The sequence below is a fragment of the Brachyhypopomus gauderio genome, chromosome 1 (assembly GCF_052324685.1).
Source record: "Brachyhypopomus gauderio isolate BG-103 chromosome 1, BGAUD_0.2, whole genome shotgun sequence".
NCBI classification, from domain to species: Eukaryota; Metazoa; Chordata; class Actinopteri; order Gymnotiformes; family Hypopomidae; genus Brachyhypopomus; species Brachyhypopomus gauderio.
Window position 1 is genome coordinate 8,425,096 of NC_135211.1, and position 60,514 is coordinate 8,485,609.

Below are 60,514 nucleotides of genomic sequence, written 5' to 3' on the forward strand. Positions count from 1 at the left end.
AGTTGTCTCCTTCTCAACTGGCTTGTTGGTTATGGTTTTGTAACTCATTCTAGCCTTGTACAGATCTACAGTTATGTCCCTGACATCCTTAGACAGCTTTTTGGTCATGCCAATGGTGGAGAGGTTGGAGTTTGTTTCTGTGAACAGGTGTCTTTTATACAAATGACAAGTTGAGACAGGTGTCTTTATTTTTGAGACAGGTATTGAAATTAGGAGTATCTATCTGGGGTGGGTTTCCCGAAACGTTCGTAGCGCTAAGTACTTTGTAACCTCGTATGAAACGTATGAGGTTAAGAAGTACTTAGCGCTACGAACGTTTCGGGAAACCCACCTCTGGTCTGTGGGAGCCAGAAGTCTTAATGTATGGTATAGTATCAAATATTTATTTCACTCAGTGAAAGGAAAATCAATTAATGTATTTTCTATAAAGTGATTTTCTTTTTCGACATTCAATCTCACTGATAAACCTTCCATTAAAATGCTAGACTGTTAATTTCTTTGTCAGTCGCCAAACTTACAAGGTCAGCATGGGATCAAAAAACTATTTTCTCCATTGGAGGAACAGTGTTCAGTTAAGCCTGTTGCTCTTATAGTATGTGTCAGGAATGACACCTGATAGCCATCCAGACTCAGCTGTTCCTTATCAACACGCCCACATTCCTGGCATTCTTAAACACATCCGTCTCACTTCCTAGTCGCGAAGTATTGCCAACTATGTCTATGTCTATTCTCCTGTGTACCGACATCTGCCTGTTCCCTAGACCTCGTCTCCTGCCTAGCCCTTTGGTGCCTTACAGACTCTGCCTTCTCGTTACAACCTCGGACCAGATTGACCACTCCCAGCCAATTACACTAGATAAACCCTGTTCATGGATTGATAACTCGCATTCTCTTGTATCTATCTGCCAAATAAAAAGCATTGTGCTTTTGCACAAGGATCCCTCTTTATCTCCTCCATTCGTTACAGTATGGATGTTTTCGCATGCTCTTTGGCAAGAATAAAACTGATTGAAAAGTTGAGCTGTTTAATGCAAGTTGAGATTTCCATTATTCCTGAACAGCCTATTGACAGGCATTTTTTTATTTTGTGTGGTGTCTTCAATTGATTAAAGGACCCATTGTTCTTACTGCATTTCCCATATTTGAGAGACTGCTTAGTTTGATTCAGCTCAGTTTGTATAGCATGGACGCGTACATGTTTCTGGAGGTATTGGATGTTCCTGTCCATCTCATTTCTGCTTCATGGTCCACGTATGATTGAAGAATTCCCAGGAATTTGTAGCAGTACTCAATGTCTTTTATATGGTCTTGTGGTAGTTCAGTTCCTTCTGCCCTGATTACTTTTCCTCTTTTTATGAGCCAAACGCACTCCTCCAATCTGAATGACATTCTAATGTCCTTGCTGTAGATGCTGTTCAGGTAGATCAGTGATTCTTGGTGATATCTTTGCTTACATCCGGACAGGATTCAAGCTTATGTAGAACAGTGGGAACAGTGTACTGTATCTCCTTGCTGTACACCACACTTAAGCACACCTGGGCAATTTTCTTCAAGACAGCTTCTAGTTCTGTGCTTCATTGTTCCACTGAGTTCTGTATGAAAGCTCTAACAGTAGTATTGACCACTATACAGATCTATATATATATATATATATATATATATATATATATATATATATATATATATATATATATATATATTATGTATATATGTAGGCTATGTATACACAAATCGAAGCAGAGACAAGAGAATGTACAGACTGTGCAAAATTGCCTCCTGAGACATTTGAGTACCTTGTAACAGAGTTTGAATTGAAGGGCACCAGGGGGTCCTGGATCCCCCACATGAACAAAAGAATGTCTGATAAGTGAAGTTGAACTGATGGGGTCCACTCTATTTTCTTCTTTAATGTTAGGATTCATATGGAGCACTTATCTTCTTTTCCACATTTTCACTGTCAGCATTATATTACTCCCTTTGGATTTACAGTTATTTGCGTGCCATTCTGCAAAGAACAAGAAAGAACAGTCATCAACTGGCTTCCTGCCTAGAAAGTGCAAACCAAAAATTGTAATTTCTCTTGCTTTTATAAAACTTTTCAGTTATATAGTTTGTTGAACAGCTGCTAGACATTTTGGAATAACTAACATTTATCAAGAAAAAAATTAGGGCTGGCTAGCTGGCTAGGCAAAATTAGCTATCCATATTAAATTAGACTACTTTCACCTGATCAAGATAAGTCATGATGTGATCATGCATTCATGTAATGTTTAATGTAGAAACGTCATAAATCACATTTTAATCTGTGTTGATCAGTCTATTACTACTAGCTTAATACTGTTGTCTTAGCTGTTCAATGATTTGTTGGCAACAGCTGGCATTGCTTTATATGCATACTTTATGGGTCTCTCTTGTGGATCTCTATTAACATGTAAAGGTTAATGTGTCCAGCTAGCATTCAGATGTTGTTATGGGTTGGAGGACTACCCATAGCAAGCCATATTGCAGTAATCAAACATCACGATAGAAGATGCAGAAAACTGCAGTATTAATATGTGACAATCCCAAAACATTCAAAGTACTGAGATTAAAAATAATGGAAATATAGAAAGGCGACACCACAGTTGTCCCAGTGGTGCTAGGAGTAGTACCTGGGGCTGTGACCTATAAATGTAACCATACACTAAACTTTTAAAAGACCTTTAAAGAGTAAAGTCTGACAACCTCACATATGATTTAGCAAAAATTGGGGATCTTGCAGGTTCACTGTCTGAAAGACTGTGTCACGCTTGGCTCCGCCCTCCTCCTGTCCGCCACACCTTCTTTGTAATTATCCTGCCGTTATTTGCCTTCTCACCTGTTTCTTGTTTGTTTCATTATTGTCTGGTATTTAGTTCCTGGTTTTCTGTGTTCTCATCGTGGGTTATTGTGTGTGTTTGCTACCTGGTGGTTTAGTTCTTGTTAGTCCGATTGTTAGCTCTAGTTTCATGTTTAAAAGCCTTGTAAGTGTTTGTATTGGTTAGTCTTGTCTCCTTGTATGTTTCAGCTTTAGTTACTCCTAGTCGTGCAGTCTCTGTTCATTCTTAGTTTATCCTGGTGTTTGCTTTGTGATCTGTTACGTTGTCTTACTCTGCCTGTCTTCGTGTCGTTTAGTCTAAGCTTCTGTGTTTTTTATTCAAGTTCCCGATGGTTTTCCCCCGTGTTTAAGTATTAGTGGTCTAGCGTTTTTGGTCGTTGTGGTTTTGTATCTCTTGTTTACTTTAGTCTCTGCTGTGTTTCAATGTACCTTGTATTATTTCAGAATTCTTATTTACATAAACGTATTTTCCTTTCATAGTCGCTGTGGTTCGTTGTATTCATTCGTTCGTGTTTCAGTTTAGAGTTTGGTATGCCTCGTAAGTCGCGCACTCTCCGTGTGGGCGCGGTTTCTTTAAAGGAGACTAGCTCCGCCAAGGTAGCGGTCCACTCTTCACCGCAAATGTGTCCGACCCCGACTCCCACCGCATTACAGACTGCAACTAGATTCCTCTTGATGTTGTTTACCACTGTGCTCCTGTTGCAAATGTCCAAGAAGATACAACAATGGAGCAGACACTTTTGCTCACAGCTGTTCTTGTGTGCACAATTATTCTGGATGTGATGGTGGAGGGGAGGACTCATGCTTCTGGATGTGATGGTGGAGGGGGAGGACTCATGCTTGGTGCTTGATTTTAAGTGTCATGTGACTATTTGCATGAGCCAAAACTAAAATATCATGGTGGAAGTTCCTTGCAAGTTTGGGGCTACATTTCAACAAATGGAGTTATAAATTTTATCAGGATTAATGATGTGCTCAGTGCTGAGAAATACTAGAAGATACTTATCCATCATCAGTATCATCAGGGACGTGTCTGCATCAGAAAAACAACCCCAAATGTATAGCCAATGTTACCGAGAACATTATGTTCAGAGTAAAGAAGAAAGAGTGATGCAAGTGATGTAGGGTTACTCACAAATTCAGTGTCGTGAGACACCTGTTTTTCAATAGTGACTAAATGTGTAAACACACCCCTGTATAGGTGCCCTTGGTATGATCCATTATGTTCATGTCTATTGTCCTATTTATTGTTGATGTGTTGCCTCTCCCTCTGGTTAGCTCTCCTGTGTAAGTCTACACCTGCCCCTTGTTATATCAGGGTATTTAAACTGTTTTGCTCTCTAGTTCTTGGTCTTTGTATATGTACGTGTCTTCTTTTATGTCAGTGTTATGGTAAATAATTGTTCTCTCTCCTCCAACCTCGGGGTCGAGACAGAGGATCCTGAGTTGCCCTTGCTACAAGGACGCAAGATTCCCCCTGGAATATTTTTTTGGGGGAGGGGGGTGTGATGAGCGGAGGGAACCTGCTGGAAGTGTGAATGTGTTCCGCTGGGGTTTGGGGGAGGCTGTTGGCTTGATTGGTCGCCTTGGTAAGGTCGACTGTGTTCATGTCTGTTGTCCTATTTATCGATGATGTGTTGCCACTCCCTCTTTTAACCCCTTGTGTTTTGCCCTCTTGTTGCCGGCCTTTGTACACTGTAAAAAAAATTTCAAGTCTCACCAACTAAAAAAATCTCAGTGACCCGTTGCACCTAATTTTTTTTAGTTGGTCTAATTTAAGCTCTGCAAATTGCAAATTTTAAGTTCTGCTGACAACTACAGAATTCAGTCTAATTAAAGAAAATAAGTTGAGCCAACAAAATGTTATATATTAACCAAATACACCTAGTGAGTCCAACAAAATGTTTTATGTTGTTCCAGCTACAATTGTTTAGTTCAGGTAATTATTCATTAGTATCCTAGTTGCCTGAACTATACATTTTATGCTTTATGAAGTAAATTCAAAATATACAGAATTAAGTAATTGTGCATTTTATTTGCATGTCAAAAAGTAAACATAAAATATTACCAAACAGGCATATGAGAGCTGCTTTATAAATGTAACAAAAATTGAAACGTCGTTGAGTCAGGAGGACAAGAATGAGCCATGACACCAACGTTAGCTCAATGCTATTTATTAGCAATACACTAACGGCAAAAACACACTGGTTCTAAGGGAGGGGGGACACTAACACGCATACAACACACATCCAGGGAAACGGGAGAACTGACCGCGGAGCTGTACGTGGTTGGAAAAAGTAAAAAAAGTACTTTATTCTAAAAAAGTACTTAATTAGAAATCGATTGGGCTTCAACAAATCCTTAATTACTACGCAGATCTAGCTAGCTAGGTAGCTAACGTTAGTCCGCATGCTAACAGTTTGCCGACGTGAGGTAGTTAAATTCCAAACGGTCAGTTAACTCGTAACGGTTAATTAACCATTAATCGGTAGCTTGTCCTTGCCAACCACAACAGTATTAACACTAACATTACTAAACTCATAGCAAAGTTAAACACTGAAAACCAAATTGTTGGCTTAGCTCTAGTTTTGATAACACATTTTTGGAAAATATGTTGAAATACGACCTAGTTCAAAATTCAAACTCAACAAACACCACCAAGTTGGTTGTGTTAGCGTAGTAAAGATCCACATTAACTTCACTCAGTGAACATTTGAAGTCCTCTTGATAAATGGTGAAACGCTGGGTCTTCATTTTAGTTTTGGTGCAGAAGGCGCCAAGAAAATCTTCTCTCGAGCATGCGCATTAGTTTCACCACTACCACTATTGCTCGCCCAACACAGTTTTTTACTTTGGACTTGACAAGTTGACTGAGAACCATAATGCTCATCCACTGAACACAAAATATTAAGTTGAATGGTAAAAATGCAGCAGCTGATGGCACAACTCGTTTTTTGTTTTTGGAGTAACTATTTTTATGTTTCATGCTTTGCCCACATAAATTTTTATATTCACAGAACATAAGCAAACAAAGATTTTTTTTACAGTGTATGTGTACGCAGGCCCGTTGACAGTCTTGCTGCCCCCCGGTTTATGTCATTTGAATTTCCTCTGTAGCTGACAATCCTTGTGTTAGGTCACATAGTATATAATATAGCCACACATCAAAGCTGTTTCTGACAGCTGACTGGTTTATACTTGACGTGTCACGAGCGGCGCGAGGGTTCGCGCGGCGAAAATGACGTAATCGCAGTGGCACCGCCCGTGCGCGAGGGCCTCACACGCTGTCGATTCGCGAGGTCGTGCACCTCTCGACTTTTGTAACTTCGTGCGCGCCGCGCGTCAGAGCAATGAACAAAGTCATGTTTGCAGGGTTCATACACCTTTACAAGGTGGAATTAAAGAACTTGTATGTCACTTTAAAGGTCCATTTCAATATTTCCCAGCACGTTAAACTTAATTAAGTTAAATATTTATACATATACTCGAAATGACTCGAAATTATTTGCTTTTAATCACATTATTTAATGGTGATTTATTTTCAAATCGCCCAATCTTTATGTCTTCACGTTCTCTCATGTTTCTTCCTGGAATTACAAGAGGCTCGTATTTGTTAACGTAATACAAGAGAACTGTTCAGTCAGACAGATATTTGTTGTGAAACGAAGTAGTTACAATTTCAAGCGTTTTCAAGTGCTTTAGCCTAAATTCCAGCACTTTTCAAACCTGGAACACAATGCAACATTAAAATAGTCAGGTAAATGTTTTTCCTTTCTTTTCTGCGCTCCAGATTTCTGTATTTACTTTAACTATCCACCACTGTATTTCCCGCTGTTGGGCGGGTACCAGTCGGCTACAGTCATGCTGGATCAAACCATTTTTCAGTGGGAGGCGGGGGTGTATGCACTTAATGGAAAATATGCAGATAGGTACAAAACATATATATTTTAGCAAATGAGCTTATTTTGAGTACAGAATTTTATATTAATGAAAGATTTCAAGATTATATTTAAAATTATAGACTTTAAACAAAAAATAAATTGCTGGGCTCTTTGATGGGCCCCCCTGGCCCTGGGGCCCGGGACAACAGACCTGGTTGTCCCCCCCTGTCGACGGGGCTGTGTGTACCTGTATTCGTTTTTCAGTGTCACGGTAAATAAATGTTCTGTGTTGCACCACTCTCTTGGCTACTCGCTCCCGTTTACTGTGAGACCAATTTAACCAGCACTTACCACAATACATTAATGAGAAAACAAAGTGAGCAGGCATGTAATAAATAAAAACATTTTCAGTCCAACTCATTGTCATGATTAAAGTGCAGCTTTAATTTCTGTAACATGTTCCATAGTGTGACGCTGTGGTGCTGGAGGAAGTAGGAGGCACGACTAGCATCTTGTGGTGAACACAGAACATTTATTTCCATTCAATAACGTGAAGCTCCGGGTGGAGCGCGAGCAGCATACACCCAACACTCACGCAGACACGGAACTTTGGACAAAGACGAGCACACGACACTGCGCGAACGCACATTAAATAGGTGAATTACACAGACCCACGTGACCTCGAGACAAGGCACAGGTGTAACAAACGAACACGCTCTCAAACGACCCACACCCACGGAAGTACAAACATTGGCTGTGTTCGAAATAGTCTACTACATACTACTGGCATACTGATCGAGCCCCAAATCAGTATGTCGTATGCAGTATGTGACCAAAATGAAAATTTCCAGTACGCGAAACATACCCGGATGACTTACTACTTCCGCAAAATATTCCAGTACGCGAACAGAGCTATCTTCGTGGTGTACTGCATCCCATCATGCAACGCTACGTTCACGTGACCCCGTAGTGTGCCTTTTGTCGCATACTGGAAACTGTACTGCATACTACTACGAGGACCAGTATGCAGTATCCAGTATATACCTAGTCCGGTATGCAGTATCCAGTATGTAGTAATCTATTTCGAACACAGCCATGGACAAAACTGCACGCAGACAACGTAACGGCACGCCCACAGGGACGGGTCCGGAGCTGTTCCGTAACACATAGCAACATGAAATTTAATAGAACTAATTAAATATTATTAAGAAATGTATTAAGATAACTAAATGTGCTGCTACTAATACTATAGCATATTCTGCATAAACAGTGTAAACAGTGACTGGGGTTGAAGTTCAGAGAATTGGCATTAATTTGAGCTTATTTTATATTTATATAGCACTTTGCTTTCACAGCTGATGAAAGACCATTGTCTGAAACATCCTGTTTCTCTAGAAACTGTACTTTTTAAAATATAATTTATATAATATTAAATCTCTCTCTCTGTCTTTATGCATATATATAACCCCCACTTTTCATTTTAGGGGACCAAAATATTTAGCTTATAGGCTTTCTGGTTTCTTGGACAGCTGCATGCTGGTGTATAAGTGTTAAGAAAATATGTAGATATGGACATTTGCATCTAGAATCTGCATCTGGAATCTGTTACCATTGTCTCTGCCAAACTAAAGATGCATCACATGTAAAGCTGGTGTCACGTTACAGCCTATTTGGTTTGCCTATTTAATGTGAGTTCGCGCAGTGTCCCGTGCTCGTCTTTATTAGAGTCATTTACGTCTGTGTGGTCATGTTATACGTGCGCTGTCTGTGCTTTAATAAACGTGACGTTAGTGGTCAATGTTGGATTCTTTGCCTGGTCCTTCTCCCTGCACCGTACATCACAGCTGGGCATCATCAGAATAAATGAAACGTTCAAACACGCAAGTCTGCACTCAAGAAAAGACTGAGTAGGAGATTATAATTCTGTTTTTTTTATATTAATTACCTGTTAACTGACAACATGTACAATGTGATCTCCTATGCTCAAACCTGTGCTAATTAACCACATTGGAGCTAATTGCTAAATTGAGTGAGGACAACATGTAATGTCCTTGTGGGTGCAGACATCTGTGCTTGTCTCTGTTAGGGTGCTGGCCTTACCCGCTGTCAGATACCAGTACTCGGCGATGGAGAACACATGAACTTGTGTATTTTGTGGTTATTTGTCTTGTTTAGTTTAGTCCACACCTCCCTCAGGTGGTGTGCATTAAACATCAGAAGTCACACCACCTGGGAGTTATTTGATTTTGTTCAGACTTACTTAATACTCTTGTTATGTTTTGTGCCCTTTGTCAGTCATTGTTACATTATATGGCTTCTTTCATTTGTATTAGTACAATTATGATTTTTCTTTCATTTCCATTAAACACTTCAGTTGTAGTTGTACCTCACATTCTTTGCCCATGGCAGAATGACCATCCATTTTTCCTTTTCGTAGGGAAGCATGAGTGTCTGTGTGCAGTATTTTTCTCACTCCATGGGTGATCTCGGGATTCAGTGCCCTCGTTGTTTAGCACCATCCACTACCTGATTGATGAGGTAACAGGGCACTGCTGTGGTGTTGGGCTGATGTGAGGGCCCTGCTGTGAGGCCACCCAGACAGTGTGCTTCGGGAATGTTAAGCTATGATGCCAGGCTGCTGTCTCTACTGGGAATAGAGGGAAGAGCCACTACCACAACCACCAGTGCTAACTGGTCCATGCCTAACCATTATGTGAGGGGACAAGTCAGTTTGGATAGAGCGCCCAGCAACATATCTAACTGTGTGCTGTGTTTTTGCAGGCTTGCGTATGGTGGTAGTTGCAGCTCCAGTGGTAACAACAGCCAGCTACGCCAAGAGGTGCCCAGCCAGACTGTAAAGGTCTTCCAAAGCTGGATAAAGGCAACCATCACTCAGGCTGTGAGAGGAGCCCTGTCAAAGGAAGGGGCTCCAGACGGTTTGAAGGGTGATGTTACCACCCTGCTGAGAGGAGGTCCAAGCCGGCGAGGAGCGGCGACCTCCTTGTATGGGACCGGGAGGGTCCCATCCACCTGAAAGGAGTGTGGTCTACTGCCTGATTAATGAGGGACCCAGGGAGGGGCCAGTGTTGGGCTGATGTGAGGGCACGGCTGAGAGGAAGGGGCGAGGTGCTGCACCTCCAAGGGCAAGTATAGAAGGACTTCACAGAGAAGGGCCACCATGGTATAAAAGACCAAGTGGCCTCTATGTACTGGACACTCGGTGACGTAACGTGTCTGTGCTGCAGGCACAGGTGGGTACAGGCCCTGTTGCACTCCGTCCCTCCCACCCTTTCTTGTTATGTTGCTGCCATAATGCTCGTGGGGGTGTGCACTTTTGGAAAGGGGAGTGGGGGGATTGTGTGGCATTGGACGTCAGTAGTCACACCACCTGGGGTTTATTATGTAATTATGTTCAACCTTATTTAAGCCCTATTTTGTTATGCCTCCGTAGTCGGGCATTGTTATGCTACATGGCTTCTTTTGTTTGCATTGGTGCCCTGTTCAGCTAGAGATCTGCGTGTTTGCTTCCTTCTTCTCTTATGCTCATGTCCTTTCCCCTGACAGTCTCAAAAGCTTTGTGGGTTTTTTTTTATGGAGACCCAGTACACTACTGAGGTTGTAAATAGTAGTGGAACACTGTAGTGTTTATTTTTATTTGTTAATTTGTCCTAATTAATGGTCCCTGAAGTGGTGATGGGGGAGGTGGGGGGGGGGGGGGGGGGGTTAAATGCTCCTTTATGATTCCTCTGTTCAGCCAATGAATGCAGCCTATAGGCACAGGACGAAGATAGGACTCACATGCATCTGTAATGCTTCAGATATTATCTCTTGCACATTCAGGCAATCTTTGGCACTGGCAACACAAACAAGTCTGGGGTGGGCCTGCTGTGCTGACCTATTAAATCATGCTGCTACATTACATTTTACAGTTTCCCATTGTTACTGCTTGGAAAATGGGCCTGTCATTTCTTTATGAATGTGTACTATTAGACGCTTACAGATAAATCAGGAAAACTGAATTTGGTGTTTGTTTCTTCTCGAGGCAAATTTAAAATGTTACGATTTCCTGCAATGAGTGGATTAGTGTAAGCGTAAAGTGTCAACTTTTCTTTTACCTGTCTGCATAATGCACACTGGGACAATATGTAAACCTCCATTTACGCATCCTCAGTGATTACACTCTGGACCCAGGCCAGAGACAGGATTGGGTGGGGGGAGATTCAGAAGCAGTTTTGAAAGGTGGATTTATACTTTTATTATACTGTGATCCAGTAGCGAACCGTGACCTTTAAACCTGGGCCCGCTACCCCCCCCCCCCTCCCCCCCGAAATTATTTTTTTCCTTTCTTAATAAACTAAATAAAGAAAAACTGAGACGACAGTACAGCTTTAAAAACGCAATAAACAATAATATCTGTACTAGATAACATCTTAAGCAAAATAAGTTTCCAAACAAAATAAGGTTCACAGCTCCGTGGTTCTCGGAAGCGGAATATGTAAACAACGCGCACGAGGACGTCAAAGGGATGAATCGAAACTAGCTAGCGATGGTGCTAACGACAGCTAGCGTCGCCACAGCGGGCGGAAATTATCATACAGTTAAGCCCGCCCACTAAGAGAGAAGATATGATTGGTCAATTTTGCTGTCATTTGAAACTGGTATTGTGCTGAATTATAACTGCCAGGCCCTCTGTAAACGAACAGCGGGCATCACAGTCCTGATAGGGGGAGACACAGGCTCACAGGCTTCCACTCAACCCCTCACCTTCCAACACAGATTGAATAGACACGGGTGAATATTTTATTTGCTTATATTTTTGTAATTGTTTAGATGTCGAATGTCAAACTGTAAGTAGATAAAATAAAATTGGATAATTATATATATAATGCTTTAAGAATATTTTAGGCCCTCTGAGAGGGCGTAGAGGGCCCTGACGGTTCCCCACTGCTGTGATCTTAGTGTAATCTACTGTGAAGTATTTTCAAAATGTTTTCAGAATGAAACAGAATTATAATAATAGTGGTATACTGCCACACTATTAAAGAGTTAAAGAAGCCTACACAGTATGACTTTTCTGATATGATTGAGGAATTACTGCATTATGAATAGACAAAACTGACACAAACTATTACCACCTTCAAAGTGAGATGTTCAATTGAGTTCTTTTGTGCATAATATAAATGTGGACCTCTTTTGCTTTCATCGAGCATGTAAACTGGAAAACGGTTTCCTAGCGCTGATATAGCGACGCTTCAGTAGCACGCGCGCACATTTCCAATTTTTTATTTGGCCAAACTTCCAATTTTTTAAGTTATTGAATTGACCTGAACAAATGAGCTGTCAAATAGAGCTTTGTTACAAACGACTAAGCAACGCCTAAAGAGGATCTGATTTAGTGTTTTTTTTTTGGCTTTCATAATATTTACATTTAGTTTAGGTTGTTATTCCAATCTTTAATTGGAAAACATAAAGGTCACTGAGATACTCCCGTGCATACTGGGTAGCACACTAAATAAACTGCATGTAAATTATTTTGATTTTTCCGTTGCGTCCTCATTAAATTCCTCCGCGAGACCCAAGTATGTCTCGCTGCAAACGTTCGTAACTCTAGGCTACTTCGTAACCTCGTACTTACGAATATTCATAAATTTACGAGTGTTTCCCGAAACTCTTCGTAACTTACGTCGTTCTTATAGTCGTTCGTAAGTTAAGAATATCCGGACCCATTCGTAACTCACCAAGTTCTTCTTAAGCTCACGTGCAGTTCTACCTTAAAAAGCATAGAGGCGCTAATTTCACTCGCGCTGGTTTTTAGCACGACATTACAACATTTGCGTTTATGTGTGTAATTAGTATTTTCTTTTGAAGTAATTACATCGCATATAGCCTACTACATTAAGTGTCAACAAAAATCAAATGTACTACTTTACCAACCATTAGCTGATATGTTCCCAATATTTAATTAATTCTCTCCGTTCATCATCGTGCAGTTAATAGTGTTTCAGACTTTCACAATTAATATATTATTGCAAAGAAATAGCTACAGGTTTACCTATTAAGCTTGTTTTATCTTAACCAATAAAACTGATTGATTAATCGGTAGCACATATAAGTAACTTGGATTAGGCTAGCAATTGTGCTTGTGTGATGAACATGGCAGATCTTCAAAGAGTATTGGCTTTGAATAGAAGACATAATTTAAGAAGACGACGTAATCCACGAAGCCATGTAGTTCGCTCGAATGCAGAATTTTGCCCTTAGCCCCACGATGCAGTTACTGACAGCCCTCCGATTTTATGCCACAGGTGGGTTTCTGCAGACTTGGTGATACCGATGGAGGGCTTTTGGGAAACACAACATTGGCGTCCGGTCCAACCCCGGTCCAACCTTTAATCTTTTAGGTCTAAGTTTACGCGAGACTTTGTTCTTGATGTTGGAAGATTCGTCCTCCCGAATCCTGACATTGCCACGCTAAACATTGGCAATTCGCATTCCTGTCGCAAACAGTTTTGCGATGTCTTAGCATTTTAGCCTTAACTGGCGATATTGCGATGAATAAATATTGGAAAAGATGTTACTAGCTTAATACATTTGTTGCAGTTTTTCCAGCCCAGTTGCTAACAAACTGTCTAACATCAACCATACTCATTAGTAAAAAGTATTTCCTCCATTTGGGTTCTTCAATACTGCTATACAAAGTCTCGTCCCGTTAGGTCAACATGGACAAAGCAATGGCTTTATGGGTCGAGGATGCGAATTCGCGTGTCAAAGTTCACCAAACTTTAACTCGGCGCGAAATCATTCAGCGCTGCGAATTCAAATGAAAACTGGCGGTCACCGAACGCGAGTAAAATCTATCTTGCAAAAAACACTAACTTAAATGTGAGTGGGGAAGTTGATAAAGTAATTCACTTCGTGTCGACTTTATAAAGGTGAAACCCCGCGATTTCGTGAAACTTGGACCAATTTTATTGGCGTGAGCCAATAAAAAAGCAGGCGGGGCTATCGTCGCCTCTTTCCGAAAGAAAAAAATAGCTAGCCACGACAGTCCTCTGCTCATTCTTTAACACAATCACAGGACCACTAAACCAGATAGTGTTGAAGAACATGAAAGAACACCCTCCAAAAATACAAAGTATCAGGACCACCCATAATCGCCTAATTTTATTCTACCAATGCAAAATAAATAAACAAATAAATAATCAAACAATAAAAAACATTTAACGGATGAATTATAATGGTGCAAGTTGTTTAGGATATTGTTAAATGTTGTTTTATGTTGGGTGTTTTGCCTACAACGCTAACAACATTTCCTAATAAACGATACACGGTAGTTAAAATGGTTTAGAAATTGACATTTTGGTTGTATTTCTCTAAGTATTATCCCACTGTAAAATGTCACTTAAATTCGTCTTCGCAGAAAGACATTAAAACCTAACTGTGCGTAAAGCGGTAAGTCGTTTTATCACTCATATTGGCTATATTATATTTAAATGGAGTTTAACAAAACTGGGCTACATATCTATCCTGTTTTGCCTTTTTGGATTCAGTAACCTGACCCAATGTATGCTGTAGCCCATGCGTTTTCTTTTGTCTGGTTATATAGGAAACACTGAACATTATAATCATATTAGTCTAGATTTTAAGTGCCCCTTTTCAGAAGACAATGGAAATTATTAAGCTCTTTGCATTCTTTTCCTACAAATGGAGCTCAGTGTACCATATGTCTGCCAGGACATTTTCTTTTTGTTGTTAGATCTGGCTTTCTTGGCTTAAGTATGGTGACATCCATCCTGTTTGCCAGACACCAGCGCATAATTTAAGTCTTTGGAATTCTCTAAATTCCTATCATTGCGCAGAAGTATGCAAAATCGAAATGGTCACTCGCAGCATAAACTTTTTACAAGCTCAGATACATTAACATTTTTAAATGCCTTCCACACATGCTTCCACACATTTAAATGCTACTATCATCATTAAAGTTAGAATCCACGGTGCAGCAAATTACTATGGCAGAAAATGTTTATTTAAGCTCAGTCAGCTACAGTGCGTTAATGTATGTAATGTAAAATAGATTTCCACTAAACAATCTATAACTGACTATGACGTTCTTTAAAAAATATTGTCCACACGCACACATCCAAACGCAACCACAGTCAGTGTGGTGGGTAACATCTTTGAAAAGGTCAACAACCATTAGCTAGAGACACTTGGCCTCAAGTTGAACCCAGGTCCTACTCATCATCTATCTGAAGAATTCCTTAGACGAGCTTCTTGGTGCTTTACATGACGCAATGATCGCCCAGAAGTAGCTGCCTTTGTAATGGTATCTGTAGTTGGTTTTCCACAACTATGGTGCTCGTCTTTAATAAGCACATATTTAATGAACAAGCGTCTAATATACATGAACATGCGTCTAATATAATATGACTACAAACTACAATGAATAATAAAAATAATAATAATAATAATAATAATAATAATAATAATAATTATTATTATTATTATTATTATTATTATTATTATTATTATTATAGTGATAATAATAATGCTACATTTCCTTCGGGATCAATAAAGTATCTGTCTATCTATCTATCTATCTATCTATCTATATATATATCTATCTATCTATCTATCTATCTAATAATAATAATAATAATGTATTATTATTATGATTATTATTATTATTATCACTATTATTATCATCATTATCAATATTGTAAATGTTGTTTTTGGTGTTGCTGTTATTGTCGTGTAAAACGTATCTAATAATAGACTATTCGAATTGGGTGTAAATCACCCCTGAAACAGTAGCGTTTTCTTAATGTAAGGAGCACTTCTGAACGTATTTTTTAAAGCAGAAGCTATTTGGATTTCCGTTAGATATTTTACTGACGTGAAATTACATCCAACAAATGTTTATTATTAAATTTCTTCTGGAGTGTAAATAGTCACTCCTCAATTCTGAGTGTAAATTATTTCATTTCCATTTGAGGTACTTCTTTTTTTACAAGTAATGAGCCTCACACTTGAAACCATTTTATTGACCACAATCAGTTACATCGCAAAAACATAAACTTAATTTGAGGTTTTCTACAAATTACAACAACGACCTCACGTACAGCCTCCTCTATGCATCTATCACAAAACACACCTAGCCTAATTGAAATTTTCCTTAAATGTTCTAAAAGTCTAGAAGTTTTGTAAGCTCACTACATTGGACATCGAACATTTTCTTACATAAATATGAGATGTAAGAAACAAGAATAATAAATACGTTTAATAAATTAACCCTGGCATCCGAACAATCCTAAAGTTAATTGTGATAACCCATGGAACACATAACCTACATTTTAATTAAAAAATGTGGAAACTTTTTTTAACTAAAGACAATACGTCGTCATGATGACTGATGTATAAAATGCGTTTGTATAAAGGCAATTTTGTTCTTTTGTCCTTAATATATATCTTTTTAAAGTCTTGTAATATCCTGGTCTCGAGCGATAACGGACACCCGAGAGCGTCCTTCGGGGCCCAGACCGCTGTCACTCCCAGCAGTCACAGTGCTGCAGACAGCGGTGGCCGTGTTGCTGGTTGAGTTTGAACCAGAAGAGGTCGGTCGAATTTTGGTGTTGGGTAATCTATGATCTTTTTTCCACTTCATCCTGCGATTCTGAAACCAAATTTTTATTTGCCGCTCAGAAAGGACCAGGGCATGGGCGATCTCAATCCGTCTTCTTCGCGTTAAGTAGCGACTATAGTGGAATTCTTTCTCCAGTTCTAAAATCTGCTGCCGGGTATAAGCCGTGCGGGACCGTTTGGGCTCAGATCCATTGAAACAGGAGCTCACTGAGAAAACAAGCAGGTAAAATAAGAGGAGGGTGAAAATACGTTTTCTGGGGGCAAGACGTTGAGATCCAATATGATAATTACATCTAAAAGTAAACTAGAGTTTCGCCATTTATTCTGTTTTTGTATTCACATAACCACAGACTTGACCTGCGTAAACGAAAGATAACCTACTGAGAATGTCGCAAAAATATAAATCTAACATTACAAATATTGGGGTTTTGTCTAATCCTAGAGTCTCTCTCCGCCTCCTCTCTCTCTTCTCCGATACACTGCCCAGAGTAGTGCCTCTGCAGTAAAATTTATGGCGAGTGTAATTGCCAGTACTCAGTCGTAAATCCGCCTCGTATGCGTTGCTTCAAAGGACTTCTCTCTTATATCGTCAACATCATAGCCAGCATGACTGGTAATGGCAAACAGTCGAGGTAAAGTAATGGGACCGGGACAGAGCAAAACGTGCAGAGAGGGAGACCGAGAAGGAGAGTTGTCGCTATGGGATAGCAATAACAATTACATAGGCTATGCCTACCCGCACTGGCGTGGATTTTCTTCATCCAGGGATAAACCACGGGCTGTTTGGTCGCGGCAGTGTTGTTAGGTAGTTCAGGGGTAGCTTGGATGCAGGGTGGTAGCGCAGCTGTTGGCGCGGAAGGGGAGGTCAGTATCGACGGCAGGGTGTCATGTGGAGCTGCCTGTGCCTTCCCCGCGAGGAGGTCTCCACCACGGGCGAGCCCACGCCTTTGTTGAGGCTCAGACTCAGAAATGCTTTCACAGTTATACCGTCGCTCCTGGTAGGTCACGCGCTGGGGATACGGTTCCTGGTGGCGATGCTGGTACACGGTGTCCTGTCTATAATATTCAGGACTGTGGTCAGTGATATAGTTATTTTGTGAATATTCCTCACAAGGAGGAAATTTAGGATCGATGTAATTAGAGTCCATCAAATACAAGCTCATGATCATTAATTTCGAGAGTGAGAAATAAATTTTCCACCTTTGTCGTTTTTCTGCTGTATAAAGCCCTCCTACCAGTGAGGGGACCCGGTAAAGTTACTTTTACCACGTGACTTAATAGTCCAATAGCAGCCAGTGAGGTAATTCCTGTACAGAGAACCAAACGTTTATTTGTCTTTTGTATCTTTTGTGTGATATCGAGAGCTGTATTTTAAACTGCCACATATATATATGGAATTACAAAGCGGGACCGTGTGCCTTTTCTTGCCTATTCGTTTATATTAGCCCACCTGTATCTCATGTCCATCGAATAGGCCGAGCAGAATTCAGATTAAAAACAAGACCGACAGAAAGACTAATATTATAGTCAGGGGCGCAGATGGCACTGGGGACGGGGGACGGGGGGGGGGGCATGATTTATATTATTATTTATATCTTATTATTATAAGATTTATATTATATATATATTGTACAGCTTGGTCCCCCTCACTTCAGAATTTCCATCTGCGCCTCTGATTATAGTATGCCTCGTGACTCAATGCTAAGAGTTCTCCGAAGACCCAAAAGTTGACACACTCCAAATGACTACTACTATAATAATATAACAAATATAGTAATAGTAAATAGTAATACTACTTTACACGTAGTTATGATGGAGAGGGACAGTGATTCGCTTCAGATGCCATATTGTCATAAAAGTGCAAATGTTTCTTCTGCGCATTATATTATAGTTTTGTAATGTTTACTGTCACAACTACAATGCCACAGACGATGATAAAACGATGATAAAAATTTCGCAAAACGTAGGATTTGGAATCGCCCATTTAAACCCGTAGATACGAATAAAACATTACACAAATTCGGTTCTACAGGGTACATATACACGACTTAAAACCAAATCGGCCTAGACAAATAGATGCAAACGTCTCCTACCGTTGTTTCACCCCACTTGAACAGATGGAGTGTACTCAATAGTCATACAAATAGTTTCTCTCTCTCTCTCTCTCTCTCTCTCTCTCTCTCTCTCTCGGAAATAATAAAATGGTCTATTTTATTCACGAACATTAGCGTTTTAAATTCTGCTTTTCTTTTTGCTTTAATGTTTACAGCCATACATTGAATTTCTATAATCAGTTTGCTGGATTAATTATTGTAAATCTCCAAATATTATATTACTTATATATTAAACAGCCTACAAAAGATATTATAGAGGACCAGTGACAAAGTGGCAAATGCAATCTACAGTAACATTCATGTTAGTGTCCTCGAACATTTGTTTCTAACATGGTCTCGTTACAGCAAATACGTATGTGAACGAACCAATTCATGTAAAAAGTTGTAAATTATTATCTTATGTACGGCTTAATTTGTGCACAATCCAGCGCCGTCTTTTTCGCTTGTGATCATTTAAATGATCTTTTTAGTGAGATGAGATCACATTTGCTTTTCTATATGTTTCCGTTCGTCTAAGATGCGCCGCGACCATCCCCCACGTCTCTCCCTCTCTTGCTGAGGGCATATTTTAATATTAGACAGCCTGACCGGCGTTTCACCCCAGGATAAGATTTGTTTCAATAGTTCACTGCCAAGGAATTATTGATGAGACACCGTCAATGAAATTTGTCCCTATACAAATGTCATCTATCCTCTTCTCGTCAATAAGAGATTTTACGCTAAGAGTGAATGTAGACTTAGATTACTAGGCATTTAGACCACGATATTTCTGAAATAAAATGTGTATATTCTTCCTCTTCTTCTTCTTCTTCTCATCATCATCATCATGATAGTAGTAGTAGTAGTAGTAGGCGTAGCAGTAGTATTTTAATATATTAATGTATTCTAAGGTAACTTCTTATAGCATAGATAGGACGAATATCTATGCCACATTCTAAACATCAGAACTTCGAACACATCCGAGCTGAATCGTTTATTTAAAGAAAACGACCTGTATAACTCCTCATTCCGTGTTTGCTTATATTACTCTTTGTAAAGCAACTCGGGGCATCATTGCAGGTCGTGTGGTACGAAAGAACGTAGGGGGTCTGTCCTGTTTGAAACCGAATTTCTAATAAATATAATTCCTTTCATGATTTTAGAATAGATTTTATGAACTGTGAGGATGAGATTGGTAGCCACGTGTCACGTTTTAGACAACTCTTGCTGCGCGATTTAACCTATTGGAAATTATTTATTACAGTTCCATTACTACTACACTAATCAGTTGCACGATGCTACATAGGAACATTTGACTGATCTTAACTTTATGAAACTGCTTGAGGCATAACCACAATTATATCTAGTCACTCTGGCATTTTGTTCCAAATTATTCACACAAACCTAGGGTCGTGAAGTTTAATAAGATTAAACAGAATGTTAAAAGCCTAATTGAAACCGATTAACGTAAAAACACCAAAGTATTTCTCAAGGAAACATTAAATTACGGTATTAATTAGCGCCCCGCCCACAACTCCCCACGCGCACCCATCTTCGTCCCAATCCCCGTGGGTGGTAGAAGGGGCAAGTGTCTATTTCATTACTAGCACAAGAAATAAGATTATTAACTTACTTCACCGTGTGGGAGCCATTTGCTGGAGTCGAGTACAGTTCGCGGGTAATTTGGAGAAAGATAATGCCCACTACACACTCGAATTCCACCGTTCATTTAGATAAGCTGTTGTTCACTCGGGTAACATGTTTAATGTAAACATATTAAGGTGTTTGTCAGCTCTGCCTAACCATAAAACTTACTTTAACAGCATCACGTGCTGACCGCGAGCCACTCATGGTCACTGCTCATAGGCCCGGTGCCTTATTCAATTTCCAAAAGTTAAAAAAGTTAAAAGCCCCATACACAGGTTTCTGTCGAGGACAGTTTAAGTGGTAGCAATACTATAAACGTTTTGATATTAATACCTTAATATTAAGTAAGTTCTTAAAGATGTTTTACAACGCTGCAATGGTAAGTAACCTAATAGTTTATAATAGTTTTCTGTGTGTGGTAGCCCGTATGCAGTGCATATTTGAGCAGTGGTCTCGTACCGTTGACTTCATGAAAAAAAACCCAGTGCCTGTCATTATGTATATAATTCTAATGTGCAAATGCATTTGAAACTTTTTCAATGTTTTGTTGCTTCTAGATAGTCTGGTAGTCTAGAAAGTCAATAAAGTTAAAACGCAAGAACCCCATTTAAGATGACTGGCAATATGTAATATTTAATAACGTATGTTTAACATATTAACTCAATTTGAACTCTTTTAATTTTAGTTCGTTTATTTCCTGCTTTTAGGGTGTCTGCTTCACAGATCTAACCATTAGACAGATAAACGTAATTTAAAAGAACAGAAAATGTTTGTCGGCCTCTAGGGTTTTGTAAGTTCTTCTTGACTTCTGTAACGTAATTCAAAATGATTGATTCGCACTAGTGCTTCGCTTACAAACTTGGTATAGACCTACTTGGTATTATCCTTAGTCTGGTAATTGCTGGCGTTTTGGGTTATTCTTGTCGACTCTTGTGCGTTAGAAGAAGTTGCACATATCAAAGGTATCATGGCAATCTGTCAAAGTAAGAGCTATCTCCGTTCCCATCTGTTTCATTAGACAGGAAACAACTGTCGTCGTTTTCGAGGTGCTAGGCAAAGCCATAAAGTTTTATTACGCGTCAGGGCCATAAAAGTTTTACAGGCACCCGTCTGTACTGTAAATAATTACAGAAGCCCACAGTTCGCCTGCATCAAAGCTCAGCAACGAGAACGGCCCGAGTAAAAAACGGTTAGTGCGTTGTCCGACATACGAAGCGCGACTGCTTTAGCCATTCAAATGTACTCATCAAGCAGCAGAAAATTCCAGACAGTGTGAAACCAAAAGTTGCTCGCACCCCGGAAGAAATATTGCTGAACGTTTGGTCACAATTCCAACATGCCATTATATTACTTTATATTGTCCCGATTTATTATTATTGTTATTATTATTATTATTATTATTATTATTATTATTATTATTATTATTATTATTATTATTATTATTATTATTATTATTTAGTAGTAGTAAGCCTAGGTAGTAGCAGTATACGTACGTTAAACCAATTGTCAGTTTTGTTTTGACTTTCTTGGGTATTACTTTTTTCAAATGACTTCTCTCTTATATCGTCAACATAGCCAGTATGACTGGTAAGGATTTTAAAACGTAGGCCTAATTGTTACGAAACTGTACAATGCAAGTGTTTTATCGGATTGCTGCGTTTCTTTGATCCCCATGTAAGGTATTTCCTAAAGGTCTGTTTAAATGTTAAACAGCATCCTCAAGACAAACGTGACACAGTGTGGATGTCATTACCCATGTGGTCAGGTGACATGGACCGGAAGGCACTTAATGCCTCTTTAGTGACAACGCATTGAACCAGCATGCCCGAACACCTCACAGACTAGCATGGAAACATACCTTCTGATGTCAACAGGATTAAATGTCGATGTGTTTTATTTAGTACATACATTAAGCTCACACATTGTACATTTAGTGCATATTTTCTTCCCAGTCTCTACTCCTGTCCTCCTCAGGAGGCACGACATGTTTATGCATGTTTGACTAATCAGATGTGAACATTTGGACACATGTCGATTAAACATAGGCTACACGTTCTAATAGTTAACTCGGTCAACCGACGTGAATTAAATAGCTAACCTTAGTAAAAGATAGTAACAGTTCCTTAGAGGCCAACTATTACAACAGAAAAAAATATATAAAAATAGTCAGACCTAATATCACAGGAAATCTTCTTTGATTAACTGACTATAAAGTAACGGTTCACACAAAGTTCCAGTTGTTGGCCAACGGCACGTGCTGCGTAACTATCAAATTGTAGGCCAAGTGTTCAGAAAAATCTCTGTACAAAAACAAATACACACACACACCAAAAATCTCAGAATATGTCCGTTAACATTTTAGTATCTCATTTCCAGAAGTGCGCATATGAGTTTTTAACTGTCCACTGAAATCCGAGACCTAGGACTGCTGTTTAACCTTGAGCTTGGAATCCTTCTTCCATTTCATGCGGCGATTCTGAAACCATATTTTGATCTGTCTTTCGTTCAGACACAGGTTGTGAGCAATCTCGACGCGCCTTCGCCGCGTGAGATAGCGGTTGAAATGGAACTCTTTCTCCAATTCCAGGGTTTGGTACCGGGTGTAACTCGTCCTCGATCGTTTTCCATCCGATTCTGGTACCAAAATGAGATAATATATTAGTAAATAATGTGTTGTTTAAGACACATGCAACAGTTACAGCCTGGTCCATTACTTGCTTATAAATAAAAACATATGCTCGGGACACGCAGACTTAAAACACTTCCTACTCCTTTTAATAGTTCCTTTGAAGGCGTGACACAGATGAAGCTGAACGGATAATGGTGTGTTGAAATCCATCGTAAAAAATAAACAGCAATTAGGTCAGGCCACTGTTTGCGTGAAATAACAGATAGTTTCCCGTATTTAAAGAACTTTATTGATTCTTCTCCAAATTCACTGACCACATTTGAGAACATAGCAAATGTCACTGAATTCTGATTTCAATCAAGCAGCTCTGAAACAGCATTTCAGGCCATTTTAAACAGTCCCAATCTTACATTGAATTTTGATCTCTAAACAGACAGAGAGGTTTTAGGCGATGGTTTGTTTCCTTTATCCAATTATGCCGTCATAAATTTGGGCCAAGATAGTCTCCTCGTCGTAAGCGGACAGTTTTACGAGCAATTGAAGCCTTTGTCATAAAATTTACGACTGCCAGTTTTATGATTTCCGAATGCGGTCTATAAAACTGAAGAAAAAAACATTGAACGGACTCGAGGGGTTTAGGGAAAACGACAAGGAATACGTGAAGTAGTGAAAGTGGGAAGCTAACCCTCAGTACAACTGGAGAACAGAAAAACTTTACCGTGGCTCATGTGTAGTTTAGTCATCCAGGGATATATTTGCGGTTGTGGCGGGCTTAGTGGTTCCTGACGCGGTTGACAGGTTTGTCCCACTGCCTGGACGGACTGCGATGGTCCAACTTTGTTTTCGACGACGTTTTTCGTTGCGCCCTCGGGCATATCACTCAGATGTTTTCCACCTTCGTTTTTGTGGAGGTAAAGTCCATTATTTAGAATACCGGTACTGTTTGAATTTCTGCGGACTTCGGACGAGTTAAAGATCACTGACGGCTCAGCTTGACCAGAGCTCATTTCCTCCACTCGCCTCGAGGTTGACGCTGATGGGCTCAGGAAAGAGCCGTTCTGATTTTCGATCACGCCGAAGCAGTAACTGGATGGGACGTGAAACTCGGGATCTGAACAGTAGGCATTATGCACAACGAAGGCGGACGCTTCAAGTCCTGATTTCTTGAACAGCGAATTGGAAACGTAAGAAGTCATCTCACATGTAGGCCAAACAACAAAAAAGAAACATTCACATTCCGTTGTATTACTGCGCGGATGTGTGTCCGTTTTTACATTCGAGGTGTGAGAATGTATTTTTGTTTTTTATATTTGATTTGTGGGTCTTTTGAACTTCAAGGCGGCTTAAAATTCTAAAAGGACCTAGATTTATAGGTGAAGTTTTTTTTTCTTTTTTTCTATTGCCCAAATATGGATTGTTTCAATTGAATCACGTGCATGTGTCGTCCATTCATAAATCTGGCTAGACTGTACCAGTAGGTTATTGATGGAAGTGGGCAAACATCTGATAAGTTGGTAACGGGGACACAGGAGAAGTCGCAGGGAGAAGCTGGACAGAAGACCAATAGCGTCATCTGCTGCTTAAGAGTGTTTAGAGCAAGCAGTGGCGACCTGAAGCCTGTCTAGTCTTTGTATTATTGATTTGCATGCCAACAGTAAAGGAAGAGAAAATAATAGGGTAAACAGACGTTCAAGATATAAGCACATTTTCATAGCAAGAGAAAAGAATGATCTAACTGTTGTATTCAAACTGAAACAAATTTCTTTTTCCGTCATTACCAGATTTATGGAAAGATTTATATCAGTGCCTCCAGTGAAGGCCTAGTTTCTAGGCTATATTAAACAACCACGCAGTAGTGCAACTTTAACCACTGCAATGCCTGCTCCACTAACAAAAATACATTTATGGGAGGCTATCATTTGTAATCATTGGGCATGATGAAGTGATTGGTTGTGTATGAAGTGACATTTTATGAGTACAGTATTTTTTATTCCCCAAAACCCTATAACGTTTAAGTTAGGAATGGTCCATTCCGTTGTATTTCTAGGAAGTGAAAACTAAAGACTAAAACATCCTTCAATGAACAAATAGGCCTATCTGTAGCCTACTAAGTTGTAATAAGAATAAAATTAAGTAAAATTAGCCAACCACTTCCCTTTAACGTCTTTGCTTTTATTAATTTCATATTTGAGCTATTCGCTGGGTTGACGTCCTTAGATGATTTAAAATACATTCCTTAGTGAAAGATTTTACGGTATTTCTTCTCGTTTCTACATTTAACAAGAAAAAGATCCATTATATAGGAAAACATTTTGTATTAAAACCTGAATTTGAGTGCCGTGTGGTCAGTCCATTTTGCTCTCGCTTTTTTACACGCAATATCATTTTTACATGGCAAGTCCTTTTATATTTGTATGGATTGAACTTAATTATTTGGTGACTAAATTGCCCTAATGTAATTTATGCTATCCTTTTAGTTTTCATTGAAATTCCAGCTTCACGTTAATTTACCTTATGCACCTTTAGGAACCCTAGGTATATTACTGTTAAGTAATTTTTAATGATTAAAATTGTATAAAAAAAACCAATAACTCATGAGATGTGAAATTACTTGAATCCGGTGGATAAATAAAACATTGCAAACATTTGGAATCAGAATAACTCAGACGTTTATTAGCCTACTTTATGTAAGACGGAGTCTTACTCCAGTTGATTTGGTGGGTTTCATTTCGTGTTAGAGACTCTCTTCCAGTCTAAGAACATCATAGCACTGTAAAAAAGTATATACAGCAGTAGTTCTCGATGATTAACATAAAATTTGCAGTGGATCCTTACGTTGTGATGCGCATTCCGAGAAAGCATTATTATGATGTACCAAATGAGTTGGGGAACTTTCAAATGAGGTTGTTATTGTTGTCACATAGCGTGAATTGCCTGCACATGGTTTATTCAAATTCTGTTTTATGTGTCGGTCTACATTTGAAGACCTTTAATGTGGACACGCTTTATATAAACGCCTGAAAGCTGAGACATTCAAATAGAGGCTCGTATTAGGTTTTATATACACAAACACGTTCAAATACGTTTACAGTTCTGATAGTATATTAGCAGAAATATTACAATGCTTCATACATTGAAACGATGACAAAAATATAGGCTACATGCTTCGTAATGTTGTAGCTTATACTTTACAATACAGCGAAAGGACCTAGCCCTTAGATAGGGTCTAATTTCTCCAAATAGCATGACAGTGTTACATTTATTTATTTAAGCTTTTGGCATTTTCAACATTGTATGCGTTAATTATTTGCGTAATATGAAACATACATTCAATGTAGACATTTCGATAGCTGCCTGTCAAGAAGTGGGTACACAGGCTACGTTCGGGGCTGAAGTATGAAATTAAACGTTTAGTTCTTAACCACAGGTACATATATATATATGTACAAGTCACACACATCCGGCACACATTCGAGGATAGTTCAGGCTTTCAACAACTGCCAAAGCACAATAGGTAGTTTCGATTCGATAGGTAGTTTGATTCAATACTAAGTTATTGAACTATTCCTTCTTCTCATTAGTCACTCCTTCTGAGTTCTCTTTGCGTGGTTCCTGGTTACCCACCACCGAGACGTTGTCGTTTAGGGTGGAGGTTAGGTTTGTCTCTTTCTTCCATTTCATCCGGCGATTTTGAAACCAAATTTTAATCTGCCGTTCGGTAAGGCACAACGCGTTGGCAATTTCGATACGTCGGCGTCTTGTTAAGTAGCGATTGAAATGAAATTCCTTCTCAAGTTCTAGAGTTTGGTAACGGGAATAGATCTGGCGACCTCTTCGCCTATCAGATCCATAGCCGACCCCTGTGAAAAGAGATTTGATTAAATTAACTTCACAAATCAGTCAATTTAAAACTAAATGTATTTAAACACACACCTGATAATCTTCAAAAAATATATTCCAAATTCAAGTATATGCCTATTTCAAATTACGTATATGCCTATTTCAAATTACAAGAACTCAAACATTCAAATAGAAATATATATTTAGATATCCTGATATATTAAGCACAAGCTATCTTAATTCCCGGTTTAGCAAGCCAGATAGTTCAAACTCTCATACCGCAATCGGAGCCCTATTTGGGTTTGTTTTGAATGGGTTTGGTTTCTGACAGAGCGCGTGTATTTTGGCCAAAAGGGATTTCCTCAAGAGATAAAAGACGTTTATTGCGGGGCGACAGGGAGCTCCTCCAATGCTTTATGGGGTGATAAAATGTGGGTTTCCAGTCGTAAAAACTGGTCCTGCTAAAAATTTATCTCCCGCGTTTAAATACTCACCACTGTGAGAGTTCATCCGCTGCATCCAGGGATAAATCTGAATGGTGCTCTTTGGTTCCTGACACGCGCTGCTGCCTTGGTCTGAAGTGTAGTCTTGCGCCAACGGACCTTGTGCGCTCTGTCCTAAGCTTTGCCTGCAATTGGGAAGGACATCCTTATCCTGATAAAATACATTTGATGCGTAATCGTACGGTCCCCGGCTCGAGCCGAACATAACGTTGTCTTGTGGAGAGTAGAACGGCGTGGGATATATCCGGTTCTGGGCCACTGCGGCGCCATAGCTCGAGAAATGTCGAACAGGGTCATAAGTTGTCGAATTTAGGGCCACATTGGGTAAAACATCCTGACCACCGGTTAAATGGCATGAGAGCGACGTGTTCGTGAAATAGGAATTCATACCGTCCCTCTCACCCTCTCAACCTTGCTCCCACTCTTTCCCTCCCTCCCTTACTTTCTCTGATCTCTCTCTATTTCACTCCCTTCCTCCCTCGCTCGCTAACTCACTCTTGTTTTCTGTGTCAGTCTTTTTTAATACAACTGCCTTATGAATGCTAGGTAATTTATTTCGGACGCCAAAAAAGACACCATGCACGCAGTCGAATGTTTCCAAAGCCTGGTTCTAAGATGGACAAAGATGACAGTGTCAGCTGACCACTTTCTGTCCAATGAAAAGCGCGATCATCGGAAAAGAAGAAAAAAAAAACGAGTCGACTTTTTTATTCTTTACCCAAGTAACGACACAGCTTACACAGTTTACATGCACAGCCTGCACACACTTTTTGAAATAATTTTTGTTCATATATTTAGTAACTGACTTTCTCTAATTTTCCTTCCTTATATATATATATATATATATCCCTCTCTCTATCTCACACACACGTACACATATTCACACACACACGTGCGCGCACAATCTTGGCATCCCATAAACCTCCAGATCCCAGGCTGACCACACACAGACAGTGTAAAGTTTTTTTTTATGTAAAAGGTCTCCAGATCTGTGAATCATTTTTATTTAGGATAAATATTTCTGAATAACACACATCTTTCTTTCATCATTCAGAGCCACAATGCCATGAAATACATTGCTCATGGTACACAATAAACAATGCTATCACAGGAAAAATATATAAGCATATATATATATATATATATATATATATATATATATATATATATATATATATATATATATATATATTTCAAACGGGAAATAACATTTACCATAACTGTCGTGATGACAGAAAATGGGTTCATGTACATAAGAAAATCAAACTTTAACTTCATATCTGAGACCTGAGGCGATTTTACAATTCAGCATGAAGATCGAGTTAATATTTAAATGTTTTTTTTTCTTTGAGACAACTGTAAGGTAAGTAGGCTACTTTAAATTGCAAATAGTCCGATACGGCTTTTCGTATGGTTTGGATGTATACTTTACACTGAAGTTTAGTTTCTATTCAAAGTCAATTCACAGTACAGCGCTATATCTAGGTCGTTACATTCAAAACCTTGCTACTACTGTTCGATCGTAGCCTAAGCATGAAGTTAAAAATAAAACCTGTCAATACTAATGCTATATAATAGTATAAGTGCTATTGATGTTTATTGATTATCTGTCTTATCGATATACTGCAAATGTAATTAACTTATGTGAAGAAAAATGAATTTACCAGGCTGATGTAAAAAATAGGATAGAACATTAGTTTTGCTGTTGCTGATTTTTTCTTAAACTACTAAGACGATTTGTCAGGTAGCCTACTCTTGTCCTGGGTTATTGTATGTCTTTCCCATAGACAGAAAGTGTATGGTTTTTCCACATAACATCTTCAGCATAGTTTAGTGTGTTGTCCCCTGTTGTGCAAAGGAAGCTTTAGAAGGGAGGGGTGGTTTATGGCTGTTTTACTGCGAAGGAATGCCTTAACGCCTGAAGCCATTGAAGTCATAAAACCAGACAAATGTCAGCTTCCAGCAAGAGTACCGTTACCAGGAGTGCAAAAACAAGCATTCCAATATAAAGCAATAGCTGTTGGTTTTACTTTACGTTTTTCATGCTTTATTTATATATTTATTTACCTAAAGCAAGGTGTCGGCTGACGGAGAGTGTCATAGCGACTGCAAGTAGATATTTATTTTTAATTGATTTCAAATTATGAAAAATTATTTTGTGATTGTTTGCGCACATATATTTTAATAAATCTCTGCGAGCTGTTTGAAAACTATGTGGTCACTGAGCTGCACGGAAACTGATTCATTTCGAGTATTTCATACCGTAGCACAGTAAAATAAACCGCAATCTAAATTGAGAAATGAATACATTTTTCATTATATTGTAGCCCAGTGACACTCATTTTTAATCAAGAGGAAAAATTAGGAACTGGCAGACATATAGTTTTACTGACAGGTCTGAATGTTTCAATTCGTATTATATGTATAAATGTATCTTAAGAGTATTTACATAGCTGAAGACAAAAGGGAAAATATGTAGGCTAGTGGGGGCAAAGTAATAAAGCGCCCCTATCTTTCATTTAAGTAAAGCAGTCTCCATATTGTCGGATGCAAACGTGCTATGTGACTTTGATCTGTAACTTGGACCACTTTTACGAGCCCATTACCATAATTTGGGCCACATGAGTCTCCCTGTTGAGTCGATTTGTGGCAGTGAGTATTATAAGTTCATCTTTCACACAGGCCACAGTTAAGCCATCTCGATGCAGTGAACAACTCTGAAACGAATGAGAAGTAATTATTTTAAAAAAACGTCATAAAGTAAACCTTATTTAGCCCCAGTAGTCTGCAGAGAATCCTCGGTTTGGATACAAAGTAGCCTAGACCCAGGGTAAACAAAGAACAGGAAGTGGTTTATCTGCATATTCTGCTGTGGTGTCATTTATAAACTAAATATAAACTCGACAGATAAATCTGAGTGCTTTGAGGATTTAAAGTAGAAGATCTTAGTAAAATATTTTATTGAGTCCTTCCGGGAAGCGTTGTGAGCATTATGAGCACAGCATTCGCAACTATTCATTTGTTAACTGGTTGCAGTCGTAAAAGCAGATTAGCCTACCCCACATGTATGTGCACAAATAACTTCCTCATTTTAAAATATTTTAAAATAACAATAGAAACAATAGAAATCACAATAAATATAACAATAATAATAATTGGAAAACATATTAAACTACACAAGAACGGTTTTCTCAGTTTACAATAATTGTCCGTGACCTTAGAGCAATGGAATTCTTTGGTACGATGCCCGGCTTTTTAAACTATTATTTCTTTAAATTATTTTGTGCGTGCGTGCAAAATAATTTTTTATTTTTTTTTTATTTTTAAATTGTGTGTGCGTTCGTGCGTGCGTATGTGTGTGTGTGTGTGTGTGTGTGTGTGTGTGTGTGTGTGTGTGTGTGTGTGCGTGTGTGTGTGTGTGTGTGTGTGTGTGTGTGTGTGTAAGTGAGTGCGTGCGTGCGTGTGAGTGTGCGTGTGCGTGTGTGTGTGTGTGTGTGTGTGTGTGTGTGTGTGGGTGTGTGTGTGTGTGTGTGTGTGGGTGTGTGTGTGTGTGTATGTGTGTGTGTGTGTGTGTGTGTGTGTGTGTGTGTGTGTGTGTGTGTGTGTGTGTGTGTGTGTGTGTTGCCTTTGCTTTTAAGTATCATTAGGACACGTGGTTGCAAGGAGTAACAGGAAGACTTTCTCCGTGGTTTCCCCTGAACGACCTTTTGGGGTGTTGTAAAACAGACACAATAGCTCAACGTCTGCTTTGACGGAAGTAGGCCATACATTCCATCTAACCACTGAGAAGGCATACTGCTGACCACTTTTAAAACATGTCTATATATACACATTCATACTTTACTCTTCAAATTGACTCGTCACAATCCGAAATGTGTATAGATTTACATGTCACATGTCCTTGGTGAAACCAAATGATCTATACATTACTTAAGACCAGGGGCGCAGATGGCACTGGGGACGGGGGGGACATGTCCCCTCCAGATTTATATTGACCCCATCCGAAATCTAGCATCTACAAGCATAAACGTATATATTGTACAGCTTGGTCCCCCTCACTTCAGAATTTCCATCTGCGCCGATGCTTAAGACTAAACATAGTGCATAATGCATGTTTACCATTAGACACATAATAAGCTGTTCTGAAGCTCAAGGTAATAATTATGGAAAGGCCGGAATTCCTTTAGTACATTCCTGGCATAACAATATAATGACGCACGCGACGACTACCAACGTGGCTCACGGACAAAGTGGACAGCAGGGGCGGACTGGGGAGAAAAAGTAGCCCGGGAGTTCCTGACAGACTGGCCCATATATATATACACATATATAATACATATATATATATAATATCTGTATGTGTGTGTATATGTATATATATATATATATATATATGTGTGTGTGTGTGTGTGTGTGTGTGTGTGTGTGTGTGTGTGTGTGTGTGTGTGTGTGTGTGTGTGTGTGTGTGTGTGTGTGTATACTGTATATGAGTCTATGCATGGCACGTAGTGTATATCACGGCGTTTATTGTCATATGGACAATATTAATTCCAGCAATAATATGATTACAAAGCCACATAGTGGCTTTTAAATAGTCCACCATAAGACCACCAAACAAGTTGTTTTACGCAAAGTGCATCCTAAAGAACAACCTACAACTCTAACGTGGGTATTTCTTCCTCTTACCTATTTGTGGTGGTTAGTTTTAATCTAAGAATTTCAATAGGTTTTAAAAAAAACACACAGTGCTCTGGAACCATTAAGACCGCCACTTGCGTCCGTGTTAACCGTGTTAAAGTAATTTGTACATGGTGCCTTAGACGTTGCAGAGGCGACAGCAGTACATTTAAAATAACATGTTATCTACAATTTAAACTGCTGTATGTTTTCGTAGTCCGGCCCGGATTTTCTGGAACAAGTTGTTTTTTTTTTCTGATCTCCGCTGCATACCGTCAGCCCGCTCAGTCCGCGGCCCGGTCCAACTCGTTCATGTGTTTACAGGCTCAGTCCGCGGCCGCGCTGAGCAGGTTAGTCTGACTGGAGCGGGGGAGGTAATAACACCGTTAAACAGCAGCGTGACTATGGGCCGGGGCTGCAGTGCGCGGCAGTGGCTCCTCCACGGGCTGAGTTAAACCACCGGCGGCCCACCGGCCCACTAACCCATCGGCCCACCGGGGAAATCCCCGGTAGCAATGTATGCCAGTCCGCCCCTGGTGGACAGTGCAGATAGCTAGCTACTGGTTGTGTGCCTCAAGAGTTCAAAGTTGATCGGTCAATATAAGGAGATTTCAGATGTTATTTATCATGTTAAAATAAAACCATTAGTGTATATTATCCACACTTGTTTCGCTCAGGTTTTACTAACATTCCTATTGTTCATTAGAGGTTATTGAGTAAGAGCTATCCTACAGTTCAACAGAAGGTAAGGAGCTGTGTTCGCTATCATACGCCATTATAACAATTATTATTGTTATTGTTGTTTTAGTAGCAGTAGTAATATCAGCAGCCTAGTGCTACTATCACTTAGAATCATTAACTGATTAAAAAGATGGCGAATGCAATCTAATACTGTGAATAAAGACATTGCCTTTGCTGAGGTTACTCAGTTAATTTAAATGTAAACTATGAATTCTAAGCAAATGTGATTAGGCTACGTCGACATCAATACGTCTTCCAGATAAACCATAATAAACACGACTGACCACTAACGAAAAAAGGAACCTCAGTGTCTGAAGCCAATTCCAGTTTTTACTCGATATTCTAAGTTTTGTGTTATTTATGTTAATTTTTTTGTGTTTGTTTTTAGCTTTTAAACCATTTGCATGCAAATCGAAAACGAGAGCAGGGGCAAACTACATATTAACGAGCACTAGATGGCGACAACAACGTCTGCAATATGTGCGGATTAAGAAAGTTAGGTCTCTACAGAATAACTTTTGCGGACTTCCGATCTCGTTTTATTAGTCAGTGTTATTACTCTTTAAACCAGCGTATATTTCATTGTAGGAGTGTTTTGAAAGTTTGAAAGTTCTGCATCATTCCAGTGAGACAGACAGATAGTTTCTGGCAAATTTTGATAAGAGACAACAGCCTACTAAATATTTAAAGATAAATTAAGACAAACATTAATTCAGTTCAACACTACATATGCTACTACTCGACATTCCGTGCCGCTCACATTATGTTGACATAAGAGGCAAACTCATAACATGTAATGAGTGTAATGACAAAGAATTTTACAATTAAAAAACAGTTGTTAATATAAGGTTTTAGACCTGTATGTAATTGATATATTTCACATCTGCCACAAATGCAGTTTATATAAGGAGTAAAAACTACAAAGGCCCGATATATATAAAAAAAACTTTATATTTTATATAAAGCATTTGCCTTGTACTACAATTTCAAAGAGCTGGATATGAAATTTCATGGTCTATTATTTATGCTACTACTATATTATTGCCTGAAACAGTTATGGTGCTGTATTACCTATTTCATTTAATGTTTTTCATGTTACATTAGAAATATATCTTACCTCCAACATTTCTAAACCTCCAAGAGGATAAACAACACGACATTTTAGTCTACATACCGATATAAATCACCTCTTGGCCACGTCATTTTGACATGGTTGATGAACCACATGCAATAGATGAGAACCATCCGAAACATACTTTTCTCTCATTTTATTTATTTTTGCAAAAATAATAGATTTGGTAGTCTGTGTTGAAGTTTTATATTATTAAGACTAATGCTATAAAACCTTTCGCACACGTAATGAAACCTGACAGCTTACTGAAATTTCCAGCAGTGGACTTTTTCCATCGACTAAATTAAAGTAAATATCTCATGTAATATATATATATATATATATATATATATATATATATATATATATATATATAAAGAAAACGCGTTTTCAGCAGTTTTATTGGGCTACATGCTAATGCACTCGAATGCTATGTGTACATTTAAACCAATAAGAAATGCAGAATCGCAATCTTACCTTCGTTCCCTTACTGCTCCTGTGACGCACGATAACAAGTCTAGCCGTAGTCACCCGAGGAGAGGCTGGGGATGGTTATAATAGCCTGTGGTTAAGTTATTTCATTAGATATATCCACATAAAGTCTTGTTTGAGGTCTGATTTGTGGAAATAAGAAATATTCGAAACCAATTCTTCCTCTGCCGGCAACGTGTTGAAGTATTCCATTCATTAAGGGTAAGGGAGCGGTAACAAGAAGCTGGACGAAGTGAGACAACTGTAGGGAGGAAGAGGTTGTCACGTGCGCATCAACTGATAGTACGCAGGCATTGCTTTTACTGTTTAAATGACATTTCCTGAACGAAAGACTACAGGAAGGTATATTCCGTACGAAGAGACGGAGAGCGAATATGACCGGAGAAAAGACAACAGTTTAAAGTTCATGTTCATGGAGAGGGTTCCATGTGACGCCCCGTAGCCAATCATAGTCGCGGCATAGTCGTAAACTTTTATTACTTAGCTGTAAATTTCCCTCCAAACAACCAGGAATGTGTTGCGCCTCCTTCCAACTCCGCTCAACTTGTGTTTTTTAAGGAAGCCCTCTTTGACAGCAATCACGATAACATTTCAGTATCTGAAACCGTACTGGTGTGGGTTTCCCGAAACGTTCGTAGCGCTAAGTACTTCGTAACCTCGTATGAAACGTACGAGGTTAAGAAGTATTTAGCGCTAAGAACGTTTCGGGAAACTCACCCCTGATATCTACGGTTTGTGTACCCTCAGTTAATTACCTCAGTCTCATTTTGATCTGGTTTCAGCTTTTAGTATAGGCCTAATCAAATCATTTGGCCTCAGACCTGTGTTGTACATTTGATTATGACCTAAAATTCCAGTGACTGACTGTAAGTAACTTAAGATAATAACTTAATTACTTACTGGCATAAATGTGCTTGATGCACATCAGTGTACAAGTGTATAAAAACAATAAAAACACTACAAAAGACAGATGAAGGCTGTCTACGTATAAACAAACTAATACATAAAATAGAACAATAATATTTAAAAATATTATAGATATTTATGGATATTTATAGATATTTTAATTGCTTTTATTCATATCTAGCACTATATAACAATAAATGTTTACGTTGATATGATAATACATAAACGTCATGCGGGTTACTTTTATAGGCTTATTTTGATCCTGTAGTAATTTCAAGCATAATTTGTCCATTGTTATTCACAATCTTGTCATTGTTTGCTAAATTCACTTAGACACAGTGAGTATTTTAAAACGGATTACATGATTTAGTTACAGTTTTATATCACAAACCTCTCCTTACCTTCCGTCAGCATTTTACAAGGATCTGGCAAATCGAGAAATCTTGCTTTATGACAAGCAAACGCAGAAGATTGGTTAAAATGTGAACATTACATTCCAGGTAAATGCATGTGTAAGCTGCAGCGTGGCATCATTTCGCTTTGTGAAGACACTATTAGGTTTATGGGCCACCAATAAAGTTTACAGGCGATTACAGCCATTTTAGGACCTTTCCTCAAGAAGCAATCTGAAAGTACAAAGGTCAGACGGGTAGACAATACTGTCAGACAACTGTCGCTTCCCCGGAAAACTTCCGGAATGCCAGAGGTGACTACAACGACATTTGCCTGCATGTACTTTGAAGTTCGTCTAGTATTTGGGGTACAATAGACTTTTAAATATTTTAGATTTTTATATCAAGACATTTTTTTTATTATTTAAAAACACGTGACTTTGGAATTTAATTGGGTTGTCGATTTTTCAAGTATTTGCCAGTGATTCCTTGTTAAGATGATAATTTTAAAGATTTCGTCTGGTCGTTATGTTAATGTTACGCCTATTGGAAGCAACGAGAACAGTGGCGTAGGTTTCATTTAACCTTCGTGGGGGATACCGCTCGGTTAATTCAGCATTCATATATTGTATGAAAAGTTTCAGGAAGAATTAACCACCGTAATGGGCCTTGTTTAGGGTCACAGTAATGTAAAATAATTTGTAAATAAATGAAAGATTCCGTGTAGAGCACATTTAGAGGCTGCTTGAATATTGTCTGCTAAGTGCAGTAGCTTATTAATCATGGGTGAGTTTCCCGAAACGTTCTTAGCGCTAAGTACTTCTTAACCTCATACGTTTCATACGAGGTTACGAAGTACTAAGCGCTACGAACGTTTCGGGAAACCCAATTGTAATCTCACCTTAAATAAAATTACGCCACCAGTAATCTATCGTTCTTTTGCTGGAATTGACAGTTTTTGATCAAATATAGTCAACTACAGAACGTATTTTTTTACATTTTAGTCAAACAACCAATGTACTGAACTGATAATTTACATGTTGTTGCTCAGCTAGGCCAAGACAGCGTTATTGGTTATTATTGGTATGCCATTACCCCAGTGCTGCGTTTCATGCACATAAACTTGTATAACACCCAGCAATGGAGGCTACACCACGATGTCTGCTTTAAACCTTTTACGTAGCAATTCTAAAAACGCAATATTCTAGAGTTTCTCTTGTGATCCAAAACACAGACTGTCGGTACAACTCTGATGTTCCTGTCTTATCACGTACCCCACAACTAACACACATATCACGACATTATCAGCTAGTATGAAAACAGTAAAGGTACCAAACAAAAAAGGTACCATGTGGGACTTTTTTTTAACAACTTCACTAGCTTTAAAATTCAACGAAGTCGAGGCAGCTGATAATCTGAATTTTGCACGAGAATCGAGTTGCTATTCAAATAGATGGCCTAACTATTTAATTACACACCTTTTAAGGTAAATCTTAAATATGATATCGAACATCTTTGTTACACTTGTTATCTTTTGTTAAATATAACGTATAAAGTATTTATACTTTATTTATACTTAAGTGTCATTACTGAATCTCCTATGTCTTTGTTAGCATGCATGCTAATTAGGTTGATAGAGTTATATTGTACAAGCTCTGGCACTGTACACACTTTGATTTCATATAAACTCCTCATCTCATTCTGTTTTTAAACTAGAACGAACAATACAGTTATAAATGGCATGTGTATGCTTGTTTATTCTGTACTTGGGAATTCATATGGTATAAGCTGACAATCTGACAGAAAGAAAAGATAACTGTTATTTTGCTTTCACATTAATATAGGATGCACAGGCATAATGTTTTCCTGTTAAACAAAATAATAAAATCTTGACTTTACAATTTATTAAAACCAATGATTCCAAAGTCCAAGTTTGCAACTTACAAAATATAAACCACTTAACACAATTAAAAATTCGACAAAAACATTAATATAGGTTCTAATGTTACTTAATACCTTAAAGAGGAAGTGTATTTATTCACCAAGCATTTCCGCACTTTTTCCAAGGTGGATGTGGAAAGTCATTCATTTCAAATCAAATCAAATCCATGGTTTTATCGTTACGTTTTAAGAAATTGGATCTCGTAGAGTCAGCTACAACGTCTGCAACATGAATATTCATACAATATACATAAATCGAAATAGCAATGCCTACAACAAGTGAAACTACTAAAGAGAACGAGAGAATGAGGCGACATAGAATGTGGATATTAGACTAAAAGCAAATGCGACCAAAATGCAGATGCATTGACAAAATATGACGATAATATTGCCAAGACGCTTTTAAAAATGTTGTTTTGAATTATTCATGACCTAAGGTATGATTAGGAAAAAAGCGAAAGAAATATTGCATACTCCCAGCGGTAGGTAGCATCACAAAGACATAAAATCTAAAATGTGTAAAAGCAAATACTATAATAACGCATTTCCATAAAATAAATAGTCTAATCTATGAAATACCATATACTATATTATTGGTATATTATATTATACCAATAACATAAGAACAAAAGTCAGGCATATAACATACCAATGTATTACTGTCATTTTTGTAAAGTGTGAGCGTGGGAAACTATTGTAACGCTCAAATCCTGCAGGTATTGTTTTACAAAGATTCCCATTTCTTAAGTTTCAAAGTATTCATGATAGTATCCATGGCTTTGCATAATATTTGCCCAGAAACCTTGTCTTTATGCATATTCGTTTTCAAAATGTTAAGACAAATCACGCGAAGCACCATTCAGCTTAATCCGCCTATATCTGCGGTTAGAATAACAGTTGTATCTGAAGAACGTGCTGAGGAGACTAAGACAAGATTTTTCTGAAGATGTTCCTTTTCATCATGGTGAGCTCCAATGAGAGGAAGAGCTATATGGTCTATTAAAAATGTTTCCTTCTCCATCCCAATGAAACGATGGTCGTAAAATGTGATCTCTCTCTCTCTCTTTCTCTCAAACACACACACACACACACACACACACACACACACACACTACAGCTCAACTTGAAGTCATATAACCATAAAAGTAGGCAATAAAGTCACTCTTTTAAATCTTCCTGTGCTGTTTCCTTTTTCTGCTGGTCATCACCCTCAGTGTCGGCGTTGTCTTCTACCTCGGCCTCACCCTCACCCTCCGCATCATCCTCTCCCCTCTGACTCGGAAATTTATCCTTGTTGTTCTCTTTCTTCCATTTCATGCGTCTGTTCTGAAACCAGATTTTGACCTGTCGCTCAGTTAGCTTCAGTGAATGTGACACTTCAATACGTCGCTTGCGCGTGAGGTACGGATTGAACAGGAACTCCTTCTCAAGCTCCAGCGTTTGGTAGCGACTGTATGTCTGCCGGCCGCTACGTCTTCCTGGTGCTATGGATGAGATATGAATACATTTTAGCAATTAGTAACTTTTCATTTTTTTAAATATCTTTTCATTTTTAGAGGTTTTTTCTGCAGTTGCTGTGTGTGAAGGAGATTATTAATTCCGATGTTCATCAATAAACATTCATATTAATTGCTTTTCATTTTTAATGATATCCCTGGATTTCATTGTCCAGTTTTGTTCAGCTATGGTATTCCTAGAATTTCATACAAAGAGGCGGATAACATCATTTGAACAGTGATTACACACCTTTTAAGGTAAATCTTAAATATGATATCGAACATCTTTGTTACACTTGTGATCTTTTATTAAATATAACGTATAAAGTATTTATACTTTATTTATACTTCAGTGTCATTACTGAATCTCCTATGTCTTTGTTAGCAGGCATGCTTCTTCTAGCTCAGATAGAGGATATTGACATAGCCTGCAGCTTACATTACTCGTGATGGATATAGAATATTTTAGCTCCTCTTTTACCAAAACAAATAGAATAACATTATCAATAGAACTGAATATTCAAACCATGGGGTCTCATCCAAGGAAACATAACACCAGGAGGGTTTTGATTCAAATGGCTTTGTCTTTCTCCTAGATTCGCGCCAGATGAAGATTTACAGTCAGGGTATTGCACCACGGTCGCCTCTTGTCGAGTCCCATAAAGCGTTTGTCTCGGAAATGCCTCGTAACCGTAACATTTTGTGGAATCGCCATGACACGCCAAGGCACAAGGATTTTGCTGATAGCCTGGCGTCGAGAGCCCCGATGTGCCTTGGTGAAAGAAGTCTTGAACGTGATGGTGCGCTCGTTGAAATCCCGGAGTCGACGTTCCAGCCCCATAAACTAGTGCGTGACTCCGAGCGACGCTCTGGGAGAACGTGCAGTCGTAGTAAGTTGGTTCCAAGGTCTCGGTGCATTTATATTTGGAGTATAACGGATTTACAAAATACGTGCTCATATCTTGTATATCTTTTCTCCGAAGTCGGTGTTTGTGGCGATAGCTAAATAAGCTGACATTCGCTTTTGAGCTCAGTACATACTACAGACTACACCAAACGTATAATGTATATCTATGAAAAAATATGACTTAAGTCTTAAGTCCTCATCCTTGAAAATGGTAGCTGCCTTTCTGTGTCGTAATTTTAATTGCTTTCCGGTTCTGTTTCTTGCCTTTTTTGCCTCCTCTTAGACTACATCTATTTGTTACCTTAAATCCGGTAATGTCCTGAATGTTTGACTTGTGCTAGCTCAGTCTGGTTAGCTCTTCGGACAGTCACAGACGGTGTCTGCACCCCTCAGCCCCCGTTTTTCTCGCCAACCTTCAACCCCCTCCCTTCCTCGTTGCGTTCTTAGACGTCTACCTTGAGCAAAGCAAGCTCCGAATCAGCGTTCGCTTATTGCTGACATTTCAAATTGTGCAATCTCTTTTAAGTTTATTTCGGTATTGTATGCTAGTGTGGCTGTGAAATACCTTACATTAAAAGACTATTTATAGGATATTTATGTAGGTCAACCCTCTATTAATAGTGTATGTGGCAGTAATTGAAAGTATATATATATATATATGTGTGTGTGTGTGTGTGTGTGTGTGTGTGTGTGTGTGTGTGTGTGTGTGTGTGTGTGTGTGTGTGTGTGTGAATACAGTTTTGTTTCATGCAACCAAATAAGTAAGGATAAGACATGAGTTGCATAACAAGTAGAGATTACACTTTTGGGACATCGTACCGGAAAACTAGTAACAAGTAATTTCCCATTTCCCTACCCTGCTCATATAATTAGCAGTATAGGTGCTTTGATTTGTAATCCTATTAAACAAACAAATTAAACATGCATTACAAGTTATTATCTCAATCAATCAATCAATCAAATTTTATTTATATAGCGCTTTTTACAACAGTTGTTGTCACAAAGCAGCTTTACAAGTGCCGAGTCCAAGCCCCCAGTGAGCAAGCCAAAGGCGACAGTGGCAAGGAAAAACTCCTTATCTGTACTTCACCTGTTCACAAAGGAATTTTCTTCTTGTACAAAAGCCGATTGCAGATATTAAATGATTACAAAGGAACTAAATGCTTTACACTTGAAAATCTGGTACCATGCTGTACGAAAACTAAAGACAGATGATACTGAGTTAAAGACAATCACTTTTCTAAGATGGCTTTCTTACTGCTTTGTGCATGCTAATATTTTTTTATTTCACAGTTTTAATGAGATTGTAAAAGATGAATGTTAATTTGCTAGACTATTATTGTTGTATTGTACTGTATATGGTTTATGGTGGTGTATTGTATTACTTATTTATTGCTTTGATTGTATTGCATTGTAATGTGCACATGCTAATAAAATATATAAATAAATTTCATTTGCATACCATAATAATAACATAATAACATTAAGTGTTTTATAACACCTTGACCTCCGATTTTTAAAACACTTTTTGATAAGTGATGTGGCATAACAAAATAAATTGTGACTGCGATGAAAAATGTTTATGGATCATTAAAATCATTGTTTGATATGGTCATTTTACTTTTATTGACGGCAGCATGTCATCATCCTATTGAGAAATCTCGTTTAAATTAAATTTATTTAGGTGTCACTGTTATTTAATTAGAGTCTATTCAGAGTCAACCACAATTGTGTCCAATGAACAAACCGTAATTTTTGAAGTGTTGATTACCTTACTCAGTTTCCATGAATGAGGTCAAGCTAAGCTTGCCCCCTGCTGGTGAACAAGAGATGTTGCACATTAAGCAACGTTGCAAAATATCTTGGAAGGTATGTAGTGCACATGTATAACCTATATGCAAAAAGCGTCATTAACATTTTATTGCGACTTTTTGAATGTAATTTCTACTAATAAAAATTAAAGCATTTGAATGTAGGCCTACTTTTGCCTTGCCTGTAAGCTGCATGACTCTAATAAAAGTATAAGGAGAAAATGAAATGTTGGGATTTAACATAATTGCACAATTACAGCGGACAAATTGGGTGAATGGAAATATGTTCATGAACACTGGTTAAAACCCTTTTGCAAATAACCATTTTGAACATGCATTACAATTATTATTTTTTATACTATTATTATTTTTATTATTGTAATAGTAGTTTATACGATTTATAATGATTTATAATATTAAAAATGAAAGAATTTTGAATGCACTCAATTTTGCCTTGGCTAGCCTGCATGATGCATTTTGAATTTTGTTTTAATTTTGCATGCATTATTTCTGATGTTGTTATAGTATAATAATAGTGGCATAAGGTATATATCATAATAATAATTATATATTTATTTTTTCTAAAAAAAAATAATTAAAACAAGACAAATTCTCACTTAGAGAAAATCCCCAAAGGCTGTACGTGAATATGGGCCATGCACCTTTCATAAATGTAAGTAATATTAAAACCTTAAAATAAATGTACCTTAAAACTACATATTCCTTTTTAATAAGCTTCAGAAACGACTCTCAATACTAAATAAAGGTTTCTAATTGTTACTAACCAGCACAAACATAAAATCCATACAATTCTCTATTCCAGGAGTACATTTTTACCAAAAAGCGAATGATTAGCGACATCTAGTGTCCGCTTTACTGGGTCAATTTCACAACGACGTGTTCTTAGTAGACACAACGACTAGATTAGTTTGTCTGGACATTTGGACATTACTTATTAATATTCCTTTTCTGTTTTGATAAGCAACTGTAGACTCGAAAAGATTGATAATAAGTTGTAGAACCAAATTTCCGATCAGATTTTATTCACGAATATATTCGAGCAAATAGATCATGTTCGGTTGATTAACAGTGAAGATACCCTATTAAAAACCTTCTTATTACATTTGACATTAATCAGAAACCCCATTTTTACCCCATTTGCCAGAATAACACATTTTACCCCTACCCCTCAATGCCCTAAAAACATACCCGTTGGACAATTTTCAATAGTTAATAGTTTACATCACAGTAATCATTGTAAATTTGTAGGCAGTCCAATTAAAATCATCAGTGAATACACCATTGTATAGCATATAATTGCATACTAAAACAGTTTTGATCCACGCAATTTAATAACAGCTATTAAACCCACCCGCTAGATTTTTCGCCGCGAAGAGTGGGAGGGCCTTTCAGATGCGCCACAACCTTTGTTTCCACTGAACGGGACTGCGGGTGTGAAAAAGGGCAGACGCGTTTGTAGTAGACCAAAAGACAAGCGTAATAACCTCTTTGTAACAAGTGGAAGTGCTGCCTCCAATAAAAACAATAAAGTAATTTAGTCCAGACGTCTAGCCACTTCCCAGGTTTGCATTGTTTGATTACGTTTTAGGAAAGCAGAGCTGCCGGTTCGGAGTGGTAAAACCACATTGAGCCGAAATGTCCGACTAAGCAGAAACCCTCGCACGCTGTCAGCATTGTTTGGGTCACCCTTAAAAACTTTCCAGCATTTATGATGACAAAAAGGCACCAAAGTACTTTCCTAATTTGCTTGATGATTAAAGATGAAAAGAGAGGTAAAGAAGCAAATATATATTTTTTAGAAGTGTGCTGCAGCTACCGAATATTTACTTCAGGCTGTACATTAGAGTGTTCAGATTAATTAAGCTAACATGTTATATTGAGTTAAATATTACAATAACTGAACTCGCTACTCGTCCTTTACTCTCGGTCGATTAATGACAACGTTAAGGTCTCGGGGACGCTGCGAGTCGTTGGTAGTTGGAAGCACTTCTATGAGCAACTGCAACTGATTACAAAGGTTTTACAATAGTTTGAGAAAAGAGATCGCAGTCATACAAGATATCGCCCGAGTCCTTTAATTAAAGGCATTCAAATCAAATTCAAACCAATTAAATAAATGATCCGATTTATATTACCCTCAAAATCAAGCCGTCTCGCCCCCTGCAAATTAGAAATGGTGAAGGAACATTCAGGAAGTGGGTTCGAATGTTAGCCACAGTCCCAGCTGCATTTAATAAAAATCCCCCAGTCTACTCTCGCTACTATCGGAAATGATACTATTCCATTGATTGACGCAATAGCTCACATTTTCGCTTTTTTACATCCTTAGGGTTGAAAGTGGTAAATTAAAAGTCTTCTTGTCACTCGTGCGAAGGCTATTATGAAGGTTAGATTCGTTGTAAATATCACACCATTTATTTCTTATGTGTCATATGCAATCTCAATGGAACCACAACGTGTCTGACCACTAAATGCAGACACACGCCTTAACACGTTAATGTTAAATAACAAATATACAAATATATAGGCTACTATTAGAGATGAAAAGTGAAAATCCTATTTTGAACATTTCCTAAAGTAGCTGGTAGCCTAGTCTTCTAACATTAAATAGCCTAGCTTATAAAATTGCAACAGCTACAAAAATATCCAGGCCCTTAAATAGCCACAGACTACAAACAGCCTACATATTGTCTCATTTAGTAACATTTAACTGATACATAAAAGTAAAATAGAAAACACAGTAGCCTATGTATAGATTCATTTTCGACTATACAACGGTACGATATCATTTAAAGGAGTGTATTTCGCTTGTTTATGGTGGGTTGTGTCTAGGCCTATGTCCAATGGGCCACTACGAATAAGAGTTTCCTGAACAATATATAACTGGCCCTCGCTTCTCGCTCAGCGTTTCAGTCCACTGACCGAATACTACTCGCTGCTTTGTGCTTTATCTTTCTTCATTTTCTTCATTTTCATGCGTCGATTTTGAAACCAAATTTTGACCTGTCGTTCGGTAAGATTTAAAACACGCGCCATTTCATACCGACGGTCTCTGGTAAGGTACATGTTAAATAAAAATTCCTTTTCCAGTTCTAGGGTTTGGTATTTACTGTAAGGACACCGTTTCTTTCTCGTTGATCGCGCATGTATCCAATTGGCCACAGGGTTATCTGTAAAAAAAAAAACAAATGAGATCCATGTTGAGGTGCGCGCAATCTGCAGTCATATTTTTAATGTACAAATAAATTATCAACAAATACCCTATTACCCTATTTACAAATTACAGTGGCGCATTTCGTTCCTCTTTCATTTATATAAGCACTAGGCATTCCTGGCGCTTACAGGGACCTTGTCATAAAAATGTGACTATGTCCACTGGTTTTATTGGCTCATAAAATACTTAAAAGCCTTCAGTTTCAGGTATTCACAGGTCCTGTGGACACCTCTAAAGCATTCTGTTCTGGTGTTGGCTTGTATGAAGGACCTGAAATAGCCTATAATTATTTACATGTAACACTGTTGCCTGAAGGTATTTCCTTCATTCCTTGGGCACTGGACAGTGCGCAAATTCAAGGAATGAGCGCCCAGTGCCCAACAGCGGGGCGGCTTTAGATCTAAGGCCATTTTTGCAATTTCCCGAAGGGATCCGTCCCAAGGGATCAATAAAGCTCTATCTATCTATCTATCTATCTATCTATCTATCTATCTATCTATCTATCTATCTATCTATCTATCTATCTATCTATCTATCTATCTATCTATCTATCTATCTATCTATCTATCTATCTTTAAAATTGTGAAATTACCTTTTCACAATGTAATTGTGAAATTACATTTTAATTAAATTAAAATGACTAAACATGTAGGAAATATTTATATCTCCTAGTATATTATAACATAGAGAATTATCACGTGCGTAAAAACTAATGTGCAATTTTCTATAATTTCATCAAGAACTATAATGCACCAAACATTAAATAAATAATAAATTACTTAAAATGATAGTCCAGCGTTAAACATTCGGATTCTTGAACAGTACGATTCTGTGCTGATTCTCATTTCGGCCATAAAAGGGTAGTTTTCGGAGATTGTTCATTTTATAGCCACTTTATGGCTCCTGTCTGTTTACAGCCTTCAAGCCATTGGCATTTGGTCTGAAATGGTCTCAGACAGGAAGAGAGGTTTTCATTCAAAGGACACTGAAATTGAAAAATCCAAAGTTCTTTCTAGACGTTAATATTGCTTCTACAACAAAAGGGCAGACAGTGACAAACTTACTCGGATCTAACTCTGGTTTATCCTCTTTAATCGTGCCAGACATGAGTGCACCCACTTCTAGAGATGAGTTGATCTGTTTCGTCTTTTCCCTGGCATCCCTCGGTGGACTATAGTAATGCTCCGAGTTGCTGCGATCGTTGGCGACAACGCATTCGACAGGTCTGTGCTCTGGAAAACCATCAGATTTCAACCCATAAGGTCTGCTGTTGGTGCTCGGGTAGACGGGAAAAGATACGGCCCCTGAGATGGATTCAAGCCATGACCGCATATACCTCGAATCTGTGGCTAAATGAGGCTGGTGACCATAGGGATGGAATACCACGGTTGGCTGGGAATGTACAGGGGTCCAAGACGGGGTGAAGACAGGAGCTTTGGGTGCGACGCTGCACGAAGGAAATTCCGAGTATTCTGCTACGAGGGGCGATGGACGCGAGCCGGGTGGCAGTACCTCAGATGCCGAGAAACGTGTCATCAGTACTTCTTCGTTTTCGTCACTTACCAAGGAATCCATGTAATAATTGCTTATAGGACCAGTGGCTGACATGACGATATCTCTCGTCTTCTTAACATACAACAGATTATTATCAACTGTATGTATACTTTTTATGTGGTCATAGTACAATCAAGTCAGGTAATTATTGCTCTCGGGGACTTCTGCTTGCCATTGGCTGAAAGTGCCCACGTGATTTTATTTACTAAAAAATATTACACTGGCGATTAATGCGCGAGATCTCTTTGGATAGTAATGGCATCCATATTATACATGGCTAATATCCATTTGACTTCTATTCATTAATAACCATTGGTGCAAGTGGTCTTTTTCAAGAATAGACAACATTTCGATGCGTCCTGCAGCGTGAGGTACGTTAAACATTTTACTCGGGCACTATTTTCTTGCGTAATTACTATAATTTCTTTGTTAGCAAAATTTTAACTGAAAGATACCTTATTTTCAAATGTAAAATTGTTTTATGGTGAAGTAAATAATACATGTATTGAAGTTATGGCCTGTGTAGTAAATCGCAACACAATTATTTTGGCCTAATAAAACACGATTTTAAAAGGCACGTATATTTGCACCCGCCACTCACTTTTTAAACCAGCAAGGTTAAAGGAAAGTTATATGCTACGCCTAAATAAAGTTTAAAACTCTAAGAAAACGGACTGGAAGGACTATTACGTGTATGTAAAGCTTGGAACGCCTACAGCCTAGTTCAGCATCTGTTTCCCGCAGATTACTCTAATTGGAACCGCTTGAATTTTTTTAACATACGATGAGAAAACTAGAAAACATAAGAAGAAGACTGCAAATGTGTCAGAGCATCTCCTTAGACTAAAGGAGAATAATTTCAGCACCCTCGTGATAACTCTAAGTTTCGTCCCAAATCTACAAATCAGGGGTGAGTTTCCCAAAAGCGCTAAGAACGTTTTGGGAAACTCACCCCAGTAACCTTTTAGGAGAATCGTCTTAAAATATCTGTTTTCCCCTGCCTTTTGACATAATTCTATTATAATTTTACTGTGTTCAGATTTATGATTAGTGTTATCTTATTTAAAGGTAATACAGAAATGAATGGGGGAAATATTAGTACTGGTTTAGAAAATATAGCAACTGAATGATTTTCACTGTCCTAGCGATAGCCTACATCAATTATTCATTAAGACAGACATTTGGTGAATGAAACTTAACTTCTAGTTTCGATTATTGTGAGGAATCAACTTCGCACCGCAGTTGCGGACCGCTTCAGGCGTGAGGAATACCACTCTGCTTCCCTGTAGGCTATAGTGTGTTGAAAGGAAAATATAGGTCATTCACTTCTCATAATATTCCTAATGGAACGACATTGGTCCGTAATCTATTATAAAACAAACTCCCAATAATTGTATATGATTTTTTTTCGATATTCAAGTATTTGGTTGTGCTTTGAGACGAGCAAACAATATTAAATACAAAATGTATTACATACACAAAACATGTTGTTTCATGCGAAGTAGTAAAACTCAAGACTCGCTGCAGGATTCGAATAAGGTTGATCGTTTTTATTTAGACGTTATGATCACCTTTGGAATTGCGTCCACAAAATAAATCTAGCATCAAATATGGTATTTGTTCAAAACAGGGACTCAGCTCTTCATAACACCCTAAGCTCAAGCTCTATTCAATTTTTACATTAGGTGTTTATTACTGCATATTGTCAACTGATAAACGTAGTTCATATTGGCACAGCGCTGTGCTCACTTCTGAGGGTGCGTTCCTCAGAAGCTTCATAACGTATGTTGTTAACTTGATTTTAAGAATGTTAGGGAAGATTTCCCTAAACCCCGCTTGATTAAAATACTATGTAAACTTGCTCGTCCATCACGATTAACGCGACCCATTCATTTTCCTCAAAGACTTTTCTTTTGTATTGTTGAATGCAGTTCTGTACCTAAAAGCCAGAGGCCGCTAAAAGCATCAACGATGCATTCGGTATGTGCAAGAAAAGTGAAGAAGAAGAAGAAGAAGAAGAAGAACAACAACAACAACAATCTGGACATTTATACCGTTCACAGTGTGTTCACAGTGTGTCTACAGACTCTTCCTCCCATTTGTTATTTTCTTTGTGTGTTTTGTAACGTGAATGCCGGCAAAAACGAACGCATCTCTGACGTCTTTAGGGGAATAGACGCAAGGAGTAGAAACTCGTTTTAATGACAGGCTGGTGCTTTCACATTACCATGTAATTATCCTAGGGTTAGGTTAAATCGTGTTTATTAGGTCTATTATTAAATGGACAGGCTGCAAACAACACTTTTTAATGTGTTATTTCCTTTTTTGCTGTTGTTTTGTTTTCTTTTTTTGAAAGAGGCACTGGAAATAAATGGCTGTGAACCAATCTGAAACATTTTTGAAGGCTCATTACTTCAAAGAAAAAAAAGACATGCACGTTGCAAAATGCTTAAACGTGATATTCTGCATGTCCATATTGCACTGAAAAGCAAAACTATGATGTGTCTGGCCTTTTAATCTTTTATTTGTTTTCTAAAAAGGTATTTGTCCCACTCATTATCAGTGCTGAGAAGGTGGCAATCCCATAAATGAATCAGTAGTGAAGTTTAACAGTCCAAAAAGGCACGCACACCTGCACACTTCTTAAATCAGTTAGAGTGCACAAATGTTTCCATAGATCATATGATTGTTTTACTTATTTCCAATGTACCCATTACATATCTTAATTATAATGTTTCAGACTGCTTATCTGTACCGAGAGTGCTGAAATGAAGACTGTGAAGGAGATCATGCCTGTGCATAATTACTATTATTTCAGTAATAACTACTTTAGAAGGTGTAAAGGTTTTCTTTCTGGTAACTGTAGGCCTAGGCTACATGTTGTATATTTGACAGAGCAAAGCCAATGGATCTGTTTTCAATTAGGGATGCTCTAATCTAATCTGGTCCAAGGGCGGGGTCAACTAAGAAAAACTTTAAACATGGGCAGAAATGTTCCAAAAGCATTTTGAAAACATTTGCAAACTCATTCGTTCTTAAATTTTGATTATTGATTTTAATTTTAATATTTAGGCTTGTTAACAGCATATATGAATTAGATGTTGGTGTTAGATTTTTTTTGTCTACAATTAAGAAATAAAATCAAAATATTCTCTATTGTGGAACTCTTTTTTTCTTCTTAAAATATATTGCTATTTGTCTAAGTACTTATGTCTGTATCTACATGTATACTGAGAGGTTCATGGTGATGGTTAATTTAGCAGATGTTTTTAGTAATTATAGCATTGAAAATGTTTTTTTTTCATTAATACAGCCTATATACACTTGAGAAAACAACTCAAGTGTATTTTTTTTCTTGCTATTTGTATACTTGGTACTACAAGAATTCTGGACTATTGCCAACATACAAGGAGTATAGGAATATGTGTAATGCAGAAATATTGCTTATGGAATATATAAATCTGTTTTTTTCTACTGCTCATGCTAGCTGAGATTACTGCAATGTTTCCCGAGTTTAAATACTCTCCCAAAATGGAGATATAAATAATTGTTTGCCCAATTATAGCCTGCTACCATAGAAATCATTAAATATAATTAAAACCTAAAGGTGAGTTTGATTTTTAACATTCAGAATGCAAATGATCTACTTAAAGCTACTTAAGGTCTTTAAGTCTTCCTTTAATAACCTTTCAATGCAGAATACCGTGTATTACCTTCTGCATGCTAACTTGACTAATTTAAAATATAACTATTGGATGTATCATTTTAGTGTAATAAATTTCTCTCTCTCTCTCTCTCACACACACACACACATACACACACATACACACCACGCTTACTGTTTACATGTTTTAGATTGTTGATAAATGCTGGAAATCGAAAGAATCATACTCAACATACTCTTCTATGTCCTGCATACCTCAACTTACTCTTCTAAGTCCTGCATACCTCAGCATACACTTTTACGTCCTGTATCCCTCAACAACTGCATGGATGAACAATATGTTTGGCGTAAAGATCAGATGCAGATTTAAAACTTTGCTTGTGTTCATGTCTTGGGGCGAGGCTGCCGTGTTTGTTCCAATGATTAGATACTGTGGTTTCGTTGTTTGTGTTCATTATGACTAACATTATGAGATAAAACTAACATTATGAGATAAAAATGAAAATAAAATAAATAAACCATAAAACAAGACAACTTTAATTATCTCATTGTTTTGTTTTTATTTAAAACACAGACGCTGGTTATTTAACCTATGTCTCAGCATGCATGCCATAGACTACCAGTGCTTATTCCAGCAAGCTGCAAAATGTTGTTTACTGGTAGCCTTAATGAGTTGGATAACATTACAACTCATAAACACATTGAAAGCCTCTACTCGATCCTGCCATGAAGCTCCCTACATTCTAAAGCAATTTAGAATCTGGCAGTAACTCTAAAGTGCTGCTGTTTCTCCATAGTAATATATAACATTGACAAAAAGTGAAAAAAATTAAAAATGTATTAAAAATGAGAACATGCTTAAATTACACAAAAGGCATTGTTTGCCATTGTTTAAAGGATATGTAATGTCATTTAAAACAAAGCTGAAACTCAAACTTAAGTATTCACTGCAGTCCACAGTTTCTGCCAACTGCCAAGGTTGCTTCCCAAAAATACCTCAAGAAACTTTTTTTAACCTTTAAATATTTTCTGCTATGTACATTTATAACATGCTGTCAGAACACACATTTAAATGGATACTCAGACTGGAATAGTGAACACTTAATTATGTTACTTCAAGTCAGTCTTCCATATTTAAAGCATTACAGCACTATTTGGTACTGGAAATATTCCTTGTCTTCAGTTCGAAGTAGGTGGCACATAGGAAAATGAAATTATCATTTAATGTACAAACATTTATTACAAACCAACGAACATACTTTTTTTTCTCATTGTAAATGAGTAAAATTAAATATTGCAGTTAATATACTGCAGTAAATATTTTAAGGCCACTGCAGGGGAAACTCCATGGTAAAGATAAGCCAGGACAATTTGTGCAATTAACTTCAAATCAGATAATTACATAATATGTGCTTACATAAAGCATCTGGTATATAATAAAGCAAACTTCCAGACGTTTTCAAAATGATTTCAAGTTCCAAAGCTAATTGAGAAATGTACCATGTATTGTAATTCATAAAAGGGTCCCATCTATAAAAATCCCATGCTACTGAATACATCAAATCAAAATGAATTAAAAGTATATTTAAAACAATCAAAAAACATTCTTAGTACAATTTCAGAAGCGAGACGAGCACGCCCTAAAATATTTGTGCAAAGTTGGGACATTTTGACGGCCAATGGCGGTTAGGCCAAACTGCAGTGCCCAGACAGGCTGAACTGTTCTCGATCTCTCTCTATTCCTCAACAAGCTGTCCTAAGTCCAGTATAGCTCAACAATCAAACAGAAAGAAACAGTTCTTTCCAACCCCTGTGCGGTTTACTGCCCCAATTCACCCACCGACGACTATAGAAATCCTTGAGTGGCACATAAAACCAGCAGAGATGGAAAGGGAACAGGTGGGGGTCCTGTAGATAACAGAGGCGACAGTGGTTCATTTACAATGCCATTTGCGGAGACTACGAGGGTAATTTAGTGGAAATGGACGCCCTTGATGAAGGCGAACTGACGTAATCAAGGCAGTTTCTTGTTGCCGAGCCAGGAAGTCAATCCCAACAACATGAAACTACCTAAACCACGCATCAGCTAAACGTGAAAGGCTATCCAATGCATGATGTTCAGATGTTATGCCAAGAACATCACCAACATATTATAAATCAAACCCGTCTTCTTTGAATTAAGATAAAATCGTTCTATACAAATGCGTATCAACACGGCTATAATTTACATGGTTACGATTCATCTTTGAATTCAACTAATAAACAAGGGGCCTACATTAGAAGGTTATGAATAATAATAATAATAATAATAATAATAATAATAATAATAATAATAGATACCATGTACCAAATCAAGAAATAGTTTAAGAACCACTGGGCAATACCATTCGGTGGCGCAATTCAAAACCATTATGACAAGGCTCAGCATGATCTAGTTAATGTCGCATAACCTTCTCTGATCCACCGCAATATTTACCCTTTGTTATAGTTCAAAGTCCATACGGTTTTAAAAGTAAATTGATAATTACAGGGCGAAAAGTATTGCTGGACTTCCCTCTGCACAAACTACGACAACAAAAGAGGGGAAAATATCCGCAGTATGGCTACATAATCCACAGACAACTAAGTAAATGCCAGGTGTACACGAGCAAGCAAACTTGCTGTCGACCGTACTATCATCCGAAGCATAGAAAAGTAGTGCCAGTATCTGGTCCTACCTTTGTGTCCCCGGCTAGTTCATTCCGTTTTCTTGTATTCCTCCGACAGTTCATACGCCTCATCCACTCCCTTCTATCTCTTATTTTGGGATTTTTGTTCCCCAAATCATCCAAAAGCGGCAAGTTCCACAGTCGTCATATCATATTGGGGAAGAGGCCCTCTTTGTACACCGTATGGAAGGAGCTCCGTCGCCGAATTTCGCTCAGTCTCTAAGCCCATCCTTCTCTTCACCTTTAAGACACTTTACTGCGGCTGCAGCGTATTGTAATGTGCAGATCATAAAACTCAGCTCCGGAGCTCCAGGATTAACACAGTGACATTGATATTTTATTCCCTTAACTTATTATAGTCACCTGGATAATATTTAAATCAACGTTATGGCTGGTTCTCCAATCTTTGTTTCTCTCTCTTCCTATCTCTCTCTCTCTCTCTCTCTCTCTCTCTCTCTCTCTCTCTCTCTATCTCGCTCTCTATCTCGCTCTCTCTCCTCAAATTCCCCAGATGCTCCTTGCCTTTTGTTTAAAAAAAGTTTGGAAAGTTTCAGAAAATCAGTTTTTAGATTTCTTGAAAGTCCCTCTCCCTGTATTTATTATTTAGCTATCTTGCGCACATTTTTCTTTGCCTAACTACAAGTGAGTATGAATATCACTTGTACAGTGGAATTTCGTGGTATTTCGTTTACTTACGGTAATAAGCACTGAACTGATGTCAGATAGCTAAGTAATCAATTTTCCATCTGAAAAACAAGGTAATTCCAAAAAGAAAATTATTGTAGTAGCACATTACACAACCAATACATAGGCCTACAGAAATAAAACTTTACATTATTAGTTAAAATTGAAATAATACCTGACTGGAACTTAAATCGTCATGAACAAACTACGAGCTATACTGACATAATTCGCTATCTGTGTTATTTACTTGTTCGTTTGGTATTCTTCGCCTGGGTGAGTCTCTTCTGTAGGTACCTACGTGGGCTAAAACTATGATGAAGAAATATGGTGAGAACTCGTAAATGACTCGATTTCGCCACCATTCGCCGTACAGTAAATACAACACATCTAGACAGCACATTTAGAAGGCCGTGATTTGGACAAGAAACCCCTGCACATAATATAACCAATAGCCTATGGAAAAAGAGAAAAGAATTAAAAGCAAATTACGACGAAGAAATAATTAATAGGTTGTAGACGACATGCTGACGATTCAAATCTTGTATTTAGTTAAATAGAAAGCAAAGTTAATCAAATAAAAAATAGCAGAATACATAAATTTATGTAGATATTTTATCGGTAAATAACTGAAAATATTTCTGTCTGCTCAGTTGTGCCATGTTTCCTATTACATTTTCGCTGAATTATATGTGTTTTTAAAGGAGATTTCAGATCATGCATTGTGTAATGTCAAGACATGTAGCCTATACGATACGCAGGGATACAGTATATACCCAACAAGAAAGCAGAGTATAACTGAACATTTTTGTAGGGGAAAATGCAATTCAGTTCTATTAAAAAATCAATCGGTACGGGGTAGTTTCGCGTATAGGAGGGGCTTTGAGTTTTGTATGTTCAACGTTATGTATCCACTAGCGACCAAGGTGCTCATCTTTTGTCGCCATTCGTAGCACATTTCTCTAATGAACATATCATCTCGCTAGCTAGGTAGGCCTAAAATGTTAGTATTTTAGCTTATCTAGTTTGCTGTGTAGCTAGCGGGCTTAGATAGAGAGTTAGCTACCTTCAGTGATTAGCACCTTTCTGTAATGAGCAACCCATGCAGCACAACATCGCCACAATAAAACAATGTGTGTGTGTGTGTGTGTGTGTGTGTGTGTGTGTGTGTGTGTGTGTGTGTGTGTGTGTGTGTGTGTGTGTGTGTGTGTGTGTGTGTGTGTGTGTGTGTTGGTCCTGTAGCCAACAAAATTCAATGCTTTGATCAAACTGTGTATCTCCTTGTTCATTTCTAGAAGATAACCTTCTAGCCTTGTGACTAGGGAACTTAAAAAGATGCATCCTTGATTAGAATGCGGGACAGAAAGGTAGGTAAATATCAACCAACATGCAAAGCTGTAGTATATACAACTGAAATCCATTAAGTCAGTTACTATATGCATATATGGTTTATTCATTGCTGTCTTAAAGGTTCAATTATTTTTGCTTTTTTGCTATATGTTCTTTGGAATGTAAGTGGTTGTCAGATAATTACAGTTATTGAATGGGTGGAATACTCCTTTTGTTTTCTTTTCATGCATTGATTAGCTAGGCTTAGGGTTAGTGACAGTGCCATGGTGCAGATCATTAAATATTTTTTAAATAGATTTATGTGGCCTTTTTGGCACTAGATACTATTGCTAATACAGATACAAAAATGACAACTTGACAACAATTATTTATCACTTTCAGGTTGTGCTCCTTGTAATAAGTCTCTTACTACTCTTACTATGTATTTAAGGTGAAAACAATGATGGATAAGAATAAGATAGATAGATAGATAGATAGATAGATAGATAGATAGATAGATAGATAGATAGATAGATAGATAGATAGATAGATAGATACATACATACATACATACATACATACATACATACATACATACATACATACATAGACTTGTGACATAGACACTTGTGACATTATGGTAATGATAATGGAATAGATTTCATTCAAAGGCCAATCCTGTTGAACAAATAAAAAACGTATATTGCACTTCCATGATATAATTCAGTAACATACGTTTAAAAGCAGCTGCAAATCAATTTTGTCTCATACAAAATGTAGGCATGGATCTGCCTCTGCAAGATTTCATTTTTAGTAACATTCTGGGTGTCCATGTATTCAGCACTGATAGGTGACCTATATATTGGAAGGTAATCTTTACATTTATGTACCCACTAGTCATTGCGTTCCTTACACCAAAAACAACAAAAAACAAGTACGCAACAGAATTGGATACCAGAAAATCTTCTGTTTAAACTAGCTACAGTCTTTTAAAAACTCAATAACTGTCAAATAGCAAACGTTTTGCGCCTGTGCTTCCTCAGTAGGTTATTACCTTTAGTCTTGATATAGGATTAGCGCTCCACTACAATCCAGGTTGACACCATTCTCTGGCCTGAGTTTCATCATACCGGCGTCTGGTGTAGACTTGGCAGGTGTCGACAAGTTTCCGGAGCGCCTTGCTCTAATTCAGGAAATCGTTTGTGGCTATTCATATCAGTCATTTAACTGTAAATGCACTCTTCGGTCATATCCATATCGATGTCGAGCCAACGGCGTACAAGCGCTATGTCTGCTGATGGATATGGATGATGAAAATTTAACCGGGTCTACGGACTGTTGAACGGCACAAGCTTTGTGGTTTTCACGTGAAGTGTCCATCTGCGAAAATTTTATGTGGTGTGAATAAGGTTCGACTGTCTGAGTTGTAGCCAGAGGTTGTTCACGTAAGGGAAACTCCAGTCCATTATGTGTCACTATTTGGCCTACTGAAAGTCAGGTTCGTTCATTTCGCATCTGCCGGAATAGTTCTCACTCCTGCAAGCAAGGATCATTCATTTTGTTATACGCACTCGACTGGGTTCGTGAGTTTTACAACAAAGTTTTTTCCTTATAAATTTGCTTACGGATTTGAGCATGACAAAAGGAGGAAAAAGGGGCATACCACGTGACTAAGAGGCCAACGAAGGCAATGAAAGTGGCACTGATGAGCCAGACAGAAAGAGGCGTCACAGGATGAAGTTAGTACATTTCTATGCCTTTTTGCGGCATAAGAGCGCCATCATGGAGGCCACATGTTGTAATTGCAGTAGATCCCACAAATGGTAAAAACAAAATGAATCCTGTTTTACATTTTTCTGCTATTGTAATCTCGTTTCAGAAGTTATGTTAAACAGTATATAACTTAGTACAGCTAATCATGCAAAAGCAGAATTCTTCTATAATTCAAATTTTAATAATTAAATGTTGCCTTAAGAACTATTAAATATTAAAAACGTTTTAAGTGCATGCAGATTTGTGCTATTATTAAATAAAATTAAATACAAGGTTGTAGACTTGGTTAAATACTTTCTGAAATATTTTTGATCTCACAATTCATTTGTATGATTTACAAATTCTTATTTGTTACAAATACAAAATCTGCAATGCTATTCTTTATTTATGCAATGCTATTCTATAATTAGTCATATAAAGGATGCCATTTTTCGATAGGTCAACTAGCTTATGTACGGACCTAAAGAAATTTTATTGTTAATATGTTTTAAATTATACCTATCGTAAGTCATTTTACAACAATCAAAGTAAAGTCGAACTTACCGTAGGGGTGAAAAAATCTACTGTGTAGATTATTGGTATTTCCTATCATTCTTGGAAATGCTATATGTTCTTTTATCATGGATTTTTTCACCATTTGAAAAAAATGACAATGACCCTGACATTTACCTTATAATTGATTTTCATGTCATAAAGATGATGCCAAAATGTCAGTGATAGATGAATGGCAGATCTACTAAATTCAGTTTGGAAACATTTTGAAATCAGTGACTTGTATGTATGCTGGCTCTAGGGCTTTTATTGCTTGCATTGTATTGGATAAAGTACACTCAGTCGCCAGGAAGGAGATATCTAGTGTTGCTAGGTCACTTACAAATTCCAAATTTGGAAAAGTGTATTGAAAATATCAGTGAATCTCTCGTGAATTGTAATGAAATTCGAAGAGAAAACTGTTAGAGTCTTTATTTGAATATTATGTATTATGGTGACATTGGAACCGACCTCAAATTACGCCTGATCTTGATGTTTGGCAGAGTGCGGCAAGGTTTACACGAATGTAGTAGCTTCTCCAGCATCCCATTTTCTGAGCTTTTAATGTTTTTATTGGTTTTGCATGAATTCTTCTTGCCAATAATTCAAAATGAAGTTTAATAAAGTGTGCTTGGGCTTGAAGAATCAAAACACAAATGCTTCATGAAATATCTTTGTTTTACCTGCCTATGTGAAAAATAAATAAACTTGTCTTGCCATATATTTTATTTGTGAAAGTGTACGGCTCTTGAGATGTTCTACGTAGTGTTCATTATCATCGATTTAAATAAGCTACCAATTCATGTGCTTTCATAAAAGTTGCACGATCCTCTTGTATGAGTCCCATTCGTCTTCTCCTGGATTCCTCCGCCTTTGATGCGCCCGCTGCTCAACCACAGCGGGATACTGTGTCATCGACGAGTAGCCATATTTGGTCTTATATAATTAGAATAACGTTAAACACATAGCCTGTAGATACAGGCGAGCTGCTTGCAATTAAACATTTCCAAAGGCCTATGCTTAATGAAACTAAACCTCCACATCGTGTAGGGCCAAAACGTTAGCCTGTGGTTTTTATACATCGTACTTGAACGAGGTTTAAGAAAACTGAACCACAACCGTATTGTGAATTGTCGCCTTTTAGCAATGTTATATATCATGTTTGTAACATTAAATATCCACATAAACATTAAATCAAATTAATTAAAAAATTCCCGTTATATAGTATAAGCTATTGTGTCAAATCTGAAAAATCTGAAGGCAATTACTGGAATGTCTTTTTTATAGTAATATTCTATAGGAAAACAATGCAATAATGCTACACTTCCGCACTAGTAACTATGCCCATTGCCCCAGCAACCGCCGCTGGGCAAAATAACGGTCTATGTGCAGAACCTTTGGGAACGGCTTTCCGGATTTTGCCTTGCCATAATCAATGTCTATATGCATTAGCGCATTTGGTGCAAAATTGGCGACAGTCAGCATTTACCCTTAGTTTATTATGTCTTTTCGATACCCATAAAGAGCTTTCGTGTCATCGACGTCTTAAAAGTACAGGGTGACATTCTTCTTAAAACATTCCTGTTTATATTTTAGCGCCCTACAGAGATCAATTCAGATAGATTCCACAGCAACGTGAAACGAAACTTACAAAGATTGTATATTTCAAGGATAATAGTAATGTATGCAGATGCAGTTCATATTCCTCACGAAATGTGGCTCTTCCTTATACTAGTGTAAGTCCATGCTGTCCTCATAACACAAAAACAGATCTTGCTCATCATAGAAGCTTTGCCGTGAATCAACAAATCCATTCTTATATATCAAGCATATGAAAGTAGTCTTTTTCTGTGCCCAAGGACTATCACTCACGGAACTATTTAATGATGGCTCCTCCTTTGCTGCGACGTCAGATACGGACTAAAGGGCGCGTGCGTCCACTTTGAGTGACACGAGACGCCTCCACAGAACGCACAGTGTTCCTGCTGTGGTGAAGTAGCAGCTGCCTTATAGGCTGAAGAATCAAGGTGGAGACGTAGGGGGCGGGCATAAAAAGAAGGCACGGCAATTTGATCCTGCGTGAATAGTACGTAGTCTTGAAAGTTTTCGCGGCAGGGTGTAAATGAGTGTAAAAGTCTGTCATTCTCTCTTTCTCTCTCTCTCTCTCTCTCTCTCTCTCTCTCTCTCTCTCCCTCTCTCTCTCTCACTCTCTCTCTCTCTCTCTCTCTCTCTCTCTCTCTCTCTCTCTCTCTCTCTCACACACACACACACACACAAACTTACCATTTGTCTTTGTACTTCGGGCAGAAAGGTAAAATGACTGTTTTATATTGTGATACGTTATTGTTAAAATGTAATATTCTCGATTTACAGTTCAGCCCCACAAACGTAGTAACTCCTCCCGCCTAAAGGTTTGTTCCATCTCACCCAAGGTTTTGTTGTTGTTTTTTTTTTTCAACAAAAATGTTAGAAAGACTTTTTGAATGATCTGGTGAGCTGTGTCGACCACGAAGAGAGTACTTTATCCTTAGTACTAGCATTACGTGTATCATTGCAAGTAACTGGTCATAGAATTGCAAATCTTTGTACATTATCATTTTAATGACATCACCCGCTTTTATACTACCATAATGATAGGTTTATACTGTTATTCAAAGTTCATACACTATCCATCGACCTCACATGAATGTTACCCAGATGTGCAATGAACTATTTCACAGTCCGTGGGAATTTCGATCCAGGCTATTGCCATTGCGTACAGGAGGCCTTATGATTTGGTAGACTTTAGTTCCGCGTGGTAGCATTTTGCTCAGGAGCTCCACACTTTAGTAGCATACAGATTTAGCCGCCTTCGGCTAGATCTGATTTTCCCTTGGCGTAAACATGCAGGCTAATATGTTCACCCTGTAGCAGAAAGGTGCAAAAGGTATTGCACATATTTAGACTTTTTTCCTTTTTAGTAACGCTTTTGCAAACCACCATTGGTTTTCGGTTTTTTTGCAAACCACCATTGGTTTTCGGTTTGTGTAGCGTAAGTCAGGAAAACCTAGCGTTAATTTGAACCCGCCGGTAAACATGACATTCACTCAGTCTAACCGAGTCGTTATATTGTGGTTAGCCCGTGCTTTACTATTAGGCCTAGTTACTGAAATTGTGTTGTAAAAGCACTGTCCCCTTTAAAAAATGTAGAGTTGAGTAAATGTTTGGAAAATGTGTACACAACCACTTGGCTTTAGTTGGTAGCGCATTAGTTGTTTTGTCATGTTTTTAATAATATTTTATTATATACATGAAACTCAAAAATAGACGTAATTGCTGCCATTTTCACTGTTTTTGTGTCGTTGATTTGATTAATCCCGCTGAAATCAACGGGCGTTGTTGCTGCCGATAGGTCTTTACTGATTCTCTTTCTCGGCTCCACTTCTCTGATTATGCCCCCGCTGGTCCTTTGCCCATTCACTACCCATATTTCC

General features: G+C 38.0%; 5 protein-coding genes across 8 annotated transcripts; all 5 read right to left on the reverse strand.

Annotated features, from left to right (window-relative positions):
- Positions 1–1,721: 1,721 nt before the first annotated feature.
- On the reverse strand, positions 1,722–53,105 carry LOC143481987 (homeobox protein Hox-C5a-like). 4 transcript variants are annotated; one of them, XR_013122137.1, is made up of 2 exons: positions 52,737–53,105; positions 1,722–2,005 (listed from the first exon to the last, which is right to left on the reverse strand). XR_013122137.1 is itself a non-coding variant. In XM_076980264.1 (2 exons), exons 1-2 carry the CDS (start codon positions 23,943–23,945, stop codon positions 22,540–22,542), a joined length of 693 nt encoding a protein of 230 aa, XP_076836379.1. In that variant the 5' UTR covers positions 23,946–24,099; the 3' UTR covers positions 21,997–22,539. The 4 variants fall into 4 exon arrangements, 1 of the variants encoding a protein (XP_076836379.1); XR_013122129.1 differs by lacking the exon at positions 52,737–53,105 and adding an exon at positions 34,099–34,652; XM_076980264.1 differs by lacking the exons at positions 1,722–2,005; positions 52,737–53,105 and adding exons at positions 21,997–22,754; positions 23,468–24,099.
- Positions 15,765–17,697, reverse strand: LOC143526627 (homeobox protein Hox-C4a-like). The gene is made up of 2 exons (XM_077021133.1): positions 17,117–17,697; positions 15,765–16,587 (listed from the first exon to the last, which is right to left on the reverse strand). Exons 1-2 carry the CDS (start codon positions 17,547–17,549, stop codon positions 16,211–16,213), a joined length of 810 nt encoding a protein of 269 aa, XP_076877248.1. The 5' UTR covers positions 17,550–17,697; the 3' UTR covers positions 15,765–16,210.
- On the reverse strand, positions 25,407–28,115 carry hoxc6b (homeobox C6b). The gene is made up of 2 exons (XM_076980152.1): positions 27,084–28,115; positions 25,407–26,609 (listed from the first exon to the last, which is right to left on the reverse strand). Exons 1-2 carry the CDS (start codon positions 27,478–27,480, stop codon positions 26,311–26,313), a joined length of 696 nt encoding a protein of 231 aa, XP_076836267.1. The 5' UTR covers positions 27,481–28,115; the 3' UTR covers positions 25,407–26,310.
- LOC143481840 (homeobox protein Hox-C8-like) lies at positions 37,140–40,643 on the reverse strand. The gene is made up of 2 exons (XM_076980045.1): positions 39,375–40,643; positions 37,140–38,836 (listed from the first exon to the last, which is right to left on the reverse strand). The coding sequence occupies exons 1-2, from the start codon at positions 39,805–39,807 to the stop codon at positions 38,511–38,513; spliced, it is 759 nt and encodes a 252-aa protein (XP_076836160.1). The 5' UTR covers positions 39,808–40,643; the 3' UTR covers positions 37,140–38,510.
- LOC143481759 (homeobox protein Hox-C9-like) lies at positions 42,135–46,522 on the reverse strand. Its single transcript, XM_076979926.1, has 2 exons — positions 45,866–46,522; positions 42,135–44,757 (listed from the first exon to the last, which is right to left on the reverse strand). The coding sequence occupies exons 1-2, from the start codon at positions 46,407–46,409 to the stop codon at positions 44,516–44,518; spliced, it is 786 nt and encodes a 261-aa protein (XP_076836041.1). The 5' UTR covers positions 46,410–46,522; the 3' UTR covers positions 42,135–44,515.
- Positions 53,106–60,514: the final 7,409 nt, after the last annotated feature.

Bases quoted from the DNA above. Each gene is read 5' to 3' on its own strand.
- LOC143481840 (XM_076980045.1), bottom strand. From the start codon at position 39,807: ATGAGCACGTATTTTGTAAATCCGTTATACTCCAAATATAAATGCACC. The intron at 38,837-39,374 runs GTTTGAATATTC...TCTCATCCATAG, and splicing joins TCCTTGGATGAGACCCCATG to CACCAGGAAGACGTAGCGGC.
- LOC143481759 (XM_076979926.1), bottom strand. From the start codon at position 46,409: ATGTCAGCCACTGGTCCTATAAGCAATTATTACATGGATTCCTTGGTA. The intron at 44,758-45,865 runs GTAAGTTTGTCA...TTTTTTTTACAG, and splicing joins TAAACCAGAGTTAGATCCGA to ATAACCCTGTGGCCAATTGG.
- LOC143481987 (XM_076980264.1), bottom strand. From the start codon at position 23,945: ATGACTTCTTACGTTTCCAATTCGCTGTTCAAGAAATCAGGACTTGAA. The intron at 22,755-23,467 runs GTAAAGTTTTTC...TTTTGGTACCAG, and splicing joins TAAACTACACATGAGCCACG to AATCGGATGGAAAACGATCG.
- hoxc6b (XM_076980152.1), bottom strand. From the start codon at position 27,480: ATGAATTCCTATTTCACGAACACGTCGCTCTCATGCCATTTAACCGGT. The intron at 26,610-27,083 runs GTGAGTATTTAA...CTCTTTTCACAG, and splicing joins GCGGATGAACTCTCACAGTG to GGGTCGGCTATGGATCTGAT.
- LOC143526627 (XM_077021133.1), bottom strand. From the start codon at position 17,549: ATGATCATGAGCTTGTATTTGATGGACTCTAATTACATCGATCCTAAA. The intron at 16,588-17,116 runs GTAGGCATAGCC...TTGTTTTCTCAG, and splicing joins GAAAATCCACGCCAGTGCGG to TGAGCTCCTGTTTCAATGGA.